This window comes from Arachis hypogaea, chromosome 8, assembly GCF_003086295.3.
Source record: "Arachis hypogaea cultivar Tifrunner chromosome 8, arahy.Tifrunner.gnm2.J5K5, whole genome shotgun sequence".
NCBI classification, from domain to species: domain Eukaryota; kingdom Viridiplantae; phylum Streptophyta; class Magnoliopsida; order Fabales; family Fabaceae; genus Arachis; species Arachis hypogaea.
In genome coordinates, this window is record NC_092043.1 from 13776607 (window position 1) to 13847260 (window position 70654).

The 70654-nt window shown below is 32.8% G+C and overlaps 7 protein-coding genes across 11 annotated transcripts; 3 read left to right on the forward strand and 4 right to left on the reverse strand.

Moving 5' to 3' along the window:
- Positions 1 to 14149: 14149 nt before the first annotated feature.
- On the reverse strand, positions 14150 to 15075 carry LOC112705027 (glutathione transferase GST 23-like). The gene is made up of 2 exons (XM_025755888.2): positions 14715 to 15075; positions 14150 to 14488 (listed from the first exon to the last, which is right to left on the reverse strand). Exons 1-2 carry the CDS (start codon positions 15027 to 15029, stop codon positions 14150 to 14152), a joined length of 654 nt encoding a protein of 217 aa, XP_025611673.1. The 5' UTR covers positions 15030 to 15075.
- A 488-nt stretch (positions 15076 to 15563) lies between these two features.
- LOC112708339 (phosphoribosylaminoimidazole-succinocarboxamide synthase, chloroplastic-like) lies at positions 15564 to 19139 on the reverse strand. Its single transcript, XM_025760511.3, has 12 exons — positions 18810 to 19139; positions 18534 to 18635; positions 18308 to 18437; positions 17852 to 17944; positions 17677 to 17765; positions 17226 to 17306; positions 16810 to 16899; positions 16628 to 16717; positions 16403 to 16453; positions 16275 to 16321; positions 15940 to 15997; positions 15564 to 15856 (listed from the first exon to the last, which is right to left on the reverse strand). Exons 1-12 carry the CDS (start codon positions 19122 to 19124, stop codon positions 15797 to 15799), a joined length of 1206 nt encoding a protein of 401 aa, XP_025616296.1. The 5' UTR covers positions 19125 to 19139; the 3' UTR covers positions 15564 to 15796.
- Positions 19140 to 22347: 3208 nt separating this feature from the next.
- Positions 22348 to 25911, forward strand: LOC112706212 (serine/threonine-protein kinase PEPKR2). Of its 2 annotated transcripts, none has more exons than XM_025757391.3 (4): positions 22348 to 22877; positions 23147 to 24047; positions 24671 to 24967; positions 25234 to 25911. In XM_025757391.3, exons 2-4 carry the CDS (start codon positions 23294 to 23296, stop codon positions 25578 to 25580), a joined length of 1398 nt encoding a protein of 465 aa, XP_025613176.1. In that variant the 5' UTR covers positions 22348 to 22877; positions 23147 to 23293; the 3' UTR covers positions 25581 to 25911. The 2 variants fall into 2 exon arrangements, with proteins under 2 accessions (XP_025613176.1, XP_025613177.1); XM_025757392.3 differs by having other exon boundaries at positions 22553 to 22877; positions 23142 to 24047.
- Positions 25912 to 26736: 825 nt separating this feature from the next.
- LOC112706213 (bet1-like protein At4g14600) lies at positions 26737 to 28977 on the reverse strand. The gene is made up of 4 exons (XM_025757393.2): positions 28628 to 28977; positions 28421 to 28544; positions 27687 to 27743; positions 26737 to 27104 (listed from the first exon to the last, which is right to left on the reverse strand). The coding sequence occupies exons 1-4, from the start codon at positions 28687 to 28689 to the stop codon at positions 26943 to 26945; spliced, it is 405 nt and encodes a 134-aa protein (XP_025613178.1). The 5' UTR covers positions 28690 to 28977; the 3' UTR covers positions 26737 to 26942.
- Positions 28978 to 40052: 11075 nt separating this feature from the next.
- Positions 40053 to 43599, forward strand: LOC112706216 (uncharacterized). Its single transcript, XM_025757397.3, has 6 exons — positions 40053 to 40389; positions 40471 to 40569; positions 40941 to 40982; positions 41116 to 41245; positions 42680 to 42781; positions 43241 to 43599. The coding sequence occupies exons 1-6, from the start codon at positions 40174 to 40176 to the stop codon at positions 43309 to 43311; spliced, it is 660 nt and encodes a 219-aa protein (XP_025613182.1). The 5' UTR covers positions 40053 to 40173; the 3' UTR covers positions 43312 to 43599.
- Positions 43600 to 43667: 68 nt separating this feature from the next.
- Positions 43668 to 50367, forward strand: LOC112706214 (pyridoxine/pyridoxamine 5'-phosphate oxidase 1, chloroplastic). Of its 4 annotated transcripts, none has more exons than XM_072200731.1 (14): positions 43668 to 44134; positions 45797 to 46187; positions 46271 to 46309; positions 46563 to 46730; positions 46864 to 46969; positions 47124 to 47290; positions 47455 to 47697; positions 48135 to 48223; positions 48323 to 48373; positions 48471 to 48561; positions 49024 to 49128; positions 49217 to 49287; positions 49463 to 49586; positions 50090 to 50367. In XM_072200731.1, exons 2-13 carry the CDS (start codon positions 45846 to 45848, stop codon positions 49581 to 49583), a joined length of 1593 nt encoding a protein of 530 aa, XP_072056832.1. In that variant the 5' UTR covers positions 43668 to 44134; positions 45797 to 45845; the 3' UTR covers positions 49584 to 49586; positions 50090 to 50367. The 4 variants fall into 4 exon arrangements, with proteins under 4 accessions (XP_072056832.1, XP_025613180.1, XP_025613181.1 ...); XM_025757395.3 differs by having other exon boundaries at positions 49463 to 49558; XM_025757396.2 differs by having other exon boundaries at positions 43885 to 44134; positions 45760 to 46187.
- A 4837-nt stretch (positions 50368 to 55204) lies between these two features.
- Positions 55205 to 58425, reverse strand: LOC112706217 (transport inhibitor response 1-like protein). The gene is made up of 3 exons (XM_025757398.3): positions 57532 to 58425; positions 56851 to 57367; positions 55205 to 56762 (listed from the first exon to the last, which is right to left on the reverse strand). Exons 1-3 carry the CDS (start codon positions 58065 to 58067, stop codon positions 56004 to 56006), a joined length of 1812 nt encoding a protein of 603 aa, XP_025613183.1. The 5' UTR covers positions 58068 to 58425; the 3' UTR covers positions 55205 to 56003.
- Between the last annotated feature and the right edge of the window lie 12229 nt (positions 58426 to 70654).

Sequence of the window (70654 nt, forward strand, 5' to 3'; positions counted from 1 at the left end):
CTTCCGGGGCCCACTTGGTGTATGCTTGGGCTGAGCTTGATTAATCCACGAGCTGAGGCTTCTCTTGGAGTTGAACTCCGAGTTATGACGTGTTTTGGGCGTTCAACTCCGGATCATGACGTTTTTCTGGCGTTTAACTCCAGACAGCAGCATGTACTTGGCGTTCAACGCCAAGTTACGTCGTCATTCTTCGAATAAAGTATAAACTATTATATATTGCTGGAAAGCTCTGGATGTCTACTTTCCAACGCTGTTGAGAGCGCGCCAATTGGAGTTCTGTAGCTCCAGAAAATCCATTTCGAGTGCAGGGAGGTCAGATTCCAACAGCATCAGCAGTCCTTTTGTCAGCCTTCTTCAGAGTTTTGCTCAAGTCCCTCAATTTCAGCCAGAATTTACCTGAAATCATAGAAAAACACACAAACTCATAGTAAAGTCCAGAAATGTGAATTTAACATAAAAACTAGTGAAAACATCCCTAAAAGTAGCTTAAACTTACTAAAAACTACCTAAAAACAATGCCAAAAAGCGTATAAATTATCCGCTCATCATGCAACTATATACATATATACACGCTTAATCCAAACAATAACATGGCACACTAAGAAAATTCCCCGGCAACGGCGCCATTTTGACGAATGAATTTTTGCCGGTATAGAATTTATCAAGTGATCAATCGTAGTATAGTCTAAACCAACGCAAAATCCATCATCAAACAAATCTACAATCTATATCCGAGAGTACTAGTCTCCCGAGTCGTTCTCCCTCGGAATTGCCAAAGTGTGCATCTTATTGATTTAGTAAGCCTAGTTGGAATTCTTTGAAGGTTTTAGCAAAGTAATGAGAAACAAACAATCAATTATCAAAAGACTTGGCTTAGGGTTGGCATTAGAAATTCTATCCTTATAGTCCATTCAATGTTGACAACAATTAGGCCTTGCTTCATTTAGTTATCCCCTAAGTATAGAGGAAAATCAAATGAAAACAATCAACTTGAGTCACAAGTCCTAGCTTCACCTCATGGGAATCTAGCTTTAGTGCACTCCAAGCCAACTAGCAATCCCTAATTCCAAATCAACTATTGATACAACTATTCAACTTCTTCCAATGACCAAACCCTATGCCAAGTGTAAAAATTCTACTCCATAGCTAGTGTTGACATTTTATCAAACATGTGATGAGCAAAAAGGAAAGTCATAGTAAAATGAGAAGAAAAATAGAATTGAAAGTATTGCAACACAAGAATCTAACAACAAGCCTCAAAGAGTAGCAATGGAAAGCAAATTCTCAAAGAGTTAATGAAATTCAAAATTGCAACATTAAATTCTAGATCTATGAGAGTTGATCAATTACAACTACTTGAATTTGGAGAAGAAAAATCTATGACATGAGTAAAATGGAATGAGAATTATAATGGATCTCACCAAAATTGATTGAAAATTCAGAAATTGGGTGAAGATGAACCCTAGTGAAAAGCTTGGAATCTTTTCCTCTTCTTCTCTCCCCCCAAAAGTGAAAACTAACTCTCCTCCCAAAAAATATCTAAAATCTAGCAAATGAACTAAGTGTGTTTAACCCTTGCTCCCTTGGTCTTCTTAAGCCTTTTCCCGCCAAGGCATTTCCCCAAAAGTGGGTTTCTTAACTACCTCCACGCCTAAGTCACGTGACTTCTTAAAAAAACCACATTCGCAAATCGGCGCGCACGCGCAAGGTACGCGTACGCGCTGTTGGGGCGTCTTGTAATGTGCGCGGAGGCGTGATATACGCGTGCGCATCCATGAGGATCCTGACTTAGCCGCTACTCAAGCCGGCTCGTGGCTTGGCTCTTAGTCTCGGCTTCACGTTGCTCTTATCCGCGCGGGTGCGCCAGGTACGCGCACGTGCCCATGCGAAAATTTCCAAAGCTCGATTCTCATGCTTCCTTCCCTTGCACCCGTCTTCCTTCTCTTTTCCTGTCCATTCCTACTCTATATCCTGAAACCACTTAACACACAAGTCACGGCATCGAATGGCATCAAGAGAAGATTAGAAATGTATCTATTTTAGTGCAAAATAAGCATGTTTTCATTCATGAGGCAAAACTAGGAAAGGAATGCAAACTCTTGTATTCTCATACAGAAAGTGTGTGGAATCATTGATAAAACCCCTGAAATCAGCACACGATAAACCCTCAAAATGGGGTTTGTCAGATGCGCCGATGGTGGCACATTACCCACTTAATGCAACATGTGGCCAGCGATTTTAGAAGCCTTGTGGGCCCAATCCAACTCATTTCTGATGCTATTTAAGCCAGGGATTGAAGGGAAAATGAGGACACTTTTCATACTTTTCATACTTTTAATCATTAGTCATAGTTTAGTTTTAGAAGTAGTTAGAGTTAGAGAGAGAAGCTCTCACTTCTCTCTAGAATTAGGATTAGGAATTAGGGTTAGATTATGATCTCATAGTTCTAGGTTTAATTCAAGTCTCCTTCTACTTCTACCTTCACTTGATGATTGCTACACTTTGGTTCTTCTTTCTATCCCTATCCTCTTGTTGTAATTTCTCTTATTTTGTTTCTAGGTTTGGTAGTTGAGATATTTTTGTTCTTTTGTTTTCGTTTAATAATGCAATTTGAGATAATTCATATGATTGTGATGTTGTTGATTATTGTTTTGTTAATTCTTTGTAATTGTGGTTGTTGATTCCTTTTATTCTTACAAATAAAAATGCTTTCTTTCATTACCCTCCAAGTGTTTGATGAAATGCTTGAGAGGATGTTAGAGTAAAATTCTATGTTCTTGGCTTGAGAAGGTGACTTAGGATTTCTTGAGTTTCTAGTGTCCAATTGATTGATAGTTGATAGCCATTGACTCTAGCCTTCAATAATCCAATTAGTGAAAAGCTAGGACTTATGGACTTGGATTGATATTACTCACTTGACTTTCCTTTTCTACTTGATTAAAGGATGACTTAGTGAGATTAATCCTTGCAACTACCATGCTTGTGGCTAGTGATAATGATGAAGACCCTTGACAACCAAACATTGCCAAGACCATTTTGTAAATACAATTTCATTACCATTTGCTATTCATTTTTCTCATCTGAAACCCCAAAATAAATAAATCCATAACCAATAACAAGAACACTACCCTGCAAGTCCTTTGAGAGACGACCCGAGGTTTAAATACTTCGGTTTATAAATTTTAGGGGTTTGTACTTGTGACAAACAAATTTTTGTATGAGAGGATTATTGTTGGTTTAGAAACTATACTTCGACGAGATTTCATTTGGAAAATTCTAAACCGTCAAAAATCCAATCATCAATCATGCCCGGGTATGACGACCCAGTGGTGATAACCATGATCTTGGCAAATGCCAACCTCCACAAGACCTTGGTGGACCAAGGGAGTTCGGCTGATATACTCTTTAAGCCCGCATTCGACAAGTTAGGGTTTGATGAAAGGGAGCTAAAAGCTTACCCGGACACCCTGTATGGGCTAGGAGATATGCCAATTAGGCCACTGGGATACATCCCCCTCCACACGACCTTCGGAAAAATGGAAAATTCCAAAACTCTAAGCATCGACTTTATCGTCATCGATGTCGGAATAGCGTATAACGCCTTGATCGGTAGGACTACACTAAATCGGCTTGGAGCGGTGGTGTCAACCCCCCAATTTTGCATGAAATTCCCAACACCTAAGGGAATAGCAACGGTACGGGGAGACCAGAAGTTGGCAAGGAAATGCTACAATGAAAGCTTGAACCTCCAAGGAAAGAGCAAGGAAGTTCACACTATAGAGCTCGGGGGAATAAAAGCTAAAGAAGAGCTGCGACCACAGCCGGGAGGAAGAACTGAAGAAGTTCAAATCGGGAAAGAGGAAGGGAAAAATACCAACATAGGGGCCAGCCTAGACGGAGACTTGAAATAGAGGCTGATAAAGCTCCTGCAAGATAATTCTGACCTCTTCACCTGAAAAGCTTCTGACATGCCAGGGATAGACCCTCGGCTCATGTCCCACAAGCTCTCAATACACCCCGGATCGTGACCCGTACAGCAGCGCAGGTGCAAGCTCGGAACAGAACGAGCTCAAGTGGTGGAAAAGCAAGTGCAAGCCCTCCTGGAGGCCGACTTCATCCGAGAGTTCAAGTATCCAACATGGCTAGCAAATGTAGTGCTAGTCAGAAAGCAAAACGGTAAGTGGATGATGTGCGTCGACTACACCGACCTGAACAAAGCATGTCCCAAAGACCCATACCCACTTACTAGCATTGACACCCTAGTAGATGCAAGCTCAGGGTATCAGTACTTGTCATTTATGGATGCTTACTCCGGATACAACCAAATCCCGATGTACAAGCCGGATGAGAAAAAAACTTCATTCATCACACCTAGAGTAAACTACTACTATGTGGTAATGCCTTTTAGACTGAAAAATACTAGGGCCACATATCAAAGGTTGATGAATAAAGTTTTCGCTCCCCACCTCGGGAACTTAATGGAGGTCTACGTAGACGACATGCTAGTGAAAACCAAGGAGGAAACCGACCTCTTGACAGATCTCTCGCAAGTTTTCAACACCATAAGGTTGCATGTGATGAGACTAAATCCCACAAAATGTACCTTCGTGGTAGAGGCAGGAAAGTTCCTAGGGTTTATGCTAACACAAAGGGAGATCGAAGCTAACCCTGACAAGTGCAAAGCTATCCTGGAAATGAAAAGTCCGACTTGTCTAAAAGAGGTCCAACAATTGAATTGACGGCTCGCCGCCCTTTCCAGATTCCTGGCGGGATCGGCACTAAGATCCCTTCCACTATTCTCTCTACTAAGAAAAGGATGCCAGTTCGAATGGACTCCGGAATACGAAGAAGCATTCCAGGAGTTCAAAAGGTTCTTGAGCTAGCCTCCAATCCTGACCCGACCCAGAGTCGGGAAAGAGCTCGTCCTATACCTGTCAGTAGCAGACAGAGCTATAGCATCAGCTCTAATACGGGAAGATGAGGTCGGGCAGCATCCTATGTACTTCACCAGTAAAGTTCTACAAGGCCCAGAACTGAAGTATCAAAAACTTGAAAAGTTTGCATACTCCTTAGTAGTAGCCTCACGCCAATTACGGCCGTATTTCCAAGCGCACACGATAAAAGTCCGAACGAACCAGCCCATGAAGCAGATCCTCCAGAAGACGAATATTGCAGGCAAAATAGTTCAATGGGCAATAGAGCTCTCTGAGTTTGACCTGAAATACGAAGCCCAAACGGCAATAGAAGCTCAATGCCTCACCGACTTCCTAGCAGAATACGCCGGAGATCAAGAGGAGAAATCCACTACATAGGAGTTGTATGTAGATGGGTCCTCCAACAAGGTTGGAAGCAGTGCAGGCATAATACTGGTCAGCGAATGGGAAACGCAAATAGAAGTCTTCCTCAAGTTCGAGTTTCCAGCTTCCAACAATCAGGCAGAATATGAAGCCTTGATTGCAGGATTAAAGCTGGTAGAAGAAGTTGGCGCAACCAAAGTAATAATATTTAATGACTCTCAGGTGGTGACCTCCCAAATAAACAGAGAGTATCAGGCCAAGGATCCTAACATGAAAAGATACTTGGACAAAACCTTGGAGCACCTTAAGCACTTTGAGGAGACCGAGGTAAAGCATATAACTCGGGACCTCAACAGTAAGGCAGACGCCCTCTCCAAGCTAGCAAGTACCAAATCAGGAGGGAACAACAGAAGCCTGATCCAAGAAACTCTCCCTGAACCCTCTGTGGCCAAAATGGAGGCTGTTCAAGATGTCTTTGAAGTCGCCAGGTTAGATCTCGGGTGGATGAAGCCCTTAGTCGAATACCTGAATTTCGACATCCTCCCCACAGAGAAAAAAGAGGCCAAAAAATCCGAAGAGAAGCACAAAACTACACGTTGGTAAAAAATATCATCTATAAAAGAGGGATATCAACACCACTACTAAAGTGCGTCCCGACCTCAAAGACAACTGAGGTGCTAGAGGAGGTACATAATGGAATCTTTGAGAACCATCTTGAAGCAAGGTCGTTAGCCAGAAAGGTAATCCGAGCTGGGTTCTACTGGCCGACCTTACAAAAAGATTCTACAGAATTTGTGAAAAAGTGCCAACCATGCCAAATGCATGCGAACTTCCATGTAGCCCCTCCCGAGGAGCTCATTAGTATAACTTCCCCATGGCCTTTCACAAAATGGGGATTGGACTTGCTAGGACCATTCCCCCAAACGCCGGGGCAAGTAAAGTATCTAATAATGGGAGTGGATTATTTCACAAAGTGGATAGAAGCAGAACCATTGGCCACCATCACCGCTCAGAGAAGTCGAAAGTTTCTCTACAAGAACATTATCACCAGGTATGGGTACCTCATTCCATCACTACCGATAATGGCACTCAGTTCACCGACTCAACCTTCAAAAACCTGGTGGCCAGCATGAAAATCAAGCATCAATTTACATCGGTAGAACATCCACAAGCAAATGGACAAGCCGAGGCAGCAAACAAGGTCATACTGGCAGGGTTGAAGAAAAGGTTACAGGACGCAAAGGGAGCCTGGGCTGAAGAACTCCCACAAGTACTTTGGGCCTATCGAACCACACCTCAGTCTGCCACAGGAGAAACACCCTTCCGACTTGCTTATGGCATAGAAGCCATGATATCGGTTGAAATCAACGAACAAAGCCCAAGGGTGAACTTCTACGACGAGGTTGGAAACATAAAGGGACACAAAGAAGAACTTGAGCTACTCCCTGAAGTCTGAGAACGAGCCCATATCAAAGAAGCAGCATTGAAACAAAGGATGACGAACAGATACAACAAAAAACTCATTCGAAGGAGCTTCACCCCAGATGACTTGATCTTAATCAGAAACGACATTGGAGTCAATAAATCTGGAGAGGAAAAGCTCGCTGCTAATTGGAAGGGACCATACAAGATTAGTAATGTCTTAGGAAAAGGTTATCATAAGGTGATCAACTTAAACGGCACCGAGCTACCTAGGTCGTGGCATGCCTGTAATGTGAAAAGGTACTACAGTTAAAAGCGAACTCTACTCCCTGATGTACTATTTTCCCAACTTCGTAGTTTTTTCCTAAGAGAAAGGGTTTTTCCGAAGGGGGTTTTTAACGAGGCATCATAATAGAGACTAAGGGGTCATAGATAACCAAACACTCTTAGTAGCAGTAAAGTACCTTCGCAAATAAATAAAGATCTTTTACAATATCTCTTATAAATTTCTTCTCACTTTCTTTCTTTCTATGAAACGCGCTGACTTAAGCTCGACAAAGCGTGAAAATCCCATGAATCGACCTAGATGGTCGTCCGGATAAAACGACGAGGTACAAGTCGGTGTAAAGAGGTTATAAAAGTCGATCGTGAATAAACTCGGAAATTATCTTATTAACAAGTCGGAAAAAACCGAGAAACAAAAAAATGCATCGCAAAAATAACCTAAGTTATAAAAACTCAATAAATAAAAAAATTGAGTACAAGAAATACCGAAAAGGGACCACAAAACCTATAGAAGGCATTAAGGTAAAGACTGTCCCAAGCCTTCAAGAGAAATTTAAGAAAAACTTAGAAGAAGGGACAGCCAGCCAAAAAAAAAAAAAAGGTTTTCAAAACAAAGATCAAAAGGGTTTTTTCGAAACCTAAACAGAAAAGGCATGCACACAACCAACAAAAATAACTTAAACCCTTGTCCAAAAAATGGTATTTTTAAGTATTTTGTTTACGGCCATAAAAGGCCAAGAAAATGTCAGCAGAATACCACCACAACATAAAAATAAATAGTTTAAAAAAAGGGGGGACCCATAGGCCGGGCCCCCATATAGCCAAGGATAATTTTTTCAGTTTGGAAGGACGTCACCACCAGAACTAGGGAGAGTAGTCGAAGCACCACCGGAGTCAGGGAGAGAAACATCCATAGAAGATGGAGGGAAAGTCTCACGAGCCTTCGAAGAATTCGGAGCATCATCTGGCCGGGGAGGGGACTTTATTATTCTCTGGCCCCGAGTCTTCAACTCGGACTCAGACACAGGTCAGGGAGGAGATACAATGGTCCCGTCGATTATGACCTTATCAGGATCCAAAGGGATGAGATACAGGTCGGGAGCAATAACCCCGACCTGCTCCTTAAAGGCCCTCCACGCCTCCTCGGATCCCTCAACAATGGAGTCCTCCAGATCCGCATAAGCGTCCCGAGTTCTTACCAGATCTTTTTTAACCTCCACAAGGTCCTGGAACAAGCTCGAATAGCTCTGCTCTGCCTTCTCCCGTAAACCCTCCGCCATAGAGCACCGGCCCATCAACTTCTCCTCCTCCTTCCGGAGATTATCCCTCTCCTCCCTCAGCTTGGCGACCTCCTCCTTCAGGCTCTTCTCAGCCTCCTGATACAAAAGAATCCTCCCCTCTGGCTCTTCAACCCTCAGGGATGAACCCAAAGAGCTGAGGGGAGTCAGAATAGTAAGGTGGTTTCGAACAGAAGCATCATCCATACTTATACGAGTATGAGGATAGATATGCTTCCAAACAAACTGAGGCGCATCCACCTTGGCCTCACCTTCAAAGGAAGAGCCAGACTCTAAAGTCTTGCGCTTCTTCTTTTTTGGCTCAGGAGAAGATCGGGAAGGAGGGGACGGCAGAGAAGAGGCTGAGGAAGAAATGATAATAGGATGAGTGGGGGTCCCCATGTTGTGAGAAGAAGGGGGAGGGGAAGGAAGAGAGGGACCAACTGCCCTGGCACCGCCGACTCTGGCGCGGGATCTCACTTTGGCCTCCTGAACCCTCTGGTAAGACTCCCTGAAATTCTTTTTCGCCATTTCTATAAAAGCAAGCTAAAATCAGCAAAACAAGTCGGGAAAAATAAGTCGTACAAGCATCAAGTCGGCAAATATGATAAAATAAACAAAAGCTACCTAGTTGAGCCTGGATAAAGGTCGGAGACCCCTGGAGAAACTTTTTTGTATCCAGGTAGGGGACTCTCCCCCATACTTCTCGGAGAAACCCCACAACGGCCGCCTCCACCTCATCCAAATCATCCAGACCGTATTTTTCACAAGGAGAGGCCTCTAACCAATACAGGAAAAAGCAAGGAGAAGAATTTTGATCCAGGAAAAAGGGATGGTGACCCTCTACAGATTGAACTTTGAAAAAGAAGTTTTTGAAGTCATGGAATGATTCATCAAAAAGGGTAAAAATTTTCCGACCTTGTATGGCCCGGAAAGACACCCACTGCTATTTGTTATTTTGTCTATTGAAGGGCTTAGTCATATGAAAGAAATAAAAGAAATTTTTCAAAGAAGTCGGAAAGTCTAAAACATGGCTGATAAATTGGTAAATTTTCAAAAAACCCCAAGAGTTGGAGTGGAGCTGGGTAGGAGCAACATGACAGTGACCTAAAACATCTATCTCAAAGTCGGAAAAAGGGAGAAAAATGCCTAGACGGGTAATCATACTCTCATACATATAGAAAAAATAAGGGGCTGCCTCAGAAGCCCTCCCAAAACAAACTCGGTCTTCCGGACCCGGGGCAATCAGTTCATATTTCGGCTTATCCTCATCAGAAGTACAAAGCTTATGATGAGTGCGGAGGTTGGTGATGAAGTCAGTGTCAACAAGAGGTTCTTCCCCTAGAACCGTGACATCCACCCATTGAGCAAGAGTTTTAACAGAAGACATTTTATTTTTCTAGAAAAAGATAGCAAAACCTACAAATGAAAAAGAAAGGGATCAAAAATAGGGTCTCTAAGGGTTCGAGGCGAGTCTCCCAAAACTAAACAAAGAAACATCAAGACTACCATCCACACTCTACAGAACAAAACATGCAACTCTATAAAGAAAGAGTAAGAAAAGAAACTGACCTTTTTCCTCGCAGAAAGATGGAAGCAACAGCACTCGAAAAGGAAGGAACTTTCTTCTTTCGATCAACAAAAGGTGCAAGTGGAAAAGCTTTCAGAAACGAAACAAGTGAAGAGAGGGAAAAGTGTTTATAAACACGTTAGGGGTATAAAGGTAAAACGATGCAAGCCATTTAAGAGTTACACCGTTACCAATGTAACCGCCCTCGCGTATGAATGCTCAAACCTCTAAGAGACGCGACGTTTGATTAGACGCAACTATTGAAAGCTTTTAAACAAAAAATACGTCGGTTCCGAAAAATCACGTCGGTTCTTTATCAGGTCGGCTATGGTCCCGAGTTATAGTACTCGACCCCAACTCTTAAAAGAAATTGGGCTCGAGTAGGGGCACTGTTCATACCCTGCCCCCATGCTAAGGCCTAGGTCCAAACGACAGGCCCAACCCACAGGGTTGAGCCTCACAGTACACCGACCTTCCCCTAAGAAGTCGGTGCTCTCCACGACTTGCTCTAAGGAAGTCGGAAGCGAAGATTAGCTGGCAGATAATAACTGCCCCTAAAATCTCTCAACCCACTTCCAGGAGCCATATCGCAACCTCCCCAAGATAAAGGGACGGTTATCCACCTTAAAAGGTGGAACTACTCCAACGGTGGTTATTGGTTCACCACTATAAATACGATGACACCCCTCAGGTATCTCGAAGTTCCAATACTCTCTAGACATGCTCATACCCTTACTGACTTAGGCATCGGAGTGTCTTTGCAGGTACCACCCCCCATCCAATCACGCTCACAAGTCGGACGGAGGCCCCGAAGGTGCGAACCCACTCGAAGACTTCCCTCCTCAGACGATTGGGCCAACCTAACGAGTCCAACCCATTAATCTCCGGTTACCCAAGGTAACAATCTTATTAGTTAATTTTATAATAAAATTAATATTTACTTATTAAAATAAAAATAACATATAAAAATAGATAAAATATATTTTTAAATAAAAATAAAAAATATAAATTTTATATATATATACAAGAATATTTAATTAAATATGTTACATTTTCTAAGTATTAAATATTACTTTAGTATTTTTTACATCGTACTCTTATTATAGTACTCTCAATAATCTTATTCTTAATATTAATTTGGAATTCAACGTTTATGATTTTATTATTATCTATGATTAATTTTTTGTTTAATTTACTTTACCTAATAAAATTAATAAATTATATTATAAAAAGATAATAACAAACATAATACACAAAAATCACAATTATAAAGTGTATAATGTCAAACAAATAGTTAATAATAATAATAATAATAATAATAATAAATAATAGAAAATAGAACTCATATAAATAGAAATAACAAAAATTTTATAAATAATACAATAACATATATAAAAAATAGAGTTGGTTAAAGATAAATAAATTGTTAGTATCTATGGTTAAAAGCCAGTTAAAAAAATGCAGAAGCTACAAATAGTTACTTCTTGTAAACGTGGTTTTGGCAGCTCATGAGAAAAAAATTTGCCAAAGTAAAAGTTGAAATTTTCAAAAAATTTAAACGTGTTTTTTCTCTTCCAACGAATTTCAAACACACTTTGTGGCGGAAAAATTGTCCCATTCAACTTTAAATATAAATATAATATTTTGAGATTAAAACAATTGAACATACTAAAATAAAAAATAAATAATAATAAGATAAAATATACTTTTTTTTTTATAACTACATATGTCTTCCTCACTGCTGGTTGCTATCTATGAGTGCATGATAACGATGATACAGTTGTCTTTGGAAAAAAAATTTTCCTCTTTTTTCCTTTTTATAAATTGCGTGTAAACGTAGGATAGGGTGATTTTAGAATAATATTACATATCTAAATTTTTTTTATTAATTAAATTTAATTAAATTAATTTAATATAATAAAAATTAATAGAAAAATTTAGGGATCAGCAGTTTTATTGAATTTTGGTCAACATGTAACCAGCAGAGGAAGGTAAGCCATTGGATGAAATCTCATACCAATCTCACACTATCAAATCATCATTGATGGCTAGTTGATGGCTAACAATCACAAAAATTGCTAGCCCCTAGCATTGCTCAAAATTAATTATAATTAATATTATTTTAAATTTTATTATTTAATTTAATTAAATTTAGTTTATAAAAAAAATTTAAATATTTAACATTATTTTTAATTTTATTGGCCGTCTACTTAAGTTTTTTATGGTTTTTGTACATGTCCTCCAAGGCCCACATGATAACATTCAATTTTTGGTGTTGAGTTTCCCTTCTTGCCCACATGGTTACAATTCAGAAGTTACCGCAACACCATCTTCTTCTGCATTTAATTACATGTTTTGAATCCCAATACTCTTTGCCACGTGTTATAACTCTACTTACAGGTCAAATTCTTAGACATTGTTTTTCAAGCCACCAGACTTGTATAGATGCCTCAAAATTAGCATGTAAAATGATTTTGAATCGTTAAGCCATTATTCAGAATAACAATAAGTTAAAAAAATAGGTTAATTTTAATTTTAAAATTCAAATTTTGAATTAATTAAGTTTGTTTATGTTTAGTAGACTTAGAATATAATCTATTATTTATATTGTTTACAATTTTTATTATCTATCTAACAAAATTATTTTGTATATAATTTTTTTGTATTCTTTTTCTATTTCTTGCCATCTATCCATCATACATTTAATCTATTTTTTTATTTGATATGTTCTACTGATATTTTTTACACATGTCTAAATTATTTGAATTAATATTTTATCATTTTTAATAATAAATTTTACTCCAACTTTTTTTTTATATTTTAGTTCTTTATTTGATTTTATATGTATGTGTGTTTGGACATCCATTCATCCATCTAAGTGTTTCATTTTGCCGTACTAATAAATTCATGTTCATATTCAAATTTTACCACTAATACTCTCTTATAGTAATATAAATGTTACCCTTGAAGTTTAAAAATATTTTTTTATCACATGAAATCAAACACGCCCTATTATTTTGACTAGCCTACTTAAATTTTATGTTTTATATTTTTTCGATTTTTCTATTATCATATATAATACATTAAACATATTCAAATCTCTTTACGTATATTGTAGAAGGAATTTCATGGAAACTAACACTAGAAAATCATTTTATTCCAAGTCCCAACCCCTGGATCCCTTAGCAGCAGTTACTATATATTTCATTAGTTATATCAAAAGTGGCAGCCACTTGTGTAAACGGTAAACGATACTAAATAGGTGTATTCTATAATTTTATTAAATTTTTAATTAGGTTTTTTTTTAATTGAGTCTCTACACTATTTTTAATTTTGTAATTATATCTTTTTCATGTTAAAAATATTAAAATTAACATAATATTTTTACTAAAATACATGCGATAAAAAATTTAATTAAGTTTTCAATTATAAAAACCTTCAATTTGCAAAAAAAATAGTTAGTTAATTCTAATCTTTTTTATATTGGAAAAGACTTAAATACAAAATTAAAACAATGTAAAGACCCAATTGAAAGAAAAAAAAAAAACATAAAGACTTAATTAAAAATTTAGTGAAACTATAAAGACCAATAGCATAATTAAACCTACTAAATATAATAGGATAATTAAGAAATAATTGGCTATTAGGTATTAGTAACGCGAGAAATAGTATAAATACATTGGTACACTATGGCTGCATTTGGTTGGTATCTTTAAGACTCATAAATATATATATATATATATATATATATATATATATATATATATATATATATATATATATATACAAAGATACATAAATATAAAGATACACAAATTTTATAATGTGTTTGAGAATAATGTCCAAGACACATATGTATATAAACCAAGTGTCAATTTTATCCTTTCTGCCTTATATATTGTGCCTTATATATTAATAATTTCAAAAATAATTAGGGATAAAAATGTCAAATTTTATGTCCTATACATTGTGTTTCTATCTCAACTTTAAAGAAGAATACTATATATATATATATATATATATATATATATATATATATATATATATATATATATATATATTGTATGTATTTGTGTAATATCGTGTCTATCTAAACCGTAAAATTGAGTGAACCTTAATAGTTTATGGAGAATTTTCACTCTAACTTGAATTAAAGAGAATTGTTCTTCTTCGTTATACTCAAATAGATCTAACATTCTTCTCAATTTCAGTACAATCACAATCACCTCTCTTCCTTAATTTTCTTTTTTTTTTATTATTACATTCTTCTTTAATTCTTAGTTGTTCTAGCTTTAATTTTACGCTTGAAGGAATGCCTTGGTGTGATGGAGCAATTTGTGACGAGGAGGCAAGAGTTCTTTGATAATTGGAATGTCAATAAAAGTATGGAACCATGAGTTAAGCTTAGGCATTGACCCTGCATCAATAAGGTTGATGGCCACAACTTCCTCCGCTATTTCAATCCAGTATGGAAGCCACCCAATAGCAATGTCCGCAAAGCCAATGTTATCACCTCCAAAGAACTGTTTTCCCTCAAGTCCAACCTCAAGCCTCTTCAGATTCTCTCGAGCTTCTTCTGCTGCCTTCTGTTGCTCTTCTCCTACCTTGGAAAACGCTGCCACAACCGTTGGCATACACTGTGTGAAGAGTTAAGTGTGACACACAATTAAATTAACTCGTATACACAAAAAATAGCCACTAAATCAACAACTTGCATATAATACATATGACGATACAAATATATACTGAAAATAAGTTAAATAATATATATATTTATACACAAATATGGTGCTGCAACTCTAAGACCATTTTTCTGAGTTCTATAAATGATTGATACTAAATATGGTGCTGCAACTCTCTTACCTTGTCATCAACGAATTTAGACCAGAATCTTGCTTGGGCCCTTTCATAAGGAGAATGTGGAAGAAGAGGGTTTTGCTTCCAAGTCTCATCAATATACTCAAGAATGAGCAGTGATTCAGCAAGGGGCTTACCCTGGTGCACAAGAACAGGTACTTTTTTGTGGACAGGGTTGTATTTAAGGAGCATGTCACTCTTGTTGCTGAGATCTTCTTCCACATATTGGCACTCTATTCCTTTAACTGCTAGTGCCCACTTCACTCTTAGAACAGCTGGACTACCCCAAAATCCTAGTAACTTCACTGAATCTCCTTCCATCTTTTTGTCTTCTCAATTAATTTGTTAATCCAAAAGGAAAACTAGTATCTCTCTTCCAACCAAATGTCTTCATATTTGTGAGAAATTATGTATTTATATCATTTTAAATTTAAAATGATTAGGCATGTAATGGTACACGTAGTATTTCCAAGTGTCCAAGTTAGCGTGTTGACTTTCACGACCGAGAAGAAAAATGGTTACTCTAAGGTCATGCCTGACGCCATGATGGGACCATAAGGCAAAGATCAAACTGGTTAAACACAATCTAATTGGATAAAGATGGCTTTGATATCAATACCCGAAAAAGAAGGATGGCTTTGATATCCAAAAAATTAAGATGAAAAAATTCCCTAAACTACAAAGATGATTGATCATAGTCATATTACCAAGCAAAGAAGCAGAGCAATATTCCCTGAGACTTCATGTGAAAAGAGAGAGTATAAGAAGAAAGAAAGATCCAGAGCAATATGTGACATAAGTTAATGAAATATTCATCATTCATTATTCAGTAACAATGTGTGCCAAAGACATTGGTTTGGTTGACATGTATACAAGTTAAATACATGGCGCAATTGGCAAGGACCAAGCATGATTTCTATGAGAGTTAAATGTTCATCTGTCTTTTGGTTTTAAGCTTTACTTATATAATTTCTTTTATTTAAAAAAACACTTGTTGGTAGAATTTCTGCTACTTGTAAGTTTTAAAATATATTCTCAGAAAGGGGTCTATAGAATACAGAACTGAAAAGTCCCCTGAGATTCCCAGGCTACTTCAAAGATGCCAGTGCAGATGCAACATTTCGTGATATTCGCTCATGTATTGGCTCCTGCAAAAGGAAATGGAGTTATATACCTATGACTTTATCAGATAGTAGATAGCCAAAACGAAATGTTGAAACATATGGATTACCTCAGACGACAGCACCTCAAACTTTGATTTTGTTATAGTCTCATACAAGAAAATGTATCTGTCCAACAGAATTAGTATAAAGACAAGATTACACGTTGGTTTCGAGAAATAAAGCAGCAGGTAGATCTATTTGAATGAGGATTAGACATGACAGTCGTGCCATGCAACCAAAACCATGGTTGAAGCATCTTTGTGTAAAAATTGAATGATTAATTCAAGCAATTCTGATTCCGAAAACCAAGAAACACATAATTCTATAGGCAATTTATTTGTGTATTTATCACAAAGAAACACATATCAAGTGGAAAAAAAAGGAGGAAGTTTTAGAGAAATACCGCCAAGACAATTCGCAAACAAGATCTTCAGGAGCTTCAGGAAGAACCTGAACAAGATTCATTAATGTGATTTGATACCTTATTAAAGTATACAATCTAGTTAATTACAAGTATAAAATAAAAAATACCTCATCTTCATAAGGGTTGCAGTGACTTTTGAACCACAGCCTCAAGAACTCCTACAAATTTATTTTTTAAAGATCAACAGATTACTTAATTGTCCATATTTTATGAATGAAGAGAACAAAGACTAGTAATTCAGAATAAGCTAACATATCCCTAAACCTTTAAGCAAAAAATAAAATATAATGTACTCTACATAGGAAATAAAGTTACTGATACATATAGAGCACCTTATCAACATTTTCAGGCTCCAAACCATTTTGAAAGCGCTCAAGATAAGAATTGGCAATCCAATATCTACTTGAATCAGGAGTGTGCACCTGCAATTTTCAAAAACGAAACTTTATTCTATATTCATAAATTTTGTGGAGTGCATTTCAGAATCTAATAAACATCAGGGATTCCACTGAACCTCATCAATCAACATAATTGAACCGTCCTCTGCCTTCCCAAATTCATACTTTGTGTCAACCAATATAAGGCCATGTTCTGAAGCCACACGCTGGAAATTCAAATTTCATCAAAGCAAGCCAATGTCAAAAGTCAAATTGCATCACAGCAATAATAAAGATAAGCTTCCCACACATCACAGGGAAATGGTATTTATACTTTTGTTCCAGTAAGGCATTATTGAAAAAAATACATGGACAAGTTAGAGATTTTCATTGAACTAGAAGTGATCCAGTGCAAAAGACCAACAATTCTGAAAAATAAGTCTACACCATCTATTCATCTCTATAATCCAAATAACAAATACATTGAGAAGGCATGCCATTACTTTTTTCATTTCACAAATTTTACAAATGACATGATAAAATGCTTAATTACCTGACCGTATTCAAACAGACTTAAAGCTTTTCTGCTGACTTCCTCATAATCAGCTCTTGTCATTAATCCCCTTTCTATAATCTGCAAGGGAAATGGATTATAAAAAGAATTGAGAAGGTTAGATAAAAGAAAACTATTAAAAAATAGTAAAAACATTATCCATCATTAATCATAACCTCACTAGTATCAAGAAGCAACTGTACTGTATGATATGAACTAGGCTCTTAAGAAAATAATATTATCCACCTGAAGAAAAACATCGATGCTGCCTTTTTAAAAAAAAAAAGGGAAAAAAAAACAGCATAATAAGATAGATCTGCCTATTGTTTCTTATTCCTGCAACATTATTTGATCTGCCTAGTCATTCCTTTGGTCTCTAAAACTAGTCTTCCACTGTAACTTCAATTGTATTGAAAAAGATAGATGCAGATGAGAGTACAAGGAATAATACCTCATCTGGAGTAACAGGAACATCATGATCTGCAGCTTTGGTTGTAGGTGTGAGTATATTTTTAGCCAGCTTTTGGTTTTTTACCAAACCTGTTATGTGTTATATAACATTGTAGCCTATTAAATAAAGAGACAAATAATTGTAAGAATGCAAACAAAAAATATAGGGACCTCACCATCCGGGAGGGCATTGCCACAATAGTTCCGGATGCCTTTATTGTAGACTGTCCATAATAAAGTATCAGTACTTCCGGTAACAAACCCTCTAGCTACAAACCAGCAGTAATAAGGTGTCAACAAACAGTTTCTAGAATCCTCACCTCCGCTTTTGTAAAGAAAATATTTTGATAATATTGACAACAACATGAATAAAGAATGAGCATAGCATGTTGAAGTTTGGGTAGCATGAATAAACTTAGAGCACTTAATGATAACTGCAATGTTTACTTTTAACCCAGTTGCTCCGGGGAAATATATTCTATTTCTATCGTACTTTTCAAGCTATCATTTCCAGCAAACTAACTTCTCTACAACCTATACCAAACATATATACCAATTCATAGCCATTGAAATCATTTGATAGAATGTGTATGCAAGCACCAATCCGAAATACCAATTAACAAAACACTCACCAACGAACTCAACAGGGAAAACAGAACATTTCTTTGCTATGGTAACATTAGGATCAGGAGTGGACACAACGGCATTAGCAGTTATATGCTGGGTTCTCTCAAACCACCACAAGCTTGTCTGGTTAAGCACCTGCAAATGGGAATAAAGAACATTTGAGTGTGATCCATGATCAACCAAGTAAACTGTTCATACAGAGAACAAGGATAAAGAATAAGAACACAAAACCTGTCCCTTGAAGGGAATTGAAGCAAGGACTCTATCAAATGCACTCTGGCGATCAGTAGTAACCAGAACAAGGTACTCTCCACTATCATATATGTCTCTAACCTGTGCCATAAGACCACAATTAACCAAATTCATCCATTTTTCAGATGATTTTTTTTTAATACAATGTTTTCTGCTTTTATATTACTATTGCAATTTTACCAAAAATCTCGACTTTCATTCATTTGTAATAATGAGTAGATAAATTGGAGAGGGATTAAAGAGGGAAATATGCACCTTTCCCCTGGTTTTGGAGGTGAGGGCGGGAACTGTATGGTGAAGATTTGTTTCGGAGAGGCAGTTGAAGGGGGAGGTGGTTCTGATGGAGTGGAGCACTTGGTTCTTGCGTGTGCTGTTAAGTAGAGTGTCAAGCAGAGCGGCGTGTTCTTGTTGTTGTGGTTGTGCGGCGGCGCAGAGTGTGGGGAAGTTGTTGTTTGGTTTGAAAGTGAGTGCGGAGGAGGTTGGGGGAGGCGGAAGAGCGGGTGTGAGGTTGATTTTAAAGGGGGTTTTGGGAGGGTTTAACGCAGCAGCCATAGACATGGATTCACTCATCGCAACTCACAATAAGTAAAAATTAACAAAATAAGTAATTCAGTGTCATTATCTCAGCAACTCAAAATCAGTATTATTACAAAACAAGCAAAAATATATTGAAGAACTAGTGCTTACCGGCGGGGAGGGAGGAAGGGAAGTGGCGGCGACGGAGGAATGGAAAGTGGCGGCGACGGATTTGAGCTCGGACAGAGAGAGCGAGAGAGAGCGAGAAGAGGGTTTAGCGTTGGGTTTTTTAGTTCTTTAATCTTTCCATGTTTTCAGAGGGAGAAAGGGCCAAAGGGGAATGGAAGAGGGGATTTTGATTTCTGAATCTGTTCTCTTTTTTTTTTAAATTAAAAATAGCTTTGACAATTATCTCGAAACACAACGAGGTCTTTAACAAAAAAAATTCAATCCGATTCTCGATAATTATTTCGAAAGGACAACGAGGTCTCTGTGCTGTGCCAAAAAAAATTCAAGTTATTTTTTTTGGCACAGAAGCTAATCAGTCACAGAAAAAATATTAATTTTTTGTATTAAAGGCCTTTTGAGATAATTGTCAGGGATCGAATGGGTATTCACTCAAAAATTTAAAACCACGGCGTTTGGGGGAATTTTTTCAATTATAAAATAAAAAATTTTATTATTTCACCAAACATAATTTTTGAACTTTAATTCTTCAAATACGATTTTTTTTATTTAAGCGAGTTTGTTGGACTATATAATTATTTTTTTAATTTATAATTAAAAATCTTTTGTTAAATAGGGCGTATTTCAGTATATATATATATATATTTTTAGAGACGATAACAATACTTATTATTGTTAAATACGGCTTATTTTTGTAATTTATAATTAAAAAAATTCTTGAAAAAATCATACTTGTTATTTGTGTATTTTTGTGTACTCTTATATACTGTTTGTATATCTATATACTATTTAAAAATGATGATAATGAATTAAAAATACGAAATTTGAAAAACTTAAAAGGGAGTGAAGTTAGACGAACTTGCCAATTTTTATAGAGTTCGCCAAAGTTTGACAAACTTATTTAAATGCAAAAAAAAAATTCGTATTTTAAGAATTAAAAGTCAAAAATCATGTTTAAAATTTTTTTATTTTATTATTAAAAAAATTCTGCCTTTTCAATATTAGAATATGTTTAATTTTTCTTTTTACAGCATAATACTTTTACGTTTTTTTTTCATTTATGTGAACATTAACAAATTTAAAATAACAATATTTATTCATCATCAAATTAATTTGATAAAAGTATTCTAATAATTTATTAGATATTTTGCTAAATATTTTGGATAATTTTAACAAATTAATCAACTAACTATAAATTAAAAATCGATTAAAATCACATAAATTTAGATTCAATTGAATTTTATTTTTAACAAATCGTATAAATTAAATTAAATTTAGACCTACTTCTCAATTCAATCTAATTTAATTTATTATGATATAATATTATATCTTTTATTAAAATTAAGATTTTACATATTTAATTTATTATATATTTTTATTTTATTCATGTATTATTATTATTATTTAATTAATTAATATTTTATAAATTTAAAATAAAAATTCTGTATTTTTTAATTTCACCGTCCTAAATTTATTTATATTTTTTAGTGATAAAATCTTATGATTTTTTTAAAACGAATAAACCGATATAATCTATTTTAAAATAATTTGAATCATATTAATTAAAATTAAAAATAAAATTAAATCAATGCAATTAAAATTGCAAAAAATATATATATACTTAGAATGGATTTTTTTAAATTCGATCTTAATTAGTACCAGAAACCCCCCTGATTGAAGCTACAAGCATTGACCTCGACAAGTGTGATGGAAAAGAAAAAGTTCTTCAAAGCAAGCAGGGCGGGTACATGCACTCAGACCAGGCCCAGTTGCCTACTACGCCACGCACGTGAGCCTTGTGTCACTCAATTCCCCAAGTCACGTGTCTATCAGTCTATGAACATATTTTTGTCGGTCTCTTCACTTCTAAAAGCAAAAAACAAATATCTCTAAACAAATAGAATTTAATGTTAACATATAGATAATATCACATATTTTATATAATTGTATAATTGTATTTATTTTTAAAATAATTATTTATGCTATTAATAAAAAATATTTATTAATATAATATTATATAATTAAATATATATATAATTATTTAATATGATATCAAAATTAAATTTAAAAAATAACTCAAATTTCACGTCCTATGAACTACTAAAAGTCTAAGAACTTGTTTGGATGAATTTCTAAAAAAAGATTTTTTTTAGTTATTTCTTTTTTTAAAAGATTTGATGGAGAAATAAAATTAATTTTATGTCATATAAAAAAATCTTTTTATTTATCAATTATGTTTAAGTATAACAATATAAAAATACTTTTGTATTTATTTATTACATAAAAAAATTTTAAAAAATATTTAAAAAAATATAAATTATAATTTTTTTAAAAAATATTTTTTAATTTTTTAATATTTTTATTTTTATTATTAAAAATGAATCAAACACACTAAAAAATAAAAAAAATTAACAAAATAACGCACCCAAACAAACATTAAAACTGTATTCTGATGGAGACAAATAATGAAATAACCCTCGAACAAAACAAAAGAAATACTCCATAAGGTTCGAGAGATAATGATTTTTTTATAAAATAATAATTAAATTACAAATGAATTTGGAATAATTTTCAAGAATAATTAGTGATTATAAGTAAAATATCTTGTCCGGCATTTACAATTTTGATAGAATTATAGAATATTTTAAGATTCTTTAAATTTAATTTTAATGTATTTATAGGTTTATTTAATTTTATATATATATATATATTATATTAATATTTTTTAATTCATTACATGAACAATAATGTAAAAAATAATAAATATAATTAAATAATTTTTAAAAATATTATACTAATAAGATATTAAAATTAATTTTTTAAAATTTATTTTACTTAACATAAATAAAAGTAACTGTTTTTTAAAATAATCATAATAATTATTTAAAAAATTATTATTTTAAATTGAATTTAATTTTCATATATTAACATTCAATCTTATCTTATGATATCATTATAAATAACTAATTTTTAAATTTATTATTTAAAAGATATTTAAACACAAAATCTAGTTAAATAATAATAATATTTTTTAAAAATAAATTAAAATTAAACTTTTCTAAATAAATCCCCAAAAGCCACCAAAGAACAAGAAGAAAAAACAGAGCAAAGAAAAGAAAAGAAAAACAAAGAAGCCACAAAATCCGAGAAGAAGAGAGAAATCTACGGCCCCAAACACTGACTCCTTTTTAACCCCTCTATGACCAGAAACCCAAAGAAACAGTGAACCAATCAGAACACAACACGCAACACAAAAGAAAATTAATAAAAATAAAAATAAAAATAAGATTTTTATTAACTCGTAGCAGAGAGAAAAGCAAGGCTAAACCTCAGAAACAATGGATTAGGGACACAACCTCACGAGAAAGAAAGAGAGAGAGAGAGTTGCTTCATTCGTCAAATTAATCTTATTGGTGCAACCTACCCAACCTACCGTCTCAGGGATTTCCCCCAAAAAATCTTTCTTCGGAGATTTTTAGGGTTTTCCCTACTGGATTTCTTCGCGATTCTTCGGGATTTCCCGTTCTTTTTTTACCCCTTTTGATTCTAACTGAACCATTACTGTATCTCGTTGATTTTTAATTCTCGCTGGAACAGATCCACCACCCCTTTTGCGTAAAGGTTCGTTCTTTGCTCTTTACTCCTTCTGTTTTATTCAATTTTGCTTCATGATTTCTGATGACTATGCGTGATCGCTGTTTTACGGAGTGTGTTGGGTGTGTCCATGTTTGCGTGTTCGTTCTATGCTATCACATTGTTTTGATTTCTAAGATTCCGCACACGATGCATTTGGAGAAGCAAATCCTTCTTCTTTTGAATTCATCTTACTTGTTTTTTGTGGTTTAGATTTATTTCAGTGTTTGATCCTGTGTACCTTGATTGTAGAGCAGAATCCAGGAGTTTGGTTTTGATATTTTGCGGCAAAAGTGGAAAACATTCTGTGGTGTCTGTGATTCTTGTGCCGTTGGGATGTTGTGATCTTAATAAATAAGATTGGAAATGCTTGATTAGTTAGTTGGTCAACAACCGATGTTATTATGAGGAAGAAAAGGAAAGGAAGTGAGGCAGATGCCTCCGATCTGCCGGATGATGTTTTGCCTTTGGAACATGAGTCTGCGTCTTCGAATTTGAAGTGTCATTACTCGCTGGAGGATTGCTTTAGGCTGAAGAAGAGGTGCAAGGAAGATGCCGACACTGAGCCCGCCTCTTCTTATAAGAGGAGGCTCGCCGGCATTGCGACTGCCCCGCCTTGCGGGACTTCATCATTGCTCACGCCGGGGAGAGGTCTCAAGAGGAAGATAGGTTGCATTGATGCTGCTACCCAGATGGGCAGGAAGAAGAAGATTGAGGATGATTATGTTCCTGGTCAAACGATTGGGCAAGGAAAATTTGGCTCTGTTTGGTTGTGCCGATCAAGGGCTAGCGGAGCAGAATATGCGTGTAAGACTCTGAAGAAAGGAGAGGAGACAGTTCATCGAGAGGTTGAGATAATGCAGCACTTGTCTGGACATTCCGGGGTTGTGACACTGCAAGCAGTGTATGAAGAAGCTGAATGCTTCCATCTTGTGATGGAATTATGCTCCGGGGGGCGACTGATCGATCATATGTTTAGGGAAGGTCCATGTTCGGAACAGCAGGCTGCTAATGTACTCAAGGAAGTGATGTTAGTCATCAAGTACTGTCATGACATGGGAGTTGTGCACAGAGATATCAAACCTGAGAATATTCTGCTCACAGCATCAGGAAAAATAAAGCTTGCAGATTTTGGCCTCGCAATGAGAATTTCTGAAGGTAACATCTGAGACTGTATATGAATATGATCATCTCCCTGATGTATCTTTACAATTAACGTGGATAGAATTCATTCCCAACCTGTTTTATGTAAAAGAAGTTTATACAACCTAATAATTATCAATAAAACCTGTTTGAGGGTATATAGCAGATGTGCTAGTACATTATTTGATGTTAACTTTGAGCCTATTGGTCATATGTTATTTCCCTGTGGTATTGTAAAAGGTATACTGAATTTGAAAGTAATTGCTATTATTGCAGGAATTTTGAAAGTGGTCAGAACTCTACACTTTGCATACATTGGATCTTTGTTTGCTAATTTTACGTTGTCAATAGGAGAAAAACATGGTGGGATTTAGATGGTTATATCCTTTGCAAGTTGCAGGATTTTTTCTTTCACCACTCCTTAAGAAAGTCTTCTGCAAATTTGAGTCAGAGGTCTTAGGGAAAATGCTTGTGTCAATATGAACCTAACCTACCTTGCAGTTGGTCCATGATATTGTCTTTCCTATCTGTTGCAAATAATATGTAATTGGAATTTCTCATTTTGTGCTCCATTTGACGTACAATTATATGTTTCAGCATTGTCTAAGCTCTTAATAACTATAAATTTTGTATCTCAGGTCAGAACTTGACTGGCTTAGCAGGAAGCCCTGCATATGTTGCCCCAGAAGTATTGTCCGGCAAATACTCCGAGAAGGTGGATATATGGAGTTCGGGAGTGCTCCTGTATGCTCTATTGGTCGGCAATCTTCCATTCCAGGGGGATTCATTGGAAGCTGTTTTCGAGGCAATTAAGAATGTCAAATTGGATTTCCAAACAGGCATATGGGCAGCAATATCTAAACCTGCACGAGACCTCGTCGAGAGAATGCTTACAAGGGATGTTACATCAAGAATAACAGCTGATGAAGTACTTGGTAAGTTCATACGCATTGATTATAATAGTTTTGTTGTTGGCCACTTTTATCTCTCTACATCAATGATGCATGCAGCAATGTAGCAATTAATTCTTGTATTCAATACTCTCTTTTGTTATTTCATTTGAAATGATTAAAACAGAGAACAATTCCAGGTTCTCTTGATAGTTATCTTTGCAGTCACAAGGATTTTTTGCAAGCTCTCAACAACTTTTGCCAATCAGCAACTTTGTATGTTATACTAACATTTTCTGGTTCATTTTCAGCGCATCCATGGATGACATTTTACACAGAACGCACATTGAAGCCACTGCCCAGCCGAACAAAAACGAAGCACCAAGTTGGTGCATCATGCGGACGGTTTGTCTCCGCCCCTGTAACTAGGTTAGGAAGAAACAGGTTAGGTAACAGCTCCCTTAGCGAGTCTTCGTCCTCTGAGAGTTGCGACTCAGATGATGAGGACGGATGTGTGCTGATCGACGCCCTAGCCACGGCGATCTCACACGTAAGGATCTCAGAACCGAAGAGGAGCAGGTTGTGTGGTCCAACAGGTCCAATAGTTGAGCAAGGTTCATCTAACATGAAGGCTAACAACCTCTGTAAAGCATTTTGACCTACTGACATGGCTGACAATTGCCACATGCCACACTACCACGGTACCCTCCGCTTTTGGGGTGTTTTAGAAGTTACTTTCCCCCATCACAACGACAACACAGCACAGCATAACAACGGACACAGTGGGCAAAAGTGGATTACATTGCTGACAATTCCCACGTTAGGTTGGCCTTTTGTGCCAATTGCTCTCCAACTTCTCCCTTCTTTTAGTGTATGATCTAATTGCAATAATTTTTTTCTAGTCCCTTTGGTCGTTAACCTAATAATGTTTGACTGAGAGAGTGAAATAATTGTACAGGATATGTATATATAGAATGCATATTATTCTATCTCTGCCCCTGTTCTTGCTATATCTACAGCACGGTTTATATATATATATATATTGAGAGAGAGAGAATATTTTAAATTTTATTTCATTGATTTATATTATTTGGAAGGTTGATCATTAGTCATTACTGAATTTTATTGTGTAACTTTTTTAGAATACTAAAGAGATTGATTATAGTGTTTGATAATATATGGTAATAACGGATCAAAATTAAAACCTAGTGGTGGTGTAACCATGACATTGACATGCACATACGAAATAGAAAACCCTGATTTCTTCTCAAAAGCATTGCAAGAAAGGTGCAAGTAGGACATAGAGACGGGACAAGAAAGAAACGCAAATAAGGGAATATGTGTCTTTTGTGATTATCAGAATCTCACGTTTTAAGGATGATGATTTCCGCGCACAATCGAATACATGCATACAAATCTCAGCCGTTGGTGAAAACAGAAGTGTTAGGAGAGCAATAAAAAAACCTTTACATGCAAGTAACTAGTAATATATTGGGAATGCAATAATGATAGAATGCCTCTCTCAGAAGCAAGAGAAATCATGAATGTGACACGCAAAAGCAGTTCTGTTTCTGCATGCCTGCTACACAAGCAACAACTGCCATGAATATTATGCAAGGAATCATTACTGTATAGGCTAGTAATCTGATCAGCAACTACACATCCAACGATATTCATCAACAACGGTTTTTTATTTTATTTTATTTTTCTAAAATATGTTTCATTTACCGTATGAATGAATGTGATAGCAACTCCCATTGATTTACCCATCTATTAAACTTGATGGAATTAAGAACACGAATATTATAACATTATTTGGGCACATAACTAGCTATCTTAATCATTAATATTATGGAGCCTCTGAAATATAATTCCAAAGTCTAGGTTTTCAACTATATAGTGTGTTACACTTTGATGGATAGTGGAGCTTTTCTATACAACAAAATGTTAATTAAGAAGGCCTACGCTGAGGGCTTCTTTTTTCAACTCAACTGGAGCATCATAACCCCTAACAGTGACCTCATTTTCTAAACATCTTTGACCAAGCGTATACTACAAAGAAACAAATTAATGCAAAACAAACCACATGAACAACATGGTTTGAACCACTTCGAACAATGCTCTTGTTCAATCTTCTTATATTATTCTTAACCCCGGCTTGAGCGTTCGTCATCAATGTTTGCTGCATCCAACAAATACAAACCCAAATGTTAACCAGTTCTGGCAAAAAATAAAAACATAACAAATAAAAAAGGATGGTTGATCAATAACTGCAAATCAACATGTACCAGAAACTACAGAGTTCCACAGTATTCATTTGTAGTAGTAGTTAGTGTTACTAATATGAACATTATAAAAATAAAATATATAAAATGTTGGACATATTTTGGAGACATCTTCAGATGCAACACCATAAAGTATTACTTCTCAATTTATTATTATTCTTACATCCATTGATTATCTTAATGCAAATAAATCCAGAGATAAGCCTAGCTAACTATCCTAAAGAAATCAAAATCCACAATATTGAACGATCTTGTTTCTTGGTCAAAGTTTGAAATTCTAAAGCATAAATAACATGGCGCCTACACATTATTCCCAAAGTTATCATTTCAGCTTATATAAGATGTCAAAATCTGGAGATGAATGAAGTTCCAGTAGAAACCATTTTGGCTGGTTCATATAGAGCAGACAACTCTAAGCAAACTGATACACACACACACACACACAGAGAGGAGTATAGCTTATTGAAGATATGATGTACCAGCTCTTCCAAAAAATCCTTCTGCTGCTTTACTTCTGTACCTATCTCTTGAGCAACCTGCACCCAATATGTATGAAGTTGTGTATGCGATCAGAACAAAGCATAAAGGGAAACAAGAGAAGGGGAAAAAATATTGGAATGCCACAGTTTCCTCAAACTACTTCTAATAAAATAAAACAATTAACAGTAATTACATCCTTGCCTAGAACATAAGGCATACAAGCATACATTATTTCCATCAAAATCCAATACTCTATAAGGAGCAATAGATTGTTAAATCAAAGAAATTGTCATGAAACAACTTTTCTCAAAAATTTAAGCTAATAAGAAGAGGTAACATGAATAATTATATCTCTAACATGCTTCCTCAAACAATAGTCTCTTTTCGATTTGCTTGATTTTTTGCATAGGCCTTCTTTTCTCTTTTTATTTGCCTTATGCTATTTTTCCTCTGAAACTCGAATACCATGTTATAAAACTACTCCCTCCAAAAACTTAAGCGGATAGGAAAAGGAAACAAGAATAATTATATCTATATCAGCAAGGAAGCAAGCATTGAAAAGCACATACAAGATCAACATAATAATTCTTCAGTTCTTCTCCAGAATAATTCGCCCTTCTAAGTTTCAAGCCCTAAAAATGAACATTCCTAGTTCCATGCTATGTGTTTATACTCCAAACTCCAAGTTCCAATCAAGGAATTAATAATGAAATTATTGAGAGAAGAGAAATACATTTCTCAACTTTTTGACTTGGCCGCGAAGACCGGTGATTTCGTGGTCCAAGTCCATGTCCACGGGATCAATGCGCAATTGGATTTCATCGGAGGAAGCAGCGGGTCTCGTGCTAAGCCCCTCTCTGCAAATCCCCAAAATTATACGAACATGAGTATGATTAGGGTTAGCATCAAATTCTGAAAATGGATTAAAGAATTGAATTACCTGGATCGGAAAGGGGCGGCATCACCGTAGGCGGAACCTCCTCGGTACGAATTGGAAGACATCAAAGATGGAATATGACGGAGAACAGGGAAACCCTTCAATTTCAGCCCCAAATAATGGAATCCAATTGGAATCTCAGTCACGTTTCTTGTCAAATAAATCGTTATGCTTCCCTCACCACCTGTCTGCTTCCTCCTCCTTTTCACAAACTACCACTGCTTCTTTGCGATCCATCGGAAAATTTAACAGATTTAAACATAAATAAATATATATTAAATTAATTTTGCATAATTAGAAAATAATTTCATTTTGATTAAAAAAATTTTAAATGCATTAGATGACTTAGTAATGAATTTGATTTGGTAATTAATTTTTTTATATGTAATATTTCTATATTTTTTATAATTACTCAAAACATATTTCTTTTAAATACGTTGTATATATATCTAAATATTTTCATAATATATAAATTAATAATTAATTTATTATAGATTTAAATTTTATATAAAAAATTATTGTTGACAAACAAAAGGACAAGCGAGATATTTATTGGACTAATCTAAATTGATTATGAATCATTATTATTTAAAATATATTTAGTTTACTATCTAAAAAATATTAATAAATAAAATAAGTTGAGTAATTACTTGAATCGTCTAAGAATGTATGTCTTTAAGTAAAAATATTTAAGATCCAATTTGTTCTAAAGTCCAGGCCGGTTCCAAAACACATTTTAATGAGTTTGGATTTATCATTTGATGTTATTTTTTAGTTGAATTTAAATTATATTTTAGATCTATTGAACTTGATTTGGAAAAAAAATAATTACTTTTTATTGAATCTGATATTGATTTATATATACAACTGGATACCCAAATAATAACCTAACTAATCTAAAAGAATTTAGCAAAACTAACAAATTTGCTTTAACATTTAATAAATTAATAGTACACCTGGCATGATTTAGTAAATAAATATCATTTTAATACTAATAGTTGATTCTAGTAATTTTTGTTAAGTTTTGTATATAGATGTTTAAAATGTCAAACTTAGCTACAAGGCTATGAAACTAGATTGCTGAAATGGATTTAGGGCACAGTATTCGGTGGTCCAAAAATCTTTGGATCACTAAGTGGTCCAAGTAGAAAACATGTTTTTAAAGTTTTTTTATCAATTGTTACGTAGTTCTTAAACTAATTTTAATTACAAACCAACTCCATATATTTTATTTAATTATAAAAATAGTTTTTTATTTTATAAATTATTATTTTATCAATTATCTATTATATTTATTAACAATCAAATACAAAAATAACAACCAATTATATCCTCCATTCATCCTAATAATTTCAATTGATTAAAAAATTAACTTTGATCTCGTTACGTTTGTCCATGACTTCCAAATCGTGTTTCCTTGAAATTCAATCGATTGATTTTTCAAAACAATCGATTGAATGATAACTCAATCGATTGGTTTACACTATATCACAAAACAATCGATTGAAAGTTGTAAGGTAGAATGGTAAAAAGCTTATACCAATCGATTGTTTATACTTTCCAATCGAATGAATGCCTCAAAACAATCGATTGTTGTTGTTACTCAATCGATTGAATTCACGAAAACAACATGGATTTGCTAAATACAATCGATTGGAAAGTGATGACATTGAAGTTTTAGCCAAATTCAATCGATTGGTAATGTAATCCAATCGATTGGAATGTGATGAAGCTGAATGTTTTGCCAATTTCAATCGATTGGTAATGGTACATAAAATTTATAAAACGTCAATGATATTTTCTTTTAAATTAATTTATAAAATTTTTTAGATTTGTATCTTCTGAAAAGTAAAAAAAAAATTATAGTAGAGTAAAACTTACCTGAAACCAAATAACATAGTGTAACACACATCTTTGATCAATATTAAAAAAAATTAGCCTAATTATGTACATAAAATCTTAAAGAATACAGTTCTATCTTATTTAATTAAGTTAGCTTTAAAATACCAATAATGCTTTTTCATGTGCTGCTTTTAATCTAAAATCCTAGAAAAAAATTGATTTAAAATATTATAATATTATTATATTGGCACAACACTTTATTTTTGTATGATAAATACAAGTACATTTTTATATAAAGTATTTAAAGTATATAAAAATGTACTCCTATTATAAAAAAATATTTAAAAAAGTCATTAAATTTTTATATGTTATTAAAATTTAATAAATACAAGTACATTTTTATATGTTATTTTTAATTCAATGTACTAATAGGAGTTAAAATTAATTTATATTTAATAATTTTATACTAAAATTAATTTACTATAATCTTGTTTTATACTTCTTTTAGTATATTTTTTTATATTATATAGTATTTTTTCTAGTATCTTATTGTACAATGTGTAATTCAAATTACCATTTGATTCGAAATGTGAGTAATTCGAATCAATTTGATTCAAACTTCCTCCTACTCACATGTTCCTACTAATTCGAATTGATACAATTCGAATTATGCTTTTATAATTGGTTCTAAGTTGATTCGAATTACTTGTATGCAATGGTTGAGAATAATTGGAGCTGTATTGATTCAAATTATTAAGGAATGTAATTCGAATAAAGTTGTTTCGAATTACATTAAAGTGTGCTTTGGTGAATTCTTGTATCAGATTCTTGTTTGGCTTATATGCGTAATAAACTTCTCTCCTTGGCTTAAATGCGTTTTTTACCCTCAATTTTATATTAACTCTAAATATATTAAAAGAATTTACTCAATATATTCTAACATTTAACTAATTGCAAACACTTATCCCAAAACATATTTACAAAAATTAGAGCACTGGTTACTAATATTTTAACGAAACTAAATTTGTGCATAACACAAATAAATAAATTAAGCATACTTACTACTTGATACGCTGCTACCTTATCAATATCATATACTTTTTGTATTTTTTACTCGCCTTACTTGAATAAAAGCAAAATGTACTATTGATCGGCAAAATTAATTTTATAAATTACCAATCTATAAATTAATTTTATGTACCATTACCAATCGGTTGAAATTGGCAAAACATTCAACTTCATCACCTTCCAATCGATTGGATTACATTACCAATCGATTGAATTTGGCTAAAACTTCAATGTCATCACTTTCCAATCGATTGTATTTGGCAAATCCATGTTGTTTTCGTGAATTCAATCGATTGAGTAACAACAACAATCGATTGTTTTGAGGCATTCATTCGATTGGAAAGTATAAACAATCGATTGGTATAAACTTTTTACCATTTTACCTTACAACTTTCAATCGATTGTTTTGTGATATAGTGTAAACCAATCGATTGAGTTATCATTCAATCGATTGTTTTGAAAAACCAATCGATTGAATTTCAAGGAAACACGATTTGGAAGCCATGGACGAACGTAACGAGATCAAAATTAATTTTTTAATCAATTGGAATTATTAGGATGAATGGAGAATATAATTGGTTGTTATTTTTGTATTTGATTGTTAATAAATATAATAAATAATTGATAAAATAATAATTTATAAAATAAAAAACTATTTTTATAATTAAATAAAATATATGGGGTTGATTTGTAATTAAAATTAGTTCAAGGACTACGTAGCAATTAATAAAAAAAACTCTAAAAACATGTTTTCTACTTGGACCACTAACTGGTCCAAAGGTTCCTGGACCACCGAATCCTGTGCCTGGATTTAGTATAAATGTCGGCTAATTGATATCTGGACTTAACATGCATCAATTTGATAAATTCAATATGTTTTGTGTGTTTATGGAAGGTCGAGTTAGTAACTATGTATATAGCTAATTAGGAATCACAAAATAACATGACAAAATCAATGACAATATTAAAATCAAACAGCAACCTTTTCAACCAAGTTTAGTTGCCACTGCTACTAATGTGTTGTACTCTACTTCAACTGAGGATCTTGATACTATAATTTATTTGCTTGATTTTCAGGATATTAAAGAGTTGCCAATAAAAGTGTAGTAGTCTGTGACGCTGCATTTGGTGTCTGAACACCCTATCCAATCTGAATCGGCATAGACTATGAGTTGTATGTTAGAGGTGGCTGGAAAAAATAAGCCTTGTCTTGGACTTCCTTTCAAGTAACGAAGGATGTGGTAGAGAACACCCATGTGAGAGAGGTTGGGCTTTTCATGAACCGACTCAAGGTGTTAACTGCATAAGTGATTTCAGGTCTAGATATTGTTAAGTACATTATCCTGCCCACCAGTCTTCGATATAAAGATGGATCATTCAAAGGGTGCTATCTGTTGAACTCAACTTCAGGTTAGGATCGATTGACAACACAGCTAGCTCACAATCTGAGAAATTAGTATCTTGCAATAAGCCGAGGGTGTATTTTTGCTGATATAGGAATTTAGCAATTTCTAGACCAAAAAAATATTTCAAATCCCAAAAATCTTGAGTTTGAAGACAGATTGAAGCAATTTCTAAACGTTTGACATCATAGTAGAGAAAGCACTCGTTAGGATGATATCATCTGCATACACAAGTAGATAAACTACATACATTCCATACCTATAAGAGAAGAGAGAGTAATCATTTCTTGGCTGTTTGAAATTGGTTTTCAATAAGGCAGTTAAGAACTTGAAGAACAACTGCTGCGAAGCTTGGCGTAGTCTGTATATGGAACGATTTAGCTTGCAAACAAGTCCTTTATTTCTATTCTTATTGTTAGAATTTGGTTAAATTAGTCCCACATTACTTAGGATAGCAAATGGAGTGGGTGGCCTAGGCTATAAATATGAGGCTAAGTTCTCCATTTATTTTTGCACCAGTCAGAAACACTTTAAGCTTGTATCTGATTTTTCTTTTCCTCTGTACTCTTTGATTAGAAAGTGTTGTGAGGTGTAGTTAGATATTTGCTTTGAGAGAGTGTGGGTGTACTGGGGTGCCGGTGTTAGAGAGAAAGAAGTCTATGTGTTGTAACAATTTTCACATAGTGATATTCTCTGGTTGTCATTTGACAACGGCCGTGGTTTTTTTCTCCGGTAATTGGAGTTTCCACGTTAAATTATTGTGTTGTGATTGTGTCTATTTTATTTCTCTGTCAAAGGTGTTTTCTCAAGGGGGAATGGTGTCTTATTCCCAACAAGTGGTATCAGAGCTTCGGTTCGGTGGGATTTATTCTTAGTATGCTCTGTGGTTGCAGCCTAGTCTGACCTTCCACATCAGAAAAGAATTTTGTCCTGTGGCTTGAGGTTGATCTTTGGTTGCTGTTGTTGTTGCTGGAAGGCAGTGTGATACTGTAAGAGTGCAGTTTGGAAAGGTTCTGGCTAAGGAAAGACTTGGTATTTAAGTGTGTCCATTGTGACCCACCTCTCTTTCCTGGGGACCCTTCCTAGTGCACGGTCTACAGTTGAATTATACTATTCCAGTATACGGTTGCAACAATGTCAGGGTATTCAAGTGCTGTGAAGCTTGAAATAGAGAAATTTAATGGAAGAATCAATTTTGGCTTGTGGCAAATACAAGTCAAGGATGTGTTGATACAATCAGGTTTGCACAAGGCGTTGAAGGAGAGGATCTCTGGTATGAAGGATGAAGATTGGGAGGAACTAGATTTGAGAGCTGCAAGTGCTATTCGTCTGTGTTTGGCTAAGAATGTTCTTGCAAATGCGCAAGGAATGAAAACAGCCAAGGAACTTTAGGATAAACTCGAAGGGTTGTATCAGGCAAAGGGCATCTCAAATCGGTTGTTATTGAAGGAGCAGTTCCATAATCTACGCATGGATCACAATGTGAAAATCTCCGACCATCTTAGTGCTATCAATGGTATTGTCTCTGAATTAGAGGCAATTGGAGTGAAAATTGATGATGAAGACAAGGCACTGAGGCTCATATTGTCTCTTCCTTCTTCCTATGAGTATATCAAACCTATTTTAATGTATGGGAAGGAAACTCTGAATTTTGAAGAAGTTGCCAGTAAGCTCATTGCTGAAGAAAGAAGAATGAAAAATGAGGGTAGCACTTCATCAGATTTGGCGCTTGTAGCTAGAAGTGACAATTATGGAAAAGGAAATCGTGGAAGGAGTGTAACATGCTGGAAATGTGGAAAGTCTGGGCATGTAAAGAGAAATTGTCCAGGTAATGCGGTTTCAGAAAAAGACTCTCAATCTGATACTTGCAATATTGCTCTCTCTATGAGAGAAGATGATGTTCTCTAGAAGACAAGAAGTATTCTCATGGTATTACCGCACTGTCATGGATAAGGATAAGTTGTGGCAATCGGGTCCACAATTGCACACGGGCATTGGTTGGCGTTAAGATGCAAGGTGTGTGGCAGAGTTAGGTCGATGGCTGAAGAACTTCCAAGAAAAGCCAATTTGGAAGTTGCACCATGAATTTTCAGCAAAGTTTCGATCTGTACCAAGGCGAAATGCTTGGAGTGGTCTAATTCCAAGTGAGTATACTTTCATGGTGGAGTATGATAGTTCTCTGAACTATGATTGTCAGTATAGACAATGGCAGCAAAGAATTGTCGGTGTTGACAATGGAAGCTGAAGATGTGTAACTATTTCAATCAAGGTGGAGATTGTTAGAATTTGGTTAAATTAGTCCCACATTGCTTAGGATAGCAAATGGAGTGGGTGGCCTAGGCTATAAATATGAGGCTAAATTCTCTATTTATTTTTGCACCAGTCAGAAACATTTTAAGCTTGTATCTGATTTTTCTTTTCCTCTGTACTCTTTGATTAGAGAGTGTTGTGAGGTGTAGTTAGATATTTGCTTTGAGAGAGTGTGGGTGTACTGGGGTGCCGGTGTTAGAGAGAAAGAAGTCTATGTGTTGTAACAATTTTCACATAGTGATATTCTCTGGTTGTCATTTGACAACGGCCGTGGTTTTTTTCTCCGGTAATTGGAGTTTCCACGTTAAATTATTGTGTTGTGATTGTGTCTATTTTATTTCTCTGTCAAATGTGTTTTCTCAAGGGGGAATGGTGTCTTATTCCCAACACTTATGTCCTAATAGCATCTCCATATACACCTTTTCGAAGAGGTCTTCATTTAAGAAGGTATTGTTTACATCCATTTTTTGTAAAGACCATCCTTTAATAGCTACTAATGATAGGAGAACTTGAACAGTGGCAAGCTTGGCCACTGGAGAGAAAGTATCACAGAAGTCCACTCCATCTTATTGTGTGTACCCTTTTACAACTAGCTTTATTTTATTCTTCATCCATTGCTTTACTATCTGATGGAAATAAGTTGATTTTGAGATTGTTTGGACATTTTCAATAAAAGTAGCATATGATGGAGTTAGGTGTTTTTTCAGGGTCAGTTATAAATGGAATTGATGGTCTGGCTGCACTTGTAGTCAATAAAGTATGTAGAAGGTTTGCTTTGTCTTTGTGATTTTCTATTGGTAATTGCAATTTGGTTTTGGAAAATGTGAGTGTTTGTAATGGTTGGAACAATCTCAAAATTTGTTATTTCAATGATTTCTAGTAAAATTGATTTGGTATTGGTATGTGTTAGGATAGGATCAATAAGTATAAGCATGTGCGAGTCAGAAATACATAATAGTAATACTATGTCAGAGATTCTTAGACAAAAGAAGAGTCTAAAGGGTTGATAGAATGAAATAGGAATATATTTTTTGGGAAACTTACATCCTTAAAAATAAATATTTTTTTCTTTATATCATACAACTTGTGTTCTGTATAGCCGATTGAATAGTCTAGAAAAATCAATCTTTATAGACCTTGAAAAAAGTTTGTTTTGTTAAGATAGTAGAGTGGATGTATGGTAGAGATAGCCAAACACTTTCATAACTTGATAATCCGGCAATTTTTTAAAAATCCTTTTATATGGACTCTGAAAAATTAATGATAGGAATGGGCAGCTTGTTGACGAGAAATTTAGTGTGAGAACACACTTTTTCAAAAATTGAATTGGTATCTTGAATTGGAAAAATAAGGCGCGACTATATTTAACAAATATTGATGTTTGCGCTCCACAACAAAACTTTGCTCAGGTCTTTCAATATGAAAATTGGTAAAGCATTTTTTTGAATCGTAGAAAATTAGTAAGAGCTAACTCCTTAGTATTGATTGAACGGATCTGTTTCACTTTATGTTTTGAATTGTGTCTCAACCAAAGAAATGAAATTAATCAAAGAATGTGTTTCATTAGATTTATGCTTGAGTAGATTAGATTTATGCTTGAGTAGGTAAGTCAATAATTGTAAAAGAATATCTAATTTTATTATGTGTAGGGGTCTGATATGGTCTCTAAATATCATAATGGATCAAATCAAATGGAGATTGACACAAGTTGTTATTTGTATTAAAAGACAAACGTTTAAACTTTACTAAAGGACACATTTCACATCTTGAATGACCAAATTTCAAGAAATTATTTGAATGAAAATGAATAAATTTTACAAACATATTTTCTGATACATGACCTAATATTACCAGTCACGTATAACTATCCACATGACAAACTAAAACATTAGAGTCAGATACGGACCCAATAAGAACTATGAGGAGGCACTTGCCCCCACTTAGTTTTCATTTTTTTAAAAGAAATAGTTATATATAATATGTCTCTACTTCAAATTTTAAATGAACCTACTATAAATAAATTAAATTCAATTTGCTAAAGTTTTAAATTCACTTTTTATTTCTATATTATTTTGACTATTATTTAATCTAATTAAATTTAGTTTTTTGCCGTCACTCCTTTATTTTCTTAAACTCTTTTTTATCTTTATATTTTTAACATTCGTTTTCTATTTCTTATCTAGTAGTCATCTTTTATTCATCAAAAGATAAATTTCAAATTCTCTATTTTTTTATATAACTTTCTATGACTCTATGTATCTTCTAATTTTATTATTTCTCTTTTTGATATTTTCAATTGTAAATTTTAATTCAAACAATTATAATTTAAGTATTAATCTAATATTTTATTTTCTTCATGACTTTATATATTTTATTTTGTTATCAATTTATTTATCTTTTTACTTATTTTTTTATCTTTTGTTTTATTATATGTACCTGTATTGCATATAAAATTTTAAAATAAATTAATTAATTTACTAATTTAGAATATATTTTTGTTGAAAATAGTAATAACAAAATATTTTAATTACAATACATAATTAATACATAATTAAATAGATGAACAAAATTTTTCGTCTAATATTATATCAAAATTAAATTAAAAAATATATAATAAATTCAATTATTTAAAAAAATTGTAAATTAAGCTTCTATTATCTTATATAAACATACTTTTATTTATAGATTTGATTTTTCTAATATTTATATATAATTATAGTTTTAAATTACAAATATTAGTGTATCATTAGTTGCTAATGTGTCAATTGAGTCCGTCTTTTGTTATTAAATGTGTATAAAAAAATTAGTTAAAATAATAAGTTATCTATAATTTAATTAAAATATTTTAAGTTTAAGTTTTAGAAATAAAAAATTATATTTTATAAATTATATATAAAAAATAGTATTTTAAGAATAAAAGTGATCATTAATTTTTTTTAATTTTTATATCTTCATATAATTAATAATGTTTAATAAAATTTATTTTAATGTATATATTTTTGTCCCCACTTATAAAATTTTCTGGATCCGTCCTTAGAGTGTTTGACAAGTTTGAAGAGTTGATGGTGAGGAGATTCTAATAAGAACAGACCTCCATACTCGTCACTTTTGCCAATTACCTTCTCGAAAATCTGGTCTTGTATTGTGAAAAACAAGTAAAAAAATAGAGAATTTTATTAAACTACTAAATTCGGATGGTCCGAAATTATTTTTTATAATAAATAAATATATCTTAGAGTAAAATTAGTAAGTTATATTGTTTTTGTTTTAAAATAATTTATTTTGGTATAAACATATATAAAATTTATTAAATTTAATTTTTAAAAGTAAAATTTTATTATTTTAGCATATAAAATTTATAAATTTGTATATACTAATTTTATATCAAATCTACTCTATTTAATTCGACTTATTTCACTTACGAATCGAGTGAAAATAAACTTGCAACCTTTTAAGTCTGAATTCAAATTAAATCCGATCCAATTCGATCCTTGAACACTCTATCTTTGAATTTAAATGTTGAATATGGTTAATATAAAAAAATGGTGAATATGTCTCGCTTAAGTATGCGTTAGAAGTTTAAATTCTGCTTTATGTATGCAATAATTTATTAGCTAACAGTAGATTCTTAAATAAAATTTAAATTTTTATAAAATTTATTAGACTAAAAAATACCGTGTAAAAAAAATATTCAACACGGTCATTTTATAACACGTTTTTTTATATGATTTAATTAGGATTCTTAAATTAAATTACATAAATTAACAAATATATGTTAAGAAAATAGGCATTTAACTAACTTGTTTAGTAGGGTTAGGGGACCTTAAAAATAAATATGCACAAGTGTATTTTAATTAAAGTAGTTAGGTAAAATAGAATGTTGTACAAAATTAAAAGAATAAATCAAATATGTAAAACATAATTATATTAAAATATTCAATCTAATAGAAATTTTTAATATTAATTAATGCGTGTTTGAAAAGATTTTTTGGTCTATGTTTAGTTTATTTTGTTGTTAGGATTTGTTAAAAGATTTGATTTAGTTCTTATTTATTGAGTAGTATTTTTAAAAATTTTAAATTTAAATCAAATCTCATTGATCAAATCTAATTTCAATTAAATTATCTTTAAAAATTTAAATTTAAATTTAAATTAGATGTTTAAAAAAATTTAGTTCATTCTTAGATTGATTTGCTAGAAGCTTATTTAAAAATTTCTTATTCCTTTTTTGAATTAATTTTTTATGAATGAAATTTTTTTTAAAATTTTTTTGAGAAACTTAAGTGTGAACTTTAACTATTACACCAAAAAATTAGGTTGAGATAAAAGAGTCCCTTTCTTTGATTTTCATCCTATTCTAAATTCCGTTCTGTATAATTAATTAAATTGTGTAAAATTATAATATTTTTTATGAGTTAAATTGAAATTTTAATTTAGTTGTATTAATGCTAGTTCTATTTTTCTGTAAAAATAGATTCTCTCAATTGTTAAAAAAAAATTAAGAGTATAAAGTATAATTTTTAACTTTTCATTATTCTCTCTCATATTTATTTTTGATTCTACTTATAAAATTAATAATAAAAAATTATATTTTATTTTCTCAATTATAAAAAAAATTAAAAGAATCCATTCTCCTCAATTCACAACATCATATTGTTGTGTGGTTAATTAGTTTTCTCTAGTCCTAATGCCATTATTTAATTCATCAACCTATACTTTGTTCACATTGTATTTAATTTGATTTAAACTGTCATAGACAGCCAAAATTGAATTAGGTCCCATATAGCCAAACCTACCATCATGCTATACGCCTGCTAGCTTTGACCTTCGATAACTTTCCATTGCTATTAATATGCTGAGCTACGAGCCTTGCCTTCCACTAAACCCTTTTTGAGTCAAAGTTCATAACAGAAAGAAAAAACCATCATGGGAAGCGAAGGGGTGAAGAAACCAAGAATCCTATGCCTTCATGGGTTCCGAACAAGTGGCCACATCCTCAAAACACAGTTACACAAGTGGCCCCAATCTGTTCACGACCACCTCGACCTTGTGTTCCTCGATGCTCCTTTTCCTTGTCAGGGAAAATCCGATGTTGAAGGAATCTTTGATCCTCCTTATTACGAGTGGTTCCAGTTCAACGAGGTTCGCATTCTATATACATGTATAGTGTTCGTGATTTGTAATTGTATCCAAAGCTAAGGTATTATTATTATTGTATTTTAGGAATTTACGGAGTATACCAACTTTGATGAATGCGTACAATACATAGAAGATTACATGATCAAGCACGGACCTTTCGATGGTCTTTTGGGCTTCTCTCAGGTAATTAATTAATTTAATTGTCGATAAATTTAGTGGTTAAAAAATCTAGATATGAAAATAAAATGAGTAATATATTTTAACATTGTAATTTTTTAATATTTTTTAAATTCAATTTATGTTTCAAAAATTTTAAAAATTTAGAGTACATAAATCAAAAAATTCTATTTTTATATCTCTTACAAATTAAATGGTCCAATTTTAATTTCTGATGTCACAACTACGTAAAATATTTATACACGCTATAATTACATTCTACACCATTCTCACTTCTATATTTAAATTATTTAAAATTAAAAAATGGAATTCAGTTCTCTATGAATATGAATATAAATATTTGCGCTGAGATACATGTTTGAATGTGACAAAATTAGGGTGCTGTACTCTCTGCTGCGCTGACTGGTCTTCAGGAGAAGGTGTGCAACGTGCAAAATATAAAAATACTATTTGTCATTAAAATTATATTTATAATTTAATTTATTTTAATGTATATTTTATTCTGATTGATTTTGTTTGTGGGGTCTCTTGATGAGTTATTGGGATGTGCAGGGTGAAGCACTGACTAAGGTTCCAAAGGTGAAATTCATAATAATAATATCAGGGGCAAAGTTCAAGTCATCTTTGATAATGGAGAAAGCATATTCTAGCCCCATTTCCTGTCCATCTCTTCACTTTCTAGGTATTTTCTTTGACTCCTTTCACGTTACTAACAAAAAATCACTAGCGTAAATATTTAATAAAAGTATAAAACAATAAAATAAAAATTAATTATTACTAAATTGATATTTTTCATTATAAGTAAATTTTATTGTTTTAATTCGAATGTAATTAAACATTTATTTTCTTACTCTGTCAATTTTTTTTTGTAATAATCAATTTTTTTTATTTTAAAAGAATTTACATGCAACTTGTGACTTGTCATAAGTTATGACCAAAAGTCCAAAACCACTAGGCGCTTTTGTCATAAATAAAAAACACCGGACTTTTTCAAAGAGATATTGCATTGGGCTCTTTTTTGTACTATGCATGTATCCACAATAAATCATTGTTTCTTAGTTGTGAGTGGCCTAAAACACAAACAACACAAAAAAAAATTGTCTAGGCTCCAAGACCAAAAAAGAAAGGGAGAGAAAAGTCTACATGTCATAGCAGTGTTTACATGTCATAGCGGTGTTTATGCGTCGGGTGAAATTGGGTTTATCTTGACCTAGATCCGGTCCTAAATATACACTGAGTCTATTTTTGAGATTCTAATCCGATACTAGATCCAATCAAACCTAAACATTTTCGGACCATAACTATACCGGGTCTAAACCGAATGAAAACCGGGTCTTTACAGCTTTAACAATAATTTATAAAGAAACTTATTTATAAAGAAACTTATCTATGATACACTTATTTATAAAGAAGAAACTTGTTACCGAAAGATTATCTGTATTTGAATTTGAATTTGTCCATAAATTCTAATTCTAATTTGATGCTCTTTTTTTTTTATCTATTTTCTAATTCAATAAGTGTGATTAAAAATAAAATAATAAGTTTATAATTAATATAACATAATATTAAAATTAATTTAAAACACATATCTTTTTTAATTTTCTTAGGATGCACATGAGTCAGGTAAAGCCAGGCTCGTATTGACCTGAAACAATTACTGGATCTATTTTTGAGACCCTTACCCGACCCTAGATCCGGTAAAATCACACAAAATTAACTCCTAAACTATTCAGAGCCGGACCGAGTCTTCGGGTCGGGTCGGGTCGGGTGCACCCCTAATGCGGATTAAAAGTTACTAGTTGTATTGGAGAATAAAGTAATAAACCAAGTTGGGTTCTTGAAAAAAAAAAAGTTGGGTTAATTTAGTGATTAGCTTATTAGTCCGCTTAAGTAAGTGTCGTAGATTTAAATCCCTCTTTGTGCATGTAGCAATTCCTTAGTTAGCTGCAAACCTTTAAATAAAGTTTCGACCCGAGACAGATTAATTATTGACCTGTCGAGTTGGAGCACTGGGAGATATAGTGAAAAAAGGAAAAAAAATGGAGAATATATTAAATTGTTATTTTAACATTTAAGATTATAGTGTTAGTGATGAAAAATTGCTTGCGAGGTGCAGGGGAGACAGATTTCCTGAGGCCTTATGGTACTGAGCTACTAGAATCCTGTATTAAGCCTATGATCATCCATCATCCCAAAGGTCATACCATTCCAAGATTAGGTAAGCTCTTATAAATAGATATATCTGTATTATGTGTTTCTATAAATTATATGAGTTTAATTATTATGTTTCAGTTTTATTAAATTTTTAATTATGTCTTTATATTTTAAAAATTTGTAATTCACTTTTTATATTAGATAAAAAAATTTAATTAGACCTATTTAATTTATCTTTTGCTAAAAAATATAAAATATTCATTTTTTGTACTTGATATTAAATTATGAAATATTTTAAAAACAAATATTTTAAAAGTATTATTTTTAAAAAATAACTAATAAGAATTTAATTATAAATTCTAATTTTAAAATAAAAAATTTGTAAAATAAGAGAATCTAATTAAAAATTTGATAAAACTGTATCTACTACCAGAAAAATCAAACCAATATGTGTAGCATTATTATTATATAGGGGTGTTGAGTAACACACTAATAATGCTTTGTCTCTGTTTTTTCCTTTCAGATCCAGAGAGTTTGAAGACCACCATGAGTTTCATCAAAAGAATAAAAGATGTGGTTGAAAATGAGCAATGAGTTTAGACAAGTGCCCGTGCAACTAATCAAATTTTAATCTAAGCTTTGACAAACAGAACAATTAATAATAATTCAGATATACATACGCATACTATATAGGCTCAAGAAGACATATATATAGGTTTCACTATACAGTATACACTATACACTGCCAACTAATGGTTGCTTCATACTTCTTAATGTACCATTGATTTATCATGTTAAGGGTAACTATTTATCATTGAGTTAATACTCTTGTACCATTCATACTTCTTAATGTATAATAAAAAATATTCAATTTGAGAAAAATCTATTCCATGTAAAAATATCAAATGGTTCTCCCTGGAATTGAATTTGAATTTAATTGGCGTAAGATTGAATATTTATCTGGACTCCTAATGAGTATGGTTTTAAAAACTGGACCGGTCGGTCGAATTGGTTTAATAAAAAATCGACAATAAAAAATGTCCGATTCGATGCTTATAACCGTTAGAGAAAAAACCACTTAAAAACCGTCGAATGGGCCGATTACTGACCGGTTGGATCGGATCGATAACTGTCTGGTTCGTATAAAACGACGCCGTTTTGTTTATTTGGAAAAAACAAAACAAAACAAAACAAAAGCAGAACCATTCGTGAACCACCCCCCTCTTCCCCCAATCATTCGTGCACTCCTGGAAACCTCTGAAGCCAAGGAAAACCCTAGCCCTTCATCGCCGCCGCCGTCCCCAGGTCCTCAGCGCTGCCGCTGCTTCCTCTTCCCCGTGTCATTTTCATCTTCCTCTTCCCCAGGTAGCTCGGCACGTCGTTTTCATCTTCGCTGGCTTCTCGGCACGGAACCCAGGTTAGTGGCCCTGCTTTCAATTCTTCGCCTCCGCTTCTTCCTTTTAATTTCTGAATGTTCGGTCTTCTTCTTCGTTTGAAGTTCTGAAATTGTTGTTCAATTTTTGTTATATTTTTCTTGTAATGTTTTGTAAATTGTAATTGTCTGCTGCTGATGGATCTGTCTCGTATTTGCTGGTTGCTGAAGGCTGTAAATTTTTTTTCAAATTTACTGATGGCTCGATGGCTCTGTTAGTCTGTTGCTTTCAATTCTTTGCTCTGTTACTGATGGCTCGATGGCTCTGTTAGTTGCTGATGGCTCTTAATTTTTTTTGTTCAAATTTACCGATGGCTTTGTTTGTAGTTGCTAGTTTGGCTGGGTGAAGGTTTAGTGTTTTGGAATGTTTTATAATGTGCTAATGTTTGTAATTGCTAGCTTTGTTTGTAATTGCTGGGTGAAGGTTTAGTGTTTTGTGATTATTGGTTAATGTTTCGGTGTAGTGTTCTCTCTTTTCCAGATTTCCCTTCTCCCTGTATTTCTGCATGTTGCTGAATTGGTAATCAATAAATTTGCCTTTTTGCTGTAAATCGGGACTTTACTAGGATTTGTTAAATTTGTTGCTGTAACTTGAATTTGTTGCTGAATTTGTTGCTTCCCAGTCACAGAATCAGAACAGAATGCTCAGTCAGTGCTTGATTGATTGGCTTTGCTCACTGATTGTATTTGATGATAAATTTTAAATTTTAAATTTGCACTGCCTATGTTACTGATTCACTGTTCTTTCAGTGCTTTTTGTTGTTGTTAATCATTGTGATGAGCTTTGTTAAAATTTGCACTGCCTATATTACTGAGTGTTCCTTCCGTGCTTTTTGTTGTTGTTAATCATTGTGATGAACTTTGTTAAAATTTGCACTGCCTATGTTACGGATTCACGGATTCATCCCTCTCGTCATTACCATTGGCATGAACTCCGAACCAAACCCCCAATTCTCTGGATAAAATTGTAACGAAAGCTGATTGGGATTTTTTCTTCTACTTAAAGGTATGAATCAGAATGATGAGGCCAAGTTGTGAATACACAAGTGTCAACGGACTATAATATATATTGAGTTTGTGACATTAGAAGGGTGTAATAATAACAATAATGGAATCATGTTATTTGAATATTGAGGTTTAACATTTAAACTCTCAGCTTCTCAGCCCTGTTTGATTCTTCATCTCAGGCAATTGAATCGAATCAACCAGGCCTTCCTTTTCTTTTTCTTTTAGTTGGTTCTTAATTTTTCTAATATATGTAGCTTTCTGAATCAAGTGGATCAGATTATGTGGTTTTCTTTATTTGGGATATTTTCCAAGACGCATTAGAAGAGCTATTTTATTATTATGTTTGCTATAATAATATTCACATGTTCTGTATGCTTGTGATTGTTTCGGTGTTTACATTTTCTTTCCAAGTCACTTGCTGTGGTTGTTCTTTGAGTTAAGGCTTTGTATGTGTGTGTGAGAATATGTTTGATAATGTTGAATGCTGTTGCATCTAATAGAACTTCTTGGAGTACCCTCATCTTTGGTCCTTTATAATTTATTTATTATTTTATTCTAAAATGGTTTCTCTGGTTGAACCACCGGTTGGACCAATGAACCAGTGAACCAGTGACTAAAGCAGTTTGATGACCGGTCCAGTTTTCAGAACCTTGCTAATGAGAGATGCAGAAGAGGAAGAAATTAAGCGATGCTTTCATTGGTGCGGAAGGGAAGAAGCAGCATCATGATGTCATGCTCTCTATTCCTTACTTCTTTTAATTATTACTCACTCCCTCTTCTTTCTCATTCTCATTACAACACTCTCTCACGCGCCCCCACACTCTCACGCGCCCTGGCTTATCCGCAACCCTTTCCCGCAACCATGCTGCCTCCTGGATTTCGCGCTCTTTCTAACAACTTCTCAACAACCACTGAAGCTTCTGGAACCATGGACTCTTCTGTCTCAGTTACTTACCTCTCGCAGCGCCAAGCCGCCGAGATCGACGACACTCTCATGGGCCCTCTTGGCTTCTCTGTCGACCAGCTCATGGTTGCTCTCACCTTCCACCATTTTTTTTTAATTTTATTTTAATGCTTAACGAGTTCCGTTTTTCTGAAACTTGCAATTTGTAGGAATTGGCTGGTTTGAGCGTCGCTACTTCCATTGCTGAGGTATTTATTCCTTTCAAATTACTGGTTTCATTCGTAATTCATTTCATTAGAGGAGAATTCCTGATAGTTTTGTTATGCCTCTGATTGCTATTTACATTCGATAATTCAACCTGTTTAAATTCTTGTTGATTTAGGAATGAGCACAAGTTTTTGTTAATCTAGTGTAGTACCAAGTTATGGAGTTACCTTAAAGGAAATGTAGTTGGAATATAAATAAGATTTGTTCTTAGCTAAAATTGATTTAACATCACAGGTTTACAAACCAGGCGAGTATAACCGTGTTCTTGTCATATGTGGTCCTGGTAACAATGGTGGCGATGGTTTGGTGGCCGCTCGTCACCTGCACCATTTTGGTTATAAGCCCTCGGTCTGCTACCCCAAGCGCACCCCGAAGCCTCTTTATGAAGGGTTAGTTACTCAGGTAGGATGGAACTCAACTTGTAAAAGTTTTGAACAGACTATTTTTCAGTTTGTATCTCTTTTCTTGTTATTTCTTTGGTTTTATGGTTTATTATGAGCTGCAACAAATCTCATATGAAATGTTGATGCTGTAGCTCGAAGCTCTGTCAATCCCTTTCTTGTCAGTGGAAGATCTACCTTCGGACTTGTCAAGTGACTTCAGCATTCTAATTGATGCGATGTTCGGATTCTCATTTCATGGTAGTTTATATTGTGTCTTCTAATATTGTTTGTCATTCATAAATACCTGCATCATTCTTTGTTTTATTAACTCAAGCTTTGAGTTTATAACCAGTGTGTAAGTTTTGGAATAAACAGTAGCATTTTATTGATTTGCTACTTTCTTATTTTGCAGGTTCTCCAAGACCTCCTTTTGATGATTTGATCCAAAGATTTGTTACCTTACAAAATTATAATCAAAGTGGCCCGAAAAGATCAGTTATTGTCTCTGTAGATATTCCATCTGGGTGGCATGTCGAAGAAGGAGATATAAATGGTATAGGCCTTCAACCTGATATGTTGGTATGCTTCTCATATATATATCTTTCTCACTATTTGTTGCTTTAACCGCTGAGATTTTAACCACTGATATTTGGATGTAATATATTGATATTTCATTATTTCTTGTATATATACAAGTTGTGTTTCGATTGAATGACTGCCTCATCTCCTTGTGTTTTATGAAGATTTCTTTGACAGCTCCGAAATTATGCGCAAAGAAGTTTAGTGGTCCTCACCACTTTCTAGGAGGTAGATTTGTCCCACCTGCTATTGCAGAAAAATATAAGCTTTTACTTCCACAATATCCTGGAACTTCCATGTGTGTCCGAATTGGAAAGCCGCCTAAAATTGACATTTCAGCTCTAAGAGAGAACTATATCTCTCCAGAGTTTCTTGAAGAGCAAGTGGAGGCAGACCCCATTAATCAGGTAAAGTGGTTGTTGGTGCTTTTCTCCTCTATTGGTGGCTAATGACTTAGGAGACTGCTGTTGTGTAGTACTCTAATCCATATAGCCAACCCTTCTTACTAGAACAAAGCTTGTTCTTGTTGTTTTGTTGGTGAGGTGGTTAATGGCTTTACCATGATCTATTTTTAACACTCTACCATGACTTCTAAGTAGTTTCTGCCAATATACATCCATTTTGACGTGCAGTTTCTTAACTCTGTTGTTAGAGTTGTCATTCTCCCTCCCCTACCCTGCCACCCTGGCTCCCATTTTCTTAAATAACCAAAAGTACTTTTACCATGATTGTTTTCAGTTGCCTTATCTGAGTATTTTGAGGAAGCAGATTTTAATGGCTATAACTACTATTATTTACACTCTAATCAATTTTATGTTTAACATATTTTATTTGTTACTTGCAGTTCCATAAATGGTTTGATGATGCATTAGCTGCTGGTCTGAAGGAACCAAATGCTATGGCATTGTCAACTGTAGGGAAGGATGGAAAACCGTAAGTTCTGCTTCTCTGGTTTCATGTTAAATTGTTCTTCTATACTTCCATGATATTTGAACTAATACTTCTAAATTTCTCTAATTCTCTTGGCTGTAGCTCATCAAGAATGGTATTGCTAAAAGCTGTGGACAAGGATGGTTTTGTGTGGTCAGTAAAAATCTGTTATTTTTGCGTTAGTGCAGATTTCTCCATTCTGTTCGGCAAATGATTATTTGTGTTCACCCACCACAATTACTTTGCACAGGTACACAAACTATGAAAGTCATAAGGCACGTGATTTATCTGAAAATCCGCATGCTTCACTTCTTTTTTACTGGGATGGTCTAAACAGACAGGTAACTATTGTTTTCATTCTTGATGGCCTTGTCGTCATAATTATTTGTTTTGCCATGTGTTTAAGGATGAAAGTTAATTTTTCATGCCACACGGTCTCATGCTTCCATTTGGGAAGCCAATGTCATAAAACATGACATAATGTACTCTACTCAGCAAACAAAATGAGGATAAGTATGGAATTTCATAGAAGAGAACATTTAGTTGTTGATGTAAAATTCTTTCAGATGATAACATAGTATACTTCCTTCATTGAACGGTTAATCAACATATTATATTTCCTTAATCTACAGAAATTGTATTTATTTATTTTTTTGCAAATGAAGATTGTGGATTAGTCTTTAATCACTTATAATTGTAAGTTTACAGAGCTTGAACTGTAGTTTTTGTACGAATTTAACGTGATGCATTGAGTCTCAATAATCGAAACACCATCTTATGTAATTTCTTGTTGCTTTTCCTAGGTAAGAGTGGAGGGGTCTGTTCAGAAAGTATCTGATGAGGAATCAGAGCAGTATTTCCATAGCCGTCCTAGAGGAAGTCAGCTTGGAGCAATAGTTAGTAAGCAGGTCTACAACTGCTTCGCCTGGATTAATCTAGTGGTTACATATAGAAATCATATATGTATACTTATTGTATCAACTTCTTGATGTTTAGAGTTCTGTAGTGCCTGGAAGGCATGTTCTTCATCAGGAGTACAAAGAGCTTGAGCAAAAATTTTCTGATGGGTAAGTTATTTAACTTTGTTTTGACTCGGTGTTAGTTTTGAATTCTGATAAAATTTTCTAATCTCTAATTTCAACTTGGAATTCTAATGTGTTCAATCTTTCATTTGGCTAAGGCTATGCCCCTGCTAAGTCACTCCAGGGGAGCTGGAAATAATTTATTTATTTTTTCTTGCAGAAGTTTGATCCCTAAACCTAAGAATTGGGGAGGATACAGGCTAACACCAGAGCTTTTTGAATTTTGGCAAGGACAGCAATCTCGCTTGCATGACAGGTGTGGGCTGTTCCCTCGTTTATGACAGGTTGCTTGTTTTCAAATTTCATGTCTTTAAGTGGAAGACACAAAAAGTATCCATGTTTGCAAGTAAATAATGACCTCGAAGCCAATAGGCGTTGGATTTTCAATGCACTAGTTATGTTCAGGGTCCATGCCATATGCATATGCTATCAATTTGAGTTTGATCCATCCTAGTCTTGCTACTTGATGATAACTTTGAAAAACAATCTCTCTCATCTAACTTTAAACTTTTCATGTATTATTTTCCAAACTAGGTTGCTTAGATGAGTTTATGACGCTTATACAGTTATACTGAAAATCAGCTCTTATTAACTCCTACTAATCCGTTAGTCCCTCATTAGTCATTGATCCCTTCTTAAGGTTCCTTATGGTAATTTGCTTTTTGCTTGATCCTAATTTTTTTAACCCTCAAGATCAGAACCAGTTGCACTTTCAGTTTCAGATATTGCTTGATGTAAATCTCTCATGAGAATTTCAGATTGATTTTTCATGCGTGTTTTTCGACAGGTTACAATATTCTCCCCACGAGATCAATGGACAGAAAGTGTGGAAGGTTGAGCGGTTGGCCCCCTAATCTAATTTTTTCAATATATGTCAATGAAAAGTAAGAGGTTTTCTCAGCATTTATCTCAGGCCTCAAGTACAGAAATTTTTCAGATGGATGAGCTTTGAAAATTTGTAGAATTTGCAATTAAAAGTGACATACAATTATACAAAGACAATAATAATAATGCTGAAAGAAGGCTGGGATATCAAATCTAATAAATAGATCTGTTTATATCAAATCTATGATATGACCGAATTATATGCATTTCAGTATTGGCAAGTACGGAAAATTTTCCATTATCTCCAAAGTCCAAAGGTTTCCTTTAAAGAATGTAAACGATAATAATGATGTAAATGTTTACCTTGTTCCATACCAGTTGGTACTCGGTAGAATTTGAATGGATGTTGCTCTCACAGAGTTACAGTAGGTTTTAGGATATGTTCGATAAACAGCTCTAACGCATGTATACAAGTATAATATTATATTATTACTGGCAAATTCTGATGTTCTATTTTATCATTCTTTTTTGGCCCCCCAACAAAATCTGAATCTCATCATAGTCCCTTGGATGTAGCATCCTGAATTATTCGATATTACAGCACCACACTTTTGACTAAATGTTTCAATAATACCACTCTAGTGATGACTGATGAAAATATTTACTGGTGGATCTTAATTTGTTTGAGCCAGAATGCCAAATAATCAATGATAACCTTTTCCCCCCCAGTTATGGGTACCATTATTGATATTCCTGAAATGAAGGGTGAAATAAATATGCAACATATTTGGTTTTGAGTATAGTAGCCTGTATCATTTATGCACTGATCTTCTTTCACAGCTTCAAAAAGCAGATTCTGGTGTGAGGGAGAGAAAGTTGCATTAATAACACAAATTTTCTATTCAAATGAAGCCTTTATTTTATTCTTTTTCATTTTCACATCCAAAGATGCAAAAAGCTTTAATTTTCCAAAAGCTTGGACCCTTATTCTATAGTAAGAGTACACTAACACTAGTATTTCATTTAGTTAAGGTTGATCATGATTCATTGCCAAATTGGGGTCCACCATGAATTTAGAACCACCAAATTTCCAATCTTTTTATGCTCCCTCTCCTCATCCTTTTGACCAAATTGAAGCTACTAACACATGACAATCACACAGCTTGATTCATTGAAGGCAAAGTGACCCACCCCCCTGACTTGACAAAAAGAAAAATGGTTCCAATGAGTTTCAAAACGCTCAGAGTACTGTTTTACATGTCACGCTTGAAAGATAGATATCAATATGTGCTTGAGAGTTTCTAACCATTCTAAAGGAGTTATGATTGGAATGCTCTTTTCCCTCTCTTTCAAATCATGCACCAAACCAACCAATAAATAACCCTTTTTAGCCTTAATGGAATTTGAATTGTAACTTGTGTGGCATCAAGCCTTAGTTTTTTCTATATATTCCGCAAATGGGGGAGCTGTTTGTTAGAACTAATGAGTTTTCATCATTAGGAAATAACTGCATCTATACCAGATTGTGCTTCTTCTTAAACACCATAATCAGGCCCTGCCCACCATCCATGGAGGATCATCCATTTCTCGATTTTCTAGTCCGGACCCATTCCTCAAGAGGCCTTCAATTATCACATTTATGTACATTTTAAATATGGTGAAAACTAAGGTGAAGTCGACTTTACGTGAAGTTGATACCATCTAACGACTCTCAGTTATCAACTTCATGTGAAATCGACTGCACCTGAATTTTCACCTAATAATATGCGGTAACGCCATAATTTGCTTAAATTAGTATTCATTAGCTATTGTAATATTTAATAAATATTAAATAAAATAAATTCTGATTATTTTTTGTTAATAGTTTTTACTTACCAAACTAAATATATTTCTCGGTATAAAAATGGGTAAAGAATTATAAGTTAAGTTTTAAAGTGATTTTGGAATTAGTTGTGTATATTAAAATAATAATCTCAATTACACTGATGACATTTTTAAGATTGACCATAATAACATGATGAATCACATGTTTAAACTTAGGTTGCTTGTAATTTGATCCTAATGATCCATAATAATTTGGGGAAGACACTAAATTATTAGGGTCTATAGGGGGGAAATGGTAAAGAAAATATTGTACAGGGCAAAAAGAAAAAGAAAGAAAAGAGTATTTGTACGTTGCACAAACGCTATCTTCCAAAACTTCATGTCATGTTTGGTCATGTAGTGGACAAAGATACCGAAGCAAGGGATATTGCTGCTTTCATTTCTTGAGGAAAAAAAAAAAAAGAAAAACTTTTTTTTTTCTCTAATGCTTATCTTCATTATGATTAACCTTTTGAGGGACTTGAACACAACTTATCTAAAGAGAATTCGACAATATTTGACTGGTGTCCTATGCTCCCCCTATAGCTATGGTCTATGGATTAACATGAGCCCTTTATTATTTATTAGTGCATGTCTAATCCCTTCAGTTGTATTTAGTTCTGAAAATAGAATAAAATAAAATACTAAAAAACAAAATATAAAAATTAAAATATAAAATTAGTATTTTTATATTTTATTTAATAATAAATTAAAATAAATTATAAAAATTTAATTTATTTTTATTTATTTATTTAAAATTTTTAAAAAATATAATTATAAAAAATTAATAAAAATAATAAAAAATAAAAAATTAATTATATCTTTTATGAATATTTATATATTTTTTTTTATTTATATTTTATCTGTTAAATAAAATTTTATATTTTTATATTCTTATTTCAGAATCACGTGAAGATATGATAAAGGCTACCTTAGTTTTTTCATTCATTTCAGTGAAGTGTTTTCTAGTGCTGTATCTGGCCATGCTCCTTTTTCATTTCTTGTGTACCATGGATTTAATAAGATCATATCATAATGGTTAATGGACCTTCCCTATACTTAACATTCTCTTTATTTTTGGATAAAATAAGAATATTGTCAAGAATTCAGGTTCTATATAATTTAGTAAATATTTGATGATGCGATCAGATGAAGTTCGTTGTAAAATCCTTTGACAATATCAATATATCAAATTGATCTCTATTGTACATTAATGATTACAAGTTACAAGTGATCCCAAGTATTAACCTTTTACTCCTAATCAAGCCTACAATAATTGATGAGTTGATAACAAAATAGGAATTTCTCTAAATTCTTTAGGTGATTTTATTTTTACAGCCCCCATGATATGACCTTTTTATATATTGACCATCATTAGATACTAGATACTCAAGATTCACTCTTCTTACAATAAAATAGGAACTATTTATGTTCCTTGTTTGAGTTGTGGAAGTGAAATATCTCAGAATCATGGAAGAGTTTTTTTCGAAAATGTTTGGTAACCAAAAAAATTTAATTAAAATCGGTCGGAATTTGTTTTATTTAATTTTTATTAATTATTGTAGCAATTAATAAAAATTAAATAAGACAAGTTCTGACTATTTTCTTTTGTTTTTCTAACATTAGCAAACTTTTTTATACAATGCAATGTGAAAAATGTATTTCTACAGTCAGTCAAAATAACTAATTTCTAAATCTACTATTTAATAAGTTATCAAAATAGACTAAAATAACAAATTAGATTAGTCGATGGTAAAACTCTTTACCATATTAGTGTATCAAAATTATATTCTTATTTTTTATACTTTAAATAGACTAAAAAATCATGAGATAAAACTCAAATCCTATTTGGTAGAAGAAATATATATTCCAAGTTGTGACATAAAATTAACACAGAAAGTGGCAAAACAGTTTTCTAAAACTAATCCAATGGAATAGCACATAACAACATGCTTTAGTGGTTGACATGGTGCTTAGATCAAACAGACAAAAGTTGAAGAAGGAAAACAAAAACAATTCCAAACCCTTTTTGGCTTCATGGAACTTTTTCATATATTATATTCTATTTCCATTCCTCATGAAGGCACCGACACCACGCCGAGCCACTATTGTTTTGTTTCATTCTTATTTTTTTATTTTTATTTTTGTATATCAATTAGTTTCTTCATTCTCACTATTTTATGTGAACCATGATACCATTGTTGATTAAAAATAAAAGCATGATTATAAGAAATATGTTAATAATAATATGCACAAAGCCATGATGCACCCCAACATCAATAGGCGAAACACGTGGCAGTTGCTTGATGATATAGTGGGCCCGGGCCTCGTTTGGGGGGCCTGACCAATCAGCCCAAAGCAACTCAACTTTTTAAGCGTTGCAACAAGTTATAATTATTATTATTATTGGCTTTCATCATTGTGTATGTGTGCTTAGCAACAGTACAATGCATGTGATAGCTAGATCTAGTTGAATGTTTATAATTTATATACGTTACTCATTCATTCAGTACCATATAATTTAATGAAACCCTTTTTTTATTTATTTGAAATTAAAAAGATAAAGGAGATGGACAGATCTAAATTCTAATCTAATGGCTACTAATTATTTATTGAACACAAAAGAGAAAACCAAGGTAAATGACCAAAGAAGGAAATACAAAATAGCAAGAGGACTATTCTACCCACAAAGAGGAAAATGGATAAGCCAAATAATGAGAGAACTACTTAGTGTTTGTGTCAGTTCCTTTATTGTGTGTATCTGTTCACCCCACAAGCTTTCTTATCCTCAACAAAAAGCAGTGTTGATTTCATTATGGAAGGTGAGGATCAAAGAGTGAAAAAGATAGAAGGAGAAATGACCAAATGCCATTGGTCCACTTGGGTTAGACTTTGACAAAGAAAGAGTGAAACCCCAAGGCTTTAATTTGCATAGTCACATCCCACTTTGATCTTAACTTTGCACTAAGCAAGCAAGATATTTTCCCCAACACTATTTATTATATCATAGAAATAGAGTTTTAGTTTTAGTTAATCCAACTAAGCAATGGAAAAACCCCACATGAAGAAAGGCAAAGAGGTTGTACTTGAATAACATTTCAAGCATAATTAAAGGGCCTTCACAATCAACTGTGACTTGTAATTCAGAAAAGGAAATGCATAGACACAGCACAAGAAGCCCCACAAAGTATAAATGCATATGGTCCATGCAAAATTCTTAAATTCCGGCATTTATTAACCATCTCACAATTGTTAACAATAATAATAACAATAAATTCAACAGTCAGGAGGGAGCTTCATCTGTTCAGCAGCACATCTGAAAAATCAAACATTTAAATAGACACAAATACGCTTATATCATCATCATAGCATAATGGGAATTGGATATTTGACACCTACGGTTCAAACTAACTATCACCTTAATCAAATTACACAAACTAACTTCTGCTTCTCTACTGTTCCGGTCCAAGAGTTAACAGAATGTCACCCTCCAAACCTCCTAATATCTTGATCCTTCTGAGCCTGCTTCCTAATCGACCTTCTATTTCGCTGAGGACATGAATAAATCAATTACCGGAGCAGCTTCAACAATCTCTACCAATTCCCCCTTTTCTTCTAGAGACTTTCATTTATGATGAAAATGAATGTAAAAGTACAAAAGGACATAAATATCAAGTATAGTGATACAACAACATTGGATAGTCCAATACCTGCGCGATTTCATCTTCTGTGTCATTCTCCAATCATCCTCCCCTAACTTTTCTCTATCCACCTTGCTATTTCGAGTCCTCTGCAATGAAAAATAATACAGAGAGATGTTTTCTCATATCCATGGCATGCTGCCGCCCCAGCAATCCTGGCTAGAACAACAATTGTTAAGCTCGGCTTTGTTTGACATGGGCAGCAGAAATCTTCTGGCAGGTTTATTTAAAAAATCTCTTGCTGTATAATTTCACACAACAGCCAGCCACCAAGGATGGAAAAGGCTAGTAGGTTCTAAAACTTAAAAAAAGCTATTGAAGAATGGTAACGCATTTAGGAGCATCATTCCGCGGCCGATCGAGAGACCGATACATGTATAATATCTCGATATGATCATCAGCTTTGTCTTCTTGACTATCAATGACTTCCAATGCTAGATGGGGCAATGCTCTTGCAATTTCTTGGCAACCTTGGCGTGTCAATTTACACGTTGACATCCAGAGAAATCTCATGTTGTAAAAATGATGCAACCCAGAATGCAATGCTGCATCCCCAAATGGGCTGTCCCTGATTTCAAGCTTTTGTAAATTAGGGCATCCTTCTAGCACATATTTAAGGCCCTGATCTGAGTCTCCAGCAAAGGCAACTGACAGTGTTCGAACTAATTTCCCATACATCCCAATGTAACGAAAAGCTTGATCTGTCAATAACCCAGATACAGCAAGTCGAGTAAGTTTCTTACAATTCATAACAATAGCACCAAAACCGTCATCCATGGGTTCATGGGTCTCAGGATCTGGCCGGTATCGCCCAATTATACAGAGACGAAATACAACAAGATCCGGGCAATTCTTTGACATAGCTATCACAGCTGCATTCGTCATTCTTTGGCAAAAGAAGAGGATCGATTGCAATTTCCTACAACCCTGAGAAATTACTTCTAAGCCTACTTCAGAAACTGGACCTTCGACCTCTTCCCTCGTGTTACCAGGGAAAACTCGAAGCTCCCGCAAATCTTTGCAAGTTGCAGCCACAGCTTGAAGACCTTCATCACAAATTGAATCAAGTACCTGCAACAGGAAAAAACAAAGGTAAGCATTAGATACTAACCTATGGAAAGGCAAACCGGTGTCATAAAAAACCGAAGAAAATACATACCCATAATGTTTGGAGTTTATGACATTGCAATATGACCGGTTTGAGTTGGTCAGCGTTAACATCAGCATAGCTAAGATTCAAAGATGTGAGATTAGCACAGGCCGGATAGATGGCCGGTAAGTAATCCGGCAAAATATCCCGGAACCCAGACAAACAAACTAGGGATTTGCAAGCTGCAAAGGCAGATGAGTAATCCAGTTCCTGATCACCAACAGCCACATCATCTGATGCACAGAATGAACCTGTCCCAAGATGGGTGAGCTGTGGAGCTCGATGCATCAGGCGGTACAACTGAGGAATGGAAACATAATGATTCAGCCTAAGCTTCTTCAGATAAGGTGATCTAGCCACTAGCCTCTCCAAGGATTCAAAATTTACAGGGCACTCAACGCACTCAAACACAAGAGACTCCAGATGAGTCTCACCATCCGGAAAACATGATATCCAATCCATCACCTCCTCGTCTTCATCAGCATCCTCAACCACAGACTCCACAAGGTCAAGCACTCTCAGCAACCTGCCAATACAAGGCAATGAAGGTGTAAAACCCCTTTAACACAACAAACAAATACCACATAATGAAGAGTCAAATGTACAAACACCTAGAGTGAATACTCAGTACCCAACAATGCCACAAAAATATGCAACCTTTCCTTATCAAACAAGAACAGCAACGAATACCTGCAGTTGGCAGCAACAGCGGCAATTCCAGGGATCCCAAAACCTTCACAGCACACGAGAACGAGTTCCTTGAAGGAGGGGAAGGAACGAGCGATAAGGTTGAGGTCATCATCAGTGAGAGACATACGCTTCAGGTGAAGCTTCTCGAGCCAAGGGTAGGCATCGGCGAGTGCAGAGCCCCAGGGAGAGAAGTGGGCACCCCAGTTAAGCGGCAACAGATCGAAGTCCGCGAAGCGAGGCTTGCCCTTCACGGTGAGGGACCGGACACGGCGGAAGCGGGAGGTGGCGCGGTGTGGCGAAACGGCGTAGCAGTTTCCGATGAAGAGATCAGATCGGGTGAGCGCCTCCGCCCGGTACCATGAATGGCAGACGAGTGAGGCGGCGTTCCGGTCCCGGCGGCAGGTGAGGAAGTGGAGCACGTTCTCGAGAACAATCTCCAGCACCCGATCCGGCGGCGGAGAACGGATCTCCGACATGGGGGCGGCGGTGGAAGTGCAGTTGGGGAGATCGGGGAGAGAAGATCCAGAATGAGTCATGGTTGGATCAGTAAATAGAAAAAGGTTGAATCTTTGGGAAGATCATGATCATGTGATGGGTTGGTTCCATTGTTTCTATCTTTGCATTTCCATGAAGCAGCAGCAGCAGAAGTTGATGGAGTGTGGTTGTTGTTAGTAGTTTCCTTTTTTTTTTCTTTTCTTTTTTTAAATTGAATTAAATTAATTGATGAGAGAGTGAGAGAGACAGAGTCTGTGGTGTGTGCTGTCTATGTCTTCTCAGCTCAGCATTGGGATTCTCTCTCTTTCTTTTCTTTTCTTTTCTTTTCTTTTTCTCACTACTTTCCTCTCACTTTCATTTTCATCACAAAATATCAACTCTCCTCCTCCTACATTCATTATTGGGGATACCTCCATTTTTATAATTATACAAAAATCATTTACATTATTAACTTCGGCTAATTTTTTTTGTTATGGAGTAAAAATTGTGATATACTTTAATATTGTAATTTTTGGATTTTTTTAAAATTGTGGAAGTACATAAATTCCTGGGTCCAATTTTTGTACTTAAAATTTCTTAATTTTTTTTAATACAAATTTCTGAGACCGATTTGTGTACCTTTCAGAAATCTCTGGTCCAATTTGTGTACCTCTCAAAAATTAAACGATCTAATTTCTATACCTCTAAAAATAGGACAGTCCAATTTGTATACCTCTAATAAATCGGACAGTCCAATTTCTGCTTCTCTAGTTAAATAATTCCACATTTGAGTATAATACCTCAACAATCTACATTTAAAAAAACACCACTACCACTCCAATATTAAAAATAAAAAGTTCTATTAACTTCATGCCCCAACTCCACATTTTTGAAATTTCATTTAATATGTTTTCCAAAACATTTTTTATGCTAGAACAGTAGAACTAGAAGAGCAGATTTCAAATCTTAATTCAGATTAAAATTCACAATTCTTAAAAAATAATAAAAAATATTTTATTCTAATAATTAAATATTATAGATACTAATAAAGGACTTACCTTAACTTTTAATTTAATTTAATAATAACTAAAAAATTAAATTATGATTATTTCATGGCTTAAATATAAAGAATTTGACCTATTATATAAGGACACATTACAAAAAGTAAGTTACCTTATGGGATTCCAGAGTCATTGCCAAATGCGAAGAAATAAATGTTTTAACTATCTATCAATTTTAATTTTGTTTAATTGTTTATAAAAAATTCTCTTTTACCTGATGAGAGTATAAATTTGTACAAGAAAAAATGATTATCAACTCAAATTTTTTAAAGATAACTTTCTTTAAAAAGGGAGGAAAAGACTTTATCACTCAGCTTTACAATGAGTAATAAATCTAAAAAAATTTATTAGTGGGATAAAATATGTATAACATAATAATAATAATAATTTTATAATTATATTTTATTATTATAAAATATAATTAATCTTTTAGTTATTTAACTAATAAATTAAAAGTAATTTAAATATTAATGTATAACTTAAAATTTTATATTTTAAAAAAATTGAATAATTATTTTATTATTAATACAATTAAATGTTTTATTTTTTATATATGTTACTAAATAATCATTTAAAAATTTATTTTTTATAAGATTACGAAATCAAATCTTTATAATATTTATAATTGATTTTTTTAAATTATTATCATTATTACTAACAAAAGTAGAATTAACTTTAAAAGAAAAAACATCAATAAATATTTATATATTTGGTCTTATTTTTCATTTTAACTGTTCTTTCTTGTTCATTAATATTATTATATTTCAAAATTTAAATTACTAATAAATCTTATTATTCAATAATATTTAATCATGTAATAAAAAATATACAATAATATAACTATAAAATAAAATATAAAATAATTGAATAAATTAAAAAATATAAAAAAATAAAAATAAATCTTTAATGGAATAAAAAAAATTAAAGAATGAAGTTAATGAGTCTTATTAGAAGACAGAAAGTCAAGAACTAATAATAAGAGAAGAGAATTAGAATTTTAAAGAATATAATTATATTTTTAGTACTTAAATTTAAATTACTGACTTAATTTTTAATTATTTTTTTATTATTATTTAATTATTTTTATAATCAATATGATATTATTATAAAAATAGTGAGATTTTTTTTCTATATATTATGAAAACAGAGATAAATTAAAAAAAATTAAAGTAAAGTCAAATTTATTTATTGAAGAGAGACAAATAAATTTTTATCTCATATACTATATATAACTCTATAAAATTTTAATAGAGACATTTGCTCCTACACTTCTCAACGTAAATCTGTCATATTTACAATATAGGTTATCTGCATTTTTGTTTGGAGAATTTTTAAAAAAATATAAATTATTTTCTTCGAACTCCTAAAATATGCATGTCAATCAATATTAATGCATTATTATATCCAATTAAATTGAATAATCTGCAATTTAACTATTAAAATTTTCTAAACATTCAATTCAATACTGAATTTACTTAAGAACAACATTTGTATTTTTTTTAATGTGCTATATCTATTTCTTAATAAATTCAACAAAAAATGTTATAAGTTTTCGGTATATATTTGCAGATTAAATTTTTATTTTAATCCCTTAGATTCATAAAATTATTCATTTTGGTGTATAAAATTTAAATTTTTTTTGTAGTAGTACTCCAAATATGGGTTTAGACACTATTTTGGTTTATTAACCTTTTTTAATATTTTGTAGTCCAAGAAAAAATGAAAGAGAAAATTAAGGTCAGGATAAGACATTAAGACATGCAAGAAGTTAGATGGTGCGATGGAATGAAGACAGAAGCTGTGGATAGCACATGCTTGAAAACTGCTACACACACGTTTTCGGGAACAAAGCCATCCCTGCTTATTTCTCATCATTCACTTTCACCCAAAGAAGCCAAAAAACCAAACACAAGCCCTAGACTCTTTGTTGAATGGTTGTACATGTTTATTTGCACCTATTTTATACACCATATTCATTTAAGAGGAATGTTAAGGCCAGTAAATTTTATAATTTGTAATTATTATTAGTATTTTTAATAGTGTGAGATTACATTTAATGATACGAGATTATTCATTTTTCTTCTATTAGTTAAATACGGACCAAATTTTATTAATAAAAGTATTGACCCCCTAAATTTTTTCTTCATTTAATGCTCGTTTAATATTTATTTTTTATGTATATTTTTTAAAAAATATTTAATAACAAAAAAGTCAAACAAAAGCAGAATTTATTTTATTTAATATTTATTAATTATTAAAAAATAAAATAAATTTTCGACTTTTTTATTTTATCTCCTTAGTATTGGTGATTTATTTTATATTTAACTGTGTTTTAATAAAAAGATAATAAATATCATTATGTGTTGTCATATGTAATCTTATTTTTAGTTTAGACTATTAAAATAATTTTATAAATAATATATAATTATTAATTAATATAAAAAATTATCTTAAGTGTTTTATACCATTTAAAAATATATTAAAAATTATTTTAATTTGTATTTTAATATAAATAAAATATCAATGTATAGTTATAATTTATCTAAAAATTATTTTATAGTTTATATATATTTATGTTCTTGTGTCTGGTAAAAAACTAAAATTAGTGTATCTATATTCTTATATTATACATGTGGCATGCCGTATTTTGTTAGTATCCGTACATCAGTACATGATAGTATAAAACTAGGCCAAGGATTCAGTAGTCTTCTAAAATAAAGGGGCACTCATAATCTGCTTGAAATATTTACAAATTGTACCTCACACTTTTTAAGAAATTATAATTCCCCTGCCCATTTTTCATTTTAACCCATGCTTGTTTCAACTTTATTGTTAAGCTTGGGTCATGTAATTTGGGGGGTTCATTCCAGAAGGTAGTGTTTGTGATCAATTTTTTATTTCAAGCTGTTGAGTATATATGATATTGAATCAATTTGAAACTGTTCTCAAATCCTATGATCCAAGGTTTTAAAAAATGAACCGATCATTAAATAAATAGAATCGGATATTCAAAAATTTATAAAGGTTTAAATAAAATTTAACTGGAATCGAATTGAGTATAATATATTAATATATTTGTTTATAAAAAATATAATTTTAAAAAATAATTTTTTATATTTTATTATTTTAAATTAATTAACCCGCTAAAAAATCATATCAATTTAACTAATTAACTGATTTTTTGACTAATTTTTTTTATTCTTTAATCAATTTTTTGCTATCGTTATTTTACTTTAACTGAATTTATTTAGTATTAGAATTTTAGTTAATTCATTGAACCGATCATTTTGACTTTATTCTCAAAACTATATACTATAAACAAATCATAAAATGGATATGTAATACTACAACTAACATCAAATGTTGTATCATCATTAGTACCGTCACAGGATAAACTTACTCATATATTAATTAGAATTAAAACCTTACACTAACATTGGGTATTGACATGAAATAATTAGTGAATAAAGTATTGTTTTTGTTTCTAATGTTTGGAATAAGATTTAAAGTTGTTCCTAACGTTTCAATCATTTTATGTAAGTCTCTAACGTTTCAAAATTCACTTAATATTGTCCTACAGTTAGGGATTCGTTAACAGAATTAACGGCAGGACAAAATTGAGACGATTTTAAAACATTAGGGACTTAAATAGGACGAAAACGTTGGGGACAAAAATGATACATAGAAATAAATTTTAATTTTACCATTCAATAATATCAATTTTTTACTCACAGTATTCAATTATTTTTTAATTACATCTAAGTAACATATTATTTTCATTTTAAATAAATTAATTTTTTTATAATTTTACTCTTAGAAAATTTTAATTATCATGAAATGTTTGTAGAATAATGACTAGTATATAAACTTGCAGAAAAGAATATATATATATACAATAAAATATAAATTATACCTTTTGTCTCTAATGTATCAAAATTCTTTAAAATTATAAAAAATAACTTTATTTAAAATGAAAGTAATGTGATTAAGTGTAATTTATTTTGTAATTAAAAAATAACTGAATACTATGTACAGTAAAAAAATTAATATTATTGAAAGGTAAAATTAAATTAAAATTTATTTTTATGTATCGTTTTTGTCCCTAACGTTTTCGTCCTATTTAAGTCTCTAACGTTTTAAAATCGTCTCAATTTTGTCCCACTGTCAATTCTGTTAATGGATCCTTTAAATAAGACGATTGAAACGTTAGGGACAATTTTAAGACTTACCCCAAACGTTGAGACAAAAATAATACTTTACTCGATAATTAAACCTTGTTAAATAAAAATAGCGATATGGATATAATTTTTGGCACGAAATTTTCCTGTTAATAGAACACAAGGAAGTAGATGATTTGGGGAAAGTGTTAACAGGGGGGAAGATTCAGAGCAAAAGTTAAAAAAGGGTTGAGTAAAAAAGAAAAGAAAAATATTACAATTTTTTTAATTTAGTAATTATATAATATATTTTTGTATATATTTTTAAATATGATAACTAACTAATAATTAAAAATAATTAAATTTTAATTGTCCTTTAACATTTTTCATTAAGGTTTATTCTCACGTTGATTGAATTTCTTAAGGTAGCGTTTGTTTTGAGGTATTGAGACAGAAATTGAGAGAGTGAAATTTAGTATCGTGTTTGTTGGTTCAGAGACTTGTACTAAAATTTTTATTTCTGTTTCTAAAATTTCAGTATTTCAGTACCTCCAAAAAATAGGAACACAAGGGACTAAAATTTTTAGAGATAGAGACTGAAACTTTAATAACATTTTATACCTAAAATATCCTTATTTTAATTAATTAATTCCAATTTTATTCTTTGGACAAATTAAATTAGAGTTTCATTCTTATTTCAATTTTTGTCTTCTATTTTACACCAAACAAAATACTGAATTTTATTTCAATTTCTATCTCTTAATCTCTATCTCTCAATCTCAATATTTTCATCTCTGTTTCTCCACCAAACATTACCTAACACATGCAATTTTCTTTTACATGGGTCCAAGATTATGTGTCTTTATATGCACATTTTGTGTTTGTATAAAAGATAGAACTTGTGGGATCGGAAACTTGCTTTCTCCTTTTGTAATTTCATATGCATATAGTAAGCTAGTAGCTATGTCGACAGAGACATTATTCACACAAAATCAAATTCGTATCAGCACATATTAATATAAGATAATGGAGAATAAAAAGTTTTATGGCAACTATTTTGGCATATTACCACACATATAAATGTTATAAACTTATAATAATTAATAATAATGCTCCAGTACTTTCCAATCATGCTGAATCCAAGCTACATTTTTTCATATTTGGACATTTTTGGAGTCATTTACAAAACAAGCAATCATCTTAATCAATGTAAATCGTGTCGTACGTATAGATCCCTTTTTCATAAACCGAAAGAAAAGTTTGAAAAAATAACAAAAATATATATTAATTTTTACACGAAAAATAAATATATATTTTAATATTTTAATGAATTATGTGTATACATTAAATTAAGTTTTGTTGGTTATTTTTATTCATGTATCATCTGATTAATTTTTTTGTTAATAAATAAGTGACACGACTTTATTTGTCATGATAATTTTGTTTATTGTCAGATCTAGATTTAACAAATAAAAATAAATAAAAATTAAACGGTAAAGTGAAATTTATAAAATTAGATTTGTTATAGAAAAAAAAAACACTTTGAAAAAAAAGACATTTGTATTCAATATTGATGCAAATAGAAACTACAAAACAACCTTAACATATATTTCTATTTCTTTTAATTGCAGGGCATTACAATTATTAATGAAAAGTATTAATAAACAACTACAAAAGACAGATATTTATTCCTAAGCATTAATCTCTTCAATTTTTCATTATTTCTGTTGATAGTCTGTAATATCTTTTTCGTCTCTTTTTCATCCTTTCATTTGTTTTCTTTTATATATTTTTATTTGTTTTTTTTTCATTTTTTTCTGAATTTTTCAATTTTTTTTAACATCAACTTCATCAGTCTAAATAAAATAATCACACCTCAATTCAACCTTCTACATTCATAAATCCAAAAACAATTTCAGCTATTTTATCACATACTTTTCATGACGGACAATGAAAAAACAATCTTCCTAGATTCTATTCCGTCGTAAATTTAAGCACTACTGCGTCAAGTCAATGCAGACACTTGTTATTGTTGCAGTTGCACTTCTTATTATCCGGCGCAAAAAAAGAGCCAACACAAGCTCTGGCACAAATTTAAGGTATATTCTTTTTTCGTTGAGATTGTGACATTTTTGTACGTCAATATGAATTAACACAAAAAATATTAAAGATTTCACTTTAACATTTAATTTTTATTTATTTTTATTTGTTAAATCCAAGTTACTTTAACTCAAAAAGAATAAAATAGAATTAATAGCAAGAATTTATAATGACTTTTTAATACAACAATAGCTAACTATATGAGAAAAAATTCAATAAAAGTAATAAAAGTCCTCAAGCATTAGACGCAGCATAAATCTCCAAGTCTTCTTCTAAAGGAGATAAACCTAATAATAAAAAGATTTAGTGACCAAAGAGAGAATAGAAGAAAGAGAAGAATATTCAGGGAAAAAAAAAAAGGATTACTACTCATTATCTGTAGCACATAATTTTTTAATTGAGTATTTGTTTGTCATTGTCTCAAATTTTTACGTTTTTTTTATTTGATCTGCTACCATTTGTCTCTCAACTCTAACTAACTCTGCATTTAGCTTTCTTTGTGGTTGAATTATCTTTTTTGTCCTTACTTCATTTTCTTTATTCATTACAATACTCTCCCTTTTAAAGACAACCTTCTCTTCAAGGTTGAAGTGAGAAAAAGACTTCAAGAACTCTTTAGTATTTTTTCATGTGACAAGTTCTTGAGGAGTGCCTTCCCATTGCGTGCACCAACAATTGGGGTACCTCACTACCCTGCATAATCATCATTTTGGCTAAAATCACTTGTGACTTTATTATTGGACCTTGTTCACTAGTTGTCAATGACAATAGAATATATTGTTGAGTATCATTTTCACAAAACTTTTTTAATAATAAAATATAAAATATTGGGTGTATTTTAGCACTTGCTGACAATTACAGTTTGTATGCAACAAGGCTGAGTTTGGTAAGAATTTTAAAAGGGCCAAAGAATCTCATCCCTAGTTTATGATTCTTTTCCAGTGTAATCGATTGTTGACAATATAACTGTAATTTAACTAGCACCATGTCTTCTTCTTGTAATTTTAAGTGTCGTCTCTTTTAATTAGCATATTCTTTCATAAATTGTTGAGCCTTGTAAATGTTAATTTTGAGCCTCTCAATAAGTTGGTCTCATTCTTGCAACATAGATTGTAAGTAAGGTGCACCATTAGAATTCTTGTGGTATCGCATGAGTCTCAGGGGTTCCTCGCCAAATAATGCTTTATAAGGGATCATCTTGATACTACTGTAAAATGAAGTGTTGTACCAATATTGATCCCATGGGAGAAGTTTCAGCTAACCTTTTAGATTCTCATAGCAGAAATTACGTAAATACATCTTTAAGTCTTGTTAAAAATTTCACTTTGGTCATTGGATTAGGGGTGGTATTAAAAATTCATTGTGAGTGTTAGTGCCTTGTAGCTTGAACAGCTGCTGCAAAAAATGATTAATAAAGACCTTGTCCCGATCTGAAACTATGGATTTGGAAAATCCATAACTTTGCAACATTACTAATGAAGGCTTCAGCAGCGGTAACACTATTGAAATCTGATCGGAGGGAAATAAAATAGGCAAACTTGAAAAGTCTATCAATTACCACCATAATGACAATATAAGATTGAGCGGGAGGTAGTACTGTGATAAAATCCATACATATATCTTCCCACAACTGTGAAAGAATCGGAAGTGATTGCAAGAGGCTCGAGGGTAGCTGATTTTCAGTCTTTACCTTTTGGCATATCACACAATTCAGTTAAGCTCAACATAAGCATTTACAACACGTTGTAGTTATTGTAACCATGTTACCTATGGCATAGACCATGTAGCAAGGAGGCTTCAAGACAAGGCATCAGCTGGTATGTTTTCTTTTTTCAGCTTATATTGTATCTCAAAGTTATAACCAAGGAATTTATGTAACCATTGCTGTTGTTCCAGTGTGTGCAATGATTGTTCCAAGAGCGACTTCAAACTTTTCTGATCAATTTTTATAATAAATTTTCTTCCTAACAAGTAATGTTTAAATTTGGCAATGTCTTTTGTGATCGCATAAAGTTTTCGAACATATGCTAACTGTTTCTGCATTCTTGGAGATAATTTCTTCGAAAAATAGGCAATAGGATGACTATTTTGGCTTAAGACAGCTCCGATCCCGGATCTGGATGCATCTGTCTCAATGATGAAGGGTTGGGCAAAATTTGGCAAGGCGAGGACTGGTGCAGATGTGATAGTACTCTTTAATTGCTCAAAAGCTATAGCAGCTTCTAAATTTCATACAAAAGAATCTTTTTTCAATAGATCAGATATAGGGCTAGCCATGGATGCATACTCTTTGATAAATCTTCTGTAATAGCCTGTAAGTCCTAAAAATTCTCTAAGTTGTTTCAAGTTAATTGGAATTGGTCATTCTGCCACTGTCACTATTTTATTTTTCTCCATATTCAGGCCTTGCCCGTTGATGGTATGTCCCAAATAATCTATTTTTTCTGCACCAAAAGAACACTTTGAAATTTTGGCAAAGAGATACTTTCTTTTTAATACCTCTAAAATAACTTGTCAGTGATTCAAATGTGAAGGTCAAGTGGGACTATAAACTAAAATACCATAAAAAAATATAAGAACAAACTTCCTTAATAATTCTCTAAAAATATCATTCATCAATGCTTGGAATGTGGCTGGTGCATTCGTCAGACCAAATGGCATTACCAACTACTCATAGTGTTCTTGGTGAGTCCTAAAAGCAATCTTATACCTGTCTTTGGGAGTAACCAATATTTGATGATAGCCAGATCTTAAGTCCAACTAAAAAAAATATTTAGCACTGAATAATTCATCAAGAAGTTCATCCACTGTTGAAATAGGAAATGAATCATTGATTGTAATTGCATTTAAAGCACGATAATCTGTGCAAAAGCACCATGTTCCATCTTTCTTTTTTACCAATAAGACAGAAAAAGAGAACAGGTTCTTACTAGGTTGAATAATACTTTCTCTTAGCATTTTTTCAATCATCAATTCAATTTGTTCCTTCTGGTTATGTGGGTATCTATAAGGTCTGACTTTTATTGAAGGCGCATTTCTCAACAAATGAAATGCAATGATCATGAGCTCTTTAAGGTGGTAAGCATTTAAGTTCGTCAAATACATCCTTATAATTATGCAGTAGTAATGCCAATTCTTGTTATATATCAGAAGGTAATTCAAATAAATTTTCTAACAACTGCGCTTGTTTCACTTGTGTAAATTGTAAGGTAAATACTTTCGCTATAGCATCTGTACTTTGCAACATGTGAATATGATAGAATTGTGCCTTTTGTGGTAAATAGTTGCAATTTTTCTGTAGAGTAATCAGTTTTCTATGATGGAAGAATCAAATTTTTAAAGCATTATAATTAGTTAAGTGCTCCTTAAGAGTTTTTAACCAAATATCACCTAGTACTAGATCAGCTCCTGAGAATGGGAGAAGGTAAGCTGGCATCTTCAATGTATGACCTTGAGCTTGTACCGGCAATTCTCTAACAAACCCCTCGGCATCCATAACTTGCTCATTTCTCACAACTACTCAAAATCTTGGTGAAGGTTTTACTGTCAATTGTAAAAATCTTGCAATTCTTGGTTGGAGGAATTTATCTGAGCTACCCCTATCTATTAAAATATGCACCTCCATTCCATTGATAAATGCCTTGAAGCGAATCACCTCCAAGGCTGGAATCCCTTTTATCTCATTGAACGAGAGGTGATAAGCTATTACTAATTGAGCTTGTTGAGTACCACCTTGTTTCGGTTGTTGCGCTGTTTCCAACTCATCTACTGTTGCATAACATTCTTCACCCTCTTCCATTTGCAACATTAAGAGGCTTCTATTGGGACACTTACGATCAAAGAAAATTTTTTTATTGGCTACGTTGCATCATTTGATATCAAGGTATTGTGTCCTTGTCCATATGAATTAAAGCAATTGCCAACTTCTCCTATTCTGGTGTATTATAATAATTAAAATATTGATCTGCATTAAAATCCAAGATATGGCATTCGTACCATCAAATCTTGAAAAGTCAAAATTGAGCTTTCTAGGGTTTGGCAATTGGCATGGAACGAGTGAAGAAAATGGCACCTGATGCAGAGTTCGGATCATGGCCCAGAGAATCTTTTTGTCTCGTGCTAGCTGACTCGATGAGAGTGTGCAATGCTTCAAATTGTTGCTGATTATCCTCAACCATTTTCAGTGATAGTGCTCGCTGATCCGTAGCCAATTTCAGCACAAACTCACGTTGTTCTTCGATTTTTTTGCTCCATCAACGATGATAGCATTTTTAGGTCTTTTGGGCATTCTTGAGACTTGCATCCAAATCCTTCATTCGGGTGTTCTCTGCCATGATTCTATGAAAGCACGAATGAAACGTAACTAGAAGTAACTCCAGAAGAATAAAATAGAACTAATAGCAAGAGTTCATAATAGCTCTTTAATATAACAGTAGCCAATCAATCATATGAAAAAATTCAATAAAAATAATGAAAGTCTTCAAGCATTAGACGCAGCATAAGTCTCTAAATCTTCTTTCAAAGGAGATAAACCTAATAATAAGAAGAAGATTTAGTAACTAGAGAGAAAGAGAGCAGAAGGAAGAGAAGAATATTCAAAAAAAAAAATTACCATTCATTGTTTGCAGCACCTAATTTTTTAGTTGAGTATTTATTTAATTTTGTCTCAAATTTTTACGTATTTTTTTTTATTTAATTTGCTACCATCTGTCTCTCAACTTTAACTAATTCTGTATTTAATTTTTTTTTATAGTCAAATTATCTATTTTGTCCTTAGTTTATTTTCTTTATTTATTACACAATAAAACTATTGGAAACACATTATTATGACTATTATTTGAGTTTCATAATTAAATTATTTTTTTTTGGTATATATACATATATATATATATATATATATATATATATATACACGAAAAGAGTAATGCTTAGACTATCTAAATGTGATGAAATTGTTCAAGCGATTACATGTGGTCAAATTTGATCGCACCGAACATTAACGGAAAAAGCATATGTTTGCATTGTTGGCTATTGAGTGATCACTAACGCTAATTATTATCCATTAAAACTAATAATCCAATTAACTTACATTATTTTAACTTGCCAACATTATTATAGCTTTTGATTTAGTGATGAATAGTAATACTTGATCAACAAATGATAAGTCATGATCCGAATATCCATATTGACACTAGAGAATTGTTGGTTTTATTTAACCTCAATTACTCTTAAAATTTGATGGATTTACTGAACATTTTTTTTTTTTGTATATACTGAACATTTTAATCTACGAGGCTAAATAATAAGGGTTATCATGCTAGATATATGCTC

What these genes read in the sequence shown, in the direction of transcription:
- LOC112705027 (XM_025755888.2), bottom strand. Translation starts at nt 15,029, where the DNA reads ATGGAAGGAGATTCAGTGAAGTTACTAGGATTTTGGGGTAGTCCAGCT. An exon ending in CTAAATTCGTTGATGACAAG is followed by an intron (nt 14,489 to 14,714) that starts GTAAGAGAGTTG and finishes CTCTTCACACAG; the next exon opens with TGTATGCCAACGGTTGTGGC.
- LOC112708339 (XM_025760511.3), bottom strand. Translation starts at nt 19,124, where the DNA reads ATGAGTGAATCCATGTCTATGGCTGCTGCGTTAAACCCTCCCAAAACC. An exon ending in TTTCCCTGTTGAGTTCGTTG is followed by an intron (nt 17,945 to 18,307) that starts GTGAGTGTTTTG and finishes GCTGGTTTGTAG; the next exon opens with CTAGAGGGTTTGTTACCGGA. An exon ending in GTTTGCGAATTGTCTTGGCG is followed by an intron (nt 15,998 to 16,274) that starts GTATTTCTCTAA and finishes TCTGTTGGACAG; the next exon opens with ATACATTTTCTTGTATGAGA.
- LOC112706212 (XM_025757391.3), top strand. Translation starts at nt 23,294, where the DNA reads ATGAGGAAGAAAAGGAAAGGAAGTGAGGCAGATGCCTCCGATCTGCCG. An exon ending in CGCAATGAGAATTTCTGAAG is followed by an intron (nt 24,048 to 24,670) that starts GTAACATCTGAG and finishes TTTGTATCTCAG; the next exon opens with GTCAGAACTTGACTGGCTTA. An exon ending in AACAGCTGATGAAGTACTTG is followed by an intron (nt 24,968 to 25,233) that starts GTAAGTTCATAC and finishes GTTCATTTTCAG; the next exon opens with CGCATCCATGGATGACATTT.
- LOC112706213 (XM_025757393.2), bottom strand. Translation starts at nt 28,689, where the DNA reads ATGTCTTCCAATTCGTACCGAGGAGGTTCCGCCTACGGTGATGCCGCC. An exon ending in AAGTCAAAAAGTTGAGAAAT is followed by an intron (nt 27,744 to 28,420) that starts GTATTTCTCTTC and finishes TATTGGGTGCAG; the next exon opens with GTTGCTCAAGAGATAGGTAC. An exon ending in AGGATTTTTTGGAAGAGCTG is followed by an intron (nt 27,105 to 27,686) that starts GTACATCATATC and finishes TGTTGGATGCAG; the next exon opens with CAAACATTGATGACGAACGC.
- LOC112706216 (XM_025757397.3), top strand. Translation starts at nt 40,174, where the DNA reads ATGGGAAGCGAAGGGGTGAAGAAACCAAGAATCCTATGCCTTCATGGG. An exon ending in TCCATCTCTTCACTTTCTAG is followed by an intron (nt 41,246 to 42,679) that starts GTATTTTCTTTG and finishes TGCGAGGTGCAG; the next exon opens with GGGAGACAGATTTCCTGAGG. An exon ending in TCATACCATTCCAAGATTAG is followed by an intron (nt 42,782 to 43,240) that starts GTAAGCTCTTAT and finishes TTTTCCTTTCAG; the next exon opens with ATCCAGAGAGTTTGAAGACC.
- LOC112706214 (XM_025757395.3), top strand. Translation starts at nt 45,846, where the DNA reads ATGCTTTCATTGGTGCGGAAGGGAAGAAGCAGCATCATGATGTCATGC. An exon ending in GCCTTCAACCTGATATGTTG is followed by an intron (nt 47,291 to 47,454) that starts GTATGCTTCTCA and finishes TGTTTTATGAAG; the next exon opens with ATTTCTTTGACAGCTCCGAA. An exon ending in GTAGGGAAGGATGGAAAACC is followed by an intron (nt 48,224 to 48,322) that starts GTAAGTTCTGCT and finishes TCTTGGCTGTAG; the next exon opens with CTCATCAAGAATGGTATTGC.
- LOC112706217 (XM_025757398.3), bottom strand. Translation starts at nt 58,067, where the DNA reads ATGACTCATTCTGGATCTTCTCTCCCCGATCTCCCCAACTGCACTTCC. An exon ending in GCTGTTGCTGCCAACTGCAG is followed by an intron (nt 57,368 to 57,531) that starts GTATTCGTTGCT and finishes TTGTATTGGCAG; the next exon opens with GTTGCTGAGAGTGCTTGACC. An exon ending in ATAAACTCCAAACATTATGG is followed by an intron (nt 56,763 to 56,850) that starts GTATGTATTTTC and finishes TTCCTGTTGCAG; the next exon opens with GTACTTGATTCAATTTGTGA.